We start from the raw sequence: 72,089 nt of genomic DNA, 5'->3' as shown, positions 1-72,089 counted from the left end.
CTTTGAGGCCCATTGCTACCCAACCTATTCGACATTACAGTTGGTTATTGGGTACGAACTTGATGTTTCATACTTACGCATTTGGGTATGTATTCCATATGCCAAGTTTGCCGCTGCAACGTACTAATATGGGTTCTTAAAGAAGGATATGAATCTTTGTCAATCATGATTCTCTTTCATACTAGCTCTCTTACAACCCTTGCATGCAATTTCTTTACCGCTCATTTTGCAGATTGTCACTTCAAGAGACAGTCTTCCCGTTGTTAGGGGGAGATAAGAATGTCAATGTTCCTGTAAAATGGCGCAAATTTGCAAGGACATTGCCCACTATGTCTCATCTCGATCCCCGTATCGCCTTAAAGCATGACAAATCACTCAGTTCATAGGATTCACTTCCCAAGAAAAGGAAGGTCACGACACAACATGAATCCATACTCGATCGTTGTCTCCAAGGTTCTAAAAAATGTTAGGAGCTAGTTAGGCAACGGGCTGGCGATTAGTAGCTAGAAGGGGTCTAGGCAGGCACTTAGGCAGATTTAGGTGAATTTCTTGTATATCTTATAAATAAGTGCATCTTGACAACAACAACAACAAAGCCTTTTCCCACTAAGTGGGGATATAATAAAAGATAATAAAAGAGTGCATCTTGACACGTACAAAAAATTATACTTGTATGAAATCCATGGATAAGATAATAAAAGAATGATAAAATGCAAAAGGAGTATCCAACAAGTCCAAAATTTAAAAACACATTAAGCATATATGCCATATAACCATAATGAGGAGTATTATAGGATGACACATGTACAACAAGTTCACAATTTAAAACCACATAAAATGCAAAATAGGAGGAAATATAGTAATGTAAGATACTTATCTTTAGCATCCATGAATTTAAGTTGATACACACCTATTATATAAAATTAACAAAATTTCAATATATAAACATAGGCGCATGTAGTACCAACTATAAATGAAAATGTCTAGACCTAAGGGTGATAGAGCGGTAAGAGCTTTCAAAGCCTCCTTCCTTGTGTTGTCATCTTTAGCGGCCCCCAACATATTCACGAGCTCTTAAGCTCCACCCATCTCCACAATTTTCATTCTCCTTTCATTTGTAAATCAAGAGAAGACATAAAAATTTACAACCTGATTTCATAGCTGGAGATCAGAGAAATGAAACAAGCACTTGTATGTTACATAGCTCAAACACAAGAATGTTTCTGAAAATGATTCCAACACAAACTGTAAATGGGAATTCATTACCAGGTGTACTTTACAATATCCAAAGTGAATTTCTTTACCAACAAGGCTACCAACACCTTGTTGGAAGTATGCCCACAAAGCCACTCATTTGATGTAATAGCTTTTTGGAATACTTATTGTATTAAACTTTTATATGTTTAATGAAGGGCAAAGCTTATTGTTAATCACTATTTATTGTATTATGTGTTTAAGCAATAAGGGAATCCAAGGAATGTATTTGTTCTAAGAGAGAAGTGATCTAATGAGTTAGATTATCGAGACCTCTCTCTTATGTTCATTCCTAAAACGTTCCTAGCCATAGGATTGCCAGTTGGGCATTGACAATCCGCTAAGGTTAGTATGTGTTATGTTGACTCAAACGAGAGTATGAACTAGTCTCAAGTCATTTGGTGTTGGACACTGAGACAAACACATAGGTGCTCGAAAGAGTAATCGAGTACACTGAACGTCGATCAAAAGAGAGTTCGAACATACATGTCATGCATGAACTCTAAAGTTGCAATATGCAAAGTAGTCCTTTGACCTGAGGCATCATAGATGTCTAATGGTTAGGTCCTTGATCTTTGATCATGTCAATGGCATTCCTTCGGATTGTCCACGGCATTGTTGGGGTCAAGCTATCTAGTCATGTAGGCATATGAATGCACAACAAGGGATCTCTAACCTTCCATGGTGGAAGGAGAATACTCTAAGATATGATTCTAAAGTCTTTGGCCAAAGCATATGAATATGACTTAGGAAGTTTGTTCCAAATCATATTCAAAAGAGTCATATAGGAAAGTATCACATTGGATAGTAGACATGAAACAAACTATCACTTAAACAATGTGATTAAGAGTATTGTATTAGAGAAGGACCGTATTGCATTGTAGTTGTAACTGGATAGGTTCTCCAACCAATTCTACTTAGCTTGGGTAACCATGATATGCTGCTAGGTGTCACTCATGGTTTGTGGAAGCCCTGAAGATTAGCAAACACTAATCTTAAGGGAGAATTGAAATGTGGTTTCAATTCACAATCGATCGTTAAGAGTAACATCGCCCACTGCCTCGCTAATTGGAACCTAATGGATCGCACACCACATAAGGATGTTAGTGAAGAAATTATATGAAATGGATAAGCAATTAAATGGTTTAATTGAAGAATGGTCAAGATTAATTAATTAGTTAATTAATTATACGAAAAGTTCGTATTGGGCTTATAAGTTGGTTTTGGGTTTCGGGGCCCAAAAGTGTTTTGGTCCACAAGGCCCATTATGTTTAAGTTGTATGACAACTAAAACAAAATGGGCAAATTAGCCCAATAACAAGGAGAGGCCGGCCATTAGGGTGAATGGGCAAGCTTGCTTAATTACAAGTTTGCCACTCACCAAAGAAAATGTTATAAAAGGAACTTTATAGCAATTTTCTCATTAGGGTTTTCTAATAGAAATTGGGTGAAATTTTTTCTCTCTTTTTCTACATAGAGGCCGGCCACTTAGAGGATTTTTACTAGCATCTAAAATCTCTCTAAGTCATCCATATCATCTTCACAATATACAACCTTGGTGAAGAGACTTAGAGACATCAAGCTTTTGATGTTTTTGGAGAACAAATCCTTTTTCCTCTAATCATCAAAGGAGCACTAAAGGGAGGAAAACACAAGGAGGATTCAAGGAGCTTGGAGGTGACTTGAAGGCCCTCCACTTGGGTGAATCCCTTGTGTAAACAAGGATGAGCTTCAAGGGTAAAGAATCACTAAATCTTTACTTCTCTTTAATTTTGTTAAAGAGTTTATTTTGGTTCACCATATACTAGGCTTTGAAAGTCATGGGTTTTATGAATTGTTTTTGGATGCATGCCTACTTTAAAGTGTTGATAGCTTGCATGTGTATTCAAATGTTCATACTTGTTCTTAGCTAGGACAAAAATTTTCCTTCAAGTGGTATCAGAGCCTAGGCCTAGTGTATGGTGAATCCTTTTTTGGGTTTTGTGATGTTCATATTTTGTGATTTAAATGTTGTAAATGTTACAAGCTTTGTTCTTGCTTTTGAATATATAAATTTTGCTAGAAAATTTAGCATCTCAAATGTTGTAGATGTATTTCATTTAAGCATGAATATTGGAACTAAAATTTGGTGCCATGAGTTTTGGGAAATTCGGCCAAATCCTTAGGGTGATTTTTTGGGTTCATGTTTGTCTTGTTAAAATGGTTTTAAGGTGACTTTTGGAACCCCTAAGTACCCTAGGATATTTGCCCTCTTTTGAGAGGTGAAAAATTGAGTTTTGGTGAATGAAAACATCCATAGGGCTATTATGAGTTTTCATGGTGTTCTTCAAATGTTCTTGAAGTTCTTGCCAAGAACAAAAAGGTTTGAAGTTTTGATTCAAAAGTTTTATGTTTTTCATAAAATTTTGGTTTAATTTTGATGGGTGATGGATATTGGTGAAGCATTAAAATTGGCTTTAATGTTTGTTTAAACTCATTAATGTTTTTACAAAACATTTTCTTACAAACCATCAATTTCACCTCACCCACCAAAATCCACTTGCATATTGCACATGCATGCACTAAAACCCTTTCACACTTGTTCACACACTCCCTTGGCCGGCCACCCCTCAAGTGGGGTACTTTTGGGGCCTTTTGTGCAATTACATAAAGTTGTGAAAATTTTGTGTTTTTGCATTTTGGCCCAAAAGTTTACATTTTTACGTTAAGGCCCTAAAACGCTAAAGGACAAATTGTTTTGATCCTTTAATGATGTTTTTACATTAATGAAATTTTGGGCTCTAGTTGAAATTACATGAAGTTGTGGACTTTTGTGTTTTTCAAAGTGACCCCAAAAGTTTTTTGTATTTGCATTATGGCCCAATTGTTGTGGTCATAGTTTCCTTTTGGCCCAAATAAAATGAGAACAAAAATTGTTTTGTCTCTTTAATGAGAATTGGATTTTCATTCTATTTAGTTCCATTTAAATCAATTCTATGGATCCAAAAACCAATTGTTTAAAGTTGTTTTCTTAGTTAATGCGGTTGATTAAGAAAAGGGTGATTATGAACCAAAGGCCACGATAATTGAGCTATGTGATTGGCCGATATACATTTTGAATGTTTGGGTTTTTAGTAGTATAGATTTGAATGTAATTTGATTAATTCAATTTGTTGTAAATGGACATAAGTCCATCATTTGATTTGTGTTGTAAAAGGGCATAAGCCCTTATTATTATTTCATGTATTCCTTTTGTTTATATGTATGCAAATGGAATAGTTGGGTCCAACGCCCAATAGGAAATAACGGTTTAATTGGATTAAACGCGTAACTAAAATCAACAACTATCTACCATAAACCCAAGGTCCAACACAAGGCTCGTGTTGGATCAAATCAAACGGTTCATAATCATCCTAAAACCTAATATGACTATATAGTCCATATGAGGATGCAATGCATTCGTTAGTAGTTCCATATAGTCTCGCTTGTTTCAACGAAACAGTGGGAGTATTATATGCTACTAAATCATATTGACTTGGACCAATAGTTGTGATAGGCCCAAGTTCTTTTAATGTGATTAAAATGTTTTGATGTAGCCCAAAACTACTCCCTCAAATCAAATATTAAGTTGATAAGCGAGAGATGTTTTGAACATCTCTTCGTAGGCCTTCCACCGTGGTGGGTTCCAAGCGTTTGTGACTCATGCACCGGCTTCACCCTATCATGGGGAAGTACAAAGCATGTGCTTACATCCAGGAGGAATTCATATACATATGATGAGGTGAATGTAGGCAACGAGGATAGCCGACATCGTATCATCGTGAGGCTATTCTTGAACCCCTATACAAACTAAGCATGGTGGGAATAACTTAACTAAGTGCAATGAAACCGACATCGTATCATCGTGAGCCAACATTCTCTAGAGGCCAAACGGATGGGTAATTACAAAAGTTGTAAATGAATAATGCGTTATTCTCTCATCATTATTTTTGCTAGCCAACATCGTATCATCGTGAGGTGGGCTTGGTAATGGTGAGTCTCCCATAACCCGCTAAGAGTTCAATATAACTCTCAAATTCTATTGAGGGATGTGGAATTTGCCAAAAATAGTGGGTAGTACTATTTGATTCAAAGACCCAATCAAATAGTTTTAAACAAACAATCTAATACGATTTCTGTTATGTTATGTAGTGAACGACATGCCTAAAATTATACCCACCATTATACTTGACAAAAGGGGCCTTAAGGGCCAACGTTTCCTTGCTTGGTATCGCCACATTGAGAATGTCTCAAAGGTGAAAGACATATTGTATGTGCTTAAGCAATCCCCTCCTCATGTACCTCCTACGAAATTAGCTTCAAAGGAGGAGTGTCAAAACTATGTTAGACACTATGAGGATGACTTACAAGCCAAATGCTTAATCCTCACTTCACTTAGTGAGGAGCTTGTGAAGCTACATAAGCACATGGACACTTCTTGTGCCATGGTTGAAAGTTTGCATAAGATGCATGACATTGAGACTAGTAATGTACGATTCTCAAATGTTTGTAGTCTAATGAATGCCAAAATGGTAATGGGGACATCGGTCCATAAACATGGACAAAAGATGGAAAAGATATTTAAAGATCTTAAAAGTTTAGGAACTTCCATCGATGGGAAAATGGCCCAAGATTTTTTCCTTGCATCTCTCTCGGATGATTTCACTAAGTTTATTGTAAACTATAAAGTGAATAGATTCGATCATTCTTTGAAAGAGATGATTGACATGTGCTGTAAATTTGAAAAAGGTTTCAAAATAGACAGTGGGAGTGAGAATGCAAACATAAGGAAAAGGTTGCATAAGAAGAAGGCAAAGAAATCCAAAGGAACATGCTTTCATTGTGGAAAGGATGAACGTTGGAAGAAGAAATACAGGGTGCGCATTGCGAGCCTTATGACACGAACTTTTGAAGAGACTATTTCTGTCATAGAGAGTGCTTTTACAGTGAGCTCCAGTTCCTGGATATTTGATTCAGGCGCTAGTCAACATATCTGTAATACGATGCAGGGACTAGTGGGGAGCAAATCACTGCGCAATAATGAGATGGTTGTGCGAGTTGGGAACGGCACTAAAATCTCTGCAAAAGCAATAGGCACCTACATGCTTAACCTACCCTCTGGGGAAGTCCTGGAACTTAAAAATTGTTTATATTTTCCTTCATGTATAAAGAATTTGATTTCCATCTCTAAGCTTTTACGAGATGGGCACTCAGTATTGTTTGACAAAATGAGTTGCACTTTATACTTGAACGGTCGTATTATCTCTCATGGTAATATGATAGAGGGACTTTTTCACCTAGAGACGAATAGTGGGATGCACTGTATTGCGAGCAGGAATACCTCAAAACCCAAAAGGGCTAGAGAAGAAGTTAACCAAGAAAAGATGTGGCATCTTAAACTTGGACATGTGAACCTTAAAAAGATTCACAAGATGTCGAAAGACGGATACATCCACCCATTAGGTAATGACCGGATGGGTACTTGTGAATGTTGCTTGAAAGGGAAAATGACCAAATCTCCATTTACTGGAAAAGGAGAGCGTGCCACTGAAATTCTAGGGTTAATCCACACTGACGTATGTGGACCTATGTCTACTACGTCGAGAGGAGGCTTCTCCTACTATATCACATTCACCGACGATCACTCTCGGTTTGGCTATGTGTATCTTATGAAGTACAAGTCAGAATCCTTTGAAAGGTTCAAAGAATTCAAGAATGAAGTTGAGAAGCAAACTGGGAAACAGATAAAGATCCTAAGATCGGATCGAGGGGGTGAATATCTGAGTAACGAGTTCCTAGATTACCTCAAAGAGTGTGGAATAATATCACAGTGGACTCCACCGGGAACTCCACAACTCAATGGAGTTTCTGAAAGGAGAAATCGAACCTTGATGAACATGGTTCGTTCTATGATGAGTTCTGCTGATCTACCAGTAACATTCTGGGGATACGCTCTATATACAGCAGCTTACTTGCTTAATAGAGTACCTTCCAAATCAGTTTCACAAACGCCCTATGAGATATGGCATGAAAGAAAGCCAAGTCTTAAACACATTAAGATTTGGGGTTGTGAAGCATATGTCAAGAAGCTTGAAGCTACTAAGCTTGAAGCGAGATCAGTAAGATGCTATTTTGTGGGATATCCTAAAGAAACTATGGGATATGAGTTCTACCATTCTGACGACCAGAAAGTCTTTGTCGCCAGAACTGCTAAGTTTCTAGAGGACGAATTCGTTCTCAAAGGGACTATAAGCAAACAGATGGAAATTAATGAGATTAATAATGAACCACAAACAAGCACTAGACATATTGACAACCCTGTTCCTGAACCCCTAGCTCCACGTAGATCTGAACGGGTTAGTAAGCCACCTAAGAGGTATGGCTTAGACAATGACTTTGATGAATTGTACCTTCTGGGTGACAATGAAACAAAGGAGGACCCTAGAGACTACATTGAAGCAATGTCCGACATTGATTCAAAGAGATGGCAAGAGGCCATGAAATCTGAGATGGATTCCATGTATCAAAATCAGGTCTGGACTCTTGTAGACCCTCCAGAAGGTATTGTACCAGTTGGAAACAAATGGGTCTTCAAGAGGAAGATAAGCGTTGATGGGAACGTGGAGACTTATAAGGCTAGATTGGTAGCCAAGGGTTACAGGCAAAGAGAAGGGATTGACTATGAAGAAACTTTCTCTCCTGTAGCCATGATTAAGTCCATTCGGATTTTGCTTGCTATAGCTGCGTACCATGATTATGAGATCTGGCAAATGGACGTGAAGACGGCCTTTCTGAACGGCCACCTAGAGGAAGAGCTCTATATGACTCAACCCGAAGGTTTCGTGTCCAAGTCTGAAAAGACTAAGGTATGCAAGCTTCAAAGGTCCATTTATGGACTCAAGCAAGCCTCCAGGAGCTGGAACATTCGTTTCGACACTGAAATCAAAACGTTTGGTTTTACTCAAAACGAAGACGACAATTGTGTTTATCAAAAAGTCGTTGGGGATGCAGTTGTATTCCTAGTGTTATATGTAGATGACATATTACTATTCGGGAATGACACTGCAATACTTTCTTCTGTAAAAGTGTGGTTGTCCAAAACCTTCCACATGAAAGATTTAGGAGATGCATCTTATGTACTTGGGATAAAGCTCTATCGTGATAGATCCAGAAAATTAATTGGATTATCCCAATCTATGTACATTGATAAGGTGCTAAGTAGGTTCGAGATGGAACAATGTAAGAAAGACTTTCTTCCTGTGAGACATGGAATTCACCTTTCTAAGTCCATGGAACCTAAGACTCCTGAAGAGATAAGGCATATGAGTAGAATTCCTTATGCTTCAGCCATAGGAAGTCTCATGTATGCCATGATATGCACAAGGCCTGATATCGCATATGCTGTGAGCATTACTAGTCGATATCAATCTAACCCAGGATTAGAACACTGGGCAACTGTCAAGACGGTCCTTAAGTACTTAAGAAGAACTAAGGACATGTTCCTCGTATATGGAGGAGCATCAGAGTTGCGAGTGGAAGGCTATACAGACGCAGATTTCCAATCTGACGTCGATGATAGAAGTTCCAACTCCGGATATGTATTCACTCTGAATGGTGGGGCTGTCAGTTGGAAAAGCAAGAAGCAAAGTGTAATTGCTGATTCCACGACAGAGGCTGAATATGTCGCTACAGCTGAAGCCGGCAAAGAAGCGTTCTGGATGAAGAAGTTCATTACTGAACTTGGAGTGGTTCCAACCATTACATCACCAGTAACTTTGTACTGTGATAATAGTGGGGCGATAGCTCAAGCCAAGGAACCCAGGGCACATCAAAAGAACAAGCATTTTGATAGGCGCTTTAATATCATTAGAAGATATGCTGCTGAGGGGAAAGTCAACATCCTCAAAGTTGCCTCAGCCGATAACGTAGCAGATCCACTGACAAAGCCAATGTCTCAAATCCAGCTTGATCGTCATATGGATAAGATGGGTATTAGATACATGGGAAGATGGCTTTGAGTGCAAGTGGGAGATTGTTGGAAGTATGCCCACAAAGCCACTCATTTGATGTAATAGCTTTTTGGAATACTTATTGTATTAAACTTTTATATGTTTAATGAAGGGCAAAGCTTATTGTTAATCACTATTTATTGTATTATGTGTTTAAGCAATAAGGGAATCCAAGGAATGTATTTGTTCTAAGAGAGAAGTGATCTAATGAGTTAGATTATCGAGACCTCTCTCTTATGTTCATTCCTAAAACGTTCCTAGCCATAGGATTGCCAATTGGGCATTGACAATCCGCTAAGGTTAGTATGTGTTATGTTGACTCAAACGAGAGTATGAACTAGTCTCAAGTCATTTGGTGTTGGACACTGAGACAAACACATAGGTGCTCGAAAGAGTAATCGAGTACACTGAACGTCGATCAAAAGAGAGTTCGAACATACATGTCATGCATGAACTCTAAAGTTGCAATATGCAAAGTAGTCCTTTGACCTGAGGCATCATAGATGTCTAATGGTTAGGTCCTTGATCTTTGATCATGTCAATGGCATTCCTTCGGATTGTCCACGGCATTGTTGGGGTCAAGCTATCTAGTCATGTAGGCATATGAATGCACAACAAGGGATCTCTAACCTTCCATGGTGGAAGGAGAATACTCTAAGATATGATTCTAAAGTCTTTGGCCAAAGCATATGAATATGACTTAGGAAGTTTGTTCCAAATCATATTCAAAGGAGTCATATAGGAAAGTATCACATTGGATAGTAGACATGAAACAAACTATCACTTAAACAATGTGATTAAGAGTATTGTATTAGAGAATGACCGTATTGCATTGTAGTTGTAACTGGATAGGTTCTCCAACCAATTCTACTTAGCTTGGGTAACCATGATATGCTGCTAGGTGTCACTCATGGTTTGTGGAAGCCCTGAAGATTAGCAAACACTAATCTTAAGGGAGAATTGAAATGTGGTTTCAATTCACAATCGATCGTTAAGAGTAACATCGCCCACTGCCTCGCTAATTGGAACCTAATGGATCGCACACCACATAAGGATGTTAGTGAAGAAATTATATGAAATGGATAAGCAATTAAATGGTTTAATTGAAGAATGGTCAAGATTAATTAATTAGTTAATTAATTATACAAAAAGTTCGTATTGGGCTTATAAGTTGGTTTTGGGTTTCGGGGCCCAAAAGTGTTTTGGTCCACAAGGCCCATTATGTTTAAGTTGTATGACAACTAAAACAAAATGGGCAAATTAGCCCAATAACAAGGAGAGGCCGGCCATTAGGGTGAATGGGCAAGCTTGCTTAATTACAAGTTTGCCACTCACCAAAGAAAATGTTATAAAAGGAACTTTATAGCAATTTTCTCATTAGGGTTTTCTAATAGAAATTGGGTGAAATTTTTTCTCTCTTTTTCTACATAGAGGCCGGCCACTTAGAGGATTTTTACTAGCATCTAAAATCTCTCTAAGTCATCCATATCATCTTCACAATATACAACCTTGGTGAAGAGACTTAGAGACATCAAGCTTTTGATGTTTTTGGAGAACAAATCATTTTTCCTCTAATCATCAAAGGAGCACTAAAGGGAGGAAAACACAAGGAGGATTCAAGGAGCTTGGAGGTGACTTGAAGGCCCTCCACTTGGGTGAATCCCTTGTGTAAACAAGGATGAGCTTCAAGGGTAAAGAATCACTAAATCTTTACTTCTCTTTAATTTTGTTAAAGAGTTTATTTTGGTTCACCATATACTAGGCTTTGAAAGTCATGGGTTTTATGAATTGTTTTTGGATGCATGCCTACTTTAAAGTGTTGATAGCTTGCATGTGTATTCAAATGTTCATACTTGTTCTTAGCTAGGACAAAATTTTTCCTTCACACCTATACCCATATGTAAAACAAGTAGAATATATACAAAAGAAATATTTCTTTCAACAAAAGAAGTAATTCATAATCTATAGTATACTTGAGGATAAGGCAGTGCTTGCAAACACCAAAATGTGATTTCCAATCTTATCTAGGTATCCTATATACTTTGTAAATGTTTTAAGTTAAATAATATTTAAGTGCAAGAAAGAAAACGGCAAAGCCCTTGTATGCATGTCAACAAATAACAATCGAAAAGTCTAAGTTCAAGAGTTTACCTTCAGAATGATGCTCAAATCCAGAGTCGACAATAGACCGAAGAAGCTCAGGCTTCAAAAAGAAATCTCTAAACCATGAATTGTGAATTCCAAGTTATCCCCTGCAAAAAAGCAATGACAAACATAACCAAATTAGACCTAAATAATATTCAATTGCAATCATAATACTTCTGCATTACGATAAGATTTTGAATTACAACAATCATATGCAAGCAATAGATAATAAGCAATTAGAATAATGAAAAGGTTGAATTTTTAATTCTGATCCACTAAACAACGAATTGAAAAAAAAATAAGTAAGCAAATCCGTAGAACAAAAACTCACTTTTTGGGGGTTTCACTGTTGACTTTAGCTACAGAGTTAGGGGTCTTCTCCTCATTTTCTTCGTAATCGACGAGCTCCTCGAAGTCACGGCCAAGCTATGGAGAATCGAGATGTGAGAGCAAGTGGAGAGTGGAGATCGTGGAAACTAGAAGAGACGATCGACAACGATGGCCCATAAAACCTCTCGAAGTCGCAGCAGGTGAGTGCACTACAGTGTGAGGAAGAAAAGACAAAGTGGATGACGACAAGACTTGGTTTCTGAAATTAGGGTAGCTGCAGGGCACGGGAACAGAGAAGTTAGAAAAAAAAAAAGAAAAAAAACCACCCAGCTCCGCCTAGGCCGCCTAGAGCCCAGCTGATTTTTCGGTCGATTTGCAAGAAAACGCCTCGGATGGTGACTGCCCAACATTCGCCGTCTCAAATCATTTCCATCTCATGAGATTAATCTGGATTATTCCCAACACTTGAAGTTCTTGGTCCAGTATACTAATTTGGATGAGATAATGGCATTGGAGTGAGATTATCATCGATGATGTTTTCACTTATATGGTAGCTACCGACATAAATGAAAAGTGATGATATTGAACCGTGTTCCATTGATTAGTGACAACGTAGAACTAATTGGACAACCAAAATTACAATCCAGGTTAAGTTACTTACCAAAGTTTTTTTGGACCCGTAGTTCCTACACTGCCCAAGGTAACCCTGCTGTGTTATAACCAAGAAAGGAAGCGTAATGATATGAATGAAATAGTGTGATATGATGCATGCCTTATGGCGCAAGGTTTCTCTCAAGTGTAATATGATTGATTGCAACATTATGAAGTGTGGTTAATATTTCTTTATATGGATATTGATACAGAGATTTACATGTAAGTTTCCGAAGAATTACATGGTCTGGTTCAAATAATCCAAACCATGAAACACTCTCTCAATTTGTTTGCGAAGTTCATTTACGAATTGAAGCAATCTAGCGGATGTGGTATACCCGTCTAAGTGATTATTTGATCAGTTAGGGATATGAATAAATGTCCTTGCGTGTGAAACTATAAAGTCTTATTCCGAATAGCTAGAGTTACAGTTTATGTCGGTGACATAAATCTCACTAAGACTCTAAAAGAGGTTGAGAAAACTGCCTTGCACCTGAAGACAGAATTTGAGATGAAGGATCTTGGAAAAACTCGTTTATGCCTTGACCTCATCGTTACTCTGACGGTACTTTGGTCTACCAGTTGAACTACACCCCGAAGGTGTTATCTTTGAGTATACCTATGATTTTCTATACGTTATATACAAATAAGACCCTTCAAGAGGTTATGAAATTTGAAATTCCATATCTAAGTTCAACTGTGCACTTTGTTGTACTTAGGTCATTGCGTTAGATAGGACATCTCATTCGTTGTTGATCTATTTGTAAAGATGTAGCATCATGCTTACATGCAACCAATGAATTGATATTAAAGACGTTTTTCTGCTACCTTGAATGTACTACAGATTTGGGCCAATCCCAACGCATCCCGAACAGATTTGAACCCCTTGAACCTCATAATGATGTTTGCCTTGTTTGTTATGCTGACACTGGTTACTTATCAAACTCGTACAAGCACATCCTCGAATGGTTATGTCTTTACCATTAGGGATATCGCAATATCTTGGAAGTCCACGATATGACCTTAGTTGCGAAATCTTCGAAATGTTCCAAAATTCATCTCACTTCACTATGCCACATGTGAGACATGGTTGAGAGCTCTTGTTGAGCATATTCGAAGTACTTGATATTTTCATCCATCGTCAAGTCCCAATGATGATCCATGAAGATTATGCCGTATGTATCAACCCGACCAAGACATGATACATCAACGAAGTCAACGCTAAGACCTATTGTGTCTACATCTACATCAGTAAAGCATCAAGAGATTGAAGTTAAGCAAGCCGATCCCGAACAACCTTGTCGACCTCTACACTACGTAATTGCCGAAGTCAACCTTCTAAAAGCTTGTTCGAGGAATTGATATGCCTAACTATTCATATGCAATGCTTGTAGTTCTCATTTAGAAGTTCTGTCAAACTCAGGAGGAGTATCTAGAAGTATACTAACTTGGTCTTAATGCACTATTTCTTCCCTAAGATTAGGAACATTTTTCCCACTGGATTTTGGCTACCTAACTAGGTTTTGACGAGGCACCCATTCTGGGCTGGTCATACCCTTGTGAGCTTTTCTACTTGCGTCTTGAAGACATATAGTTTTGACTTAATGCAACTTTTCATTTTTCTCCTTAGTTTATAGATTTTTCTCCCATCTTGGGTTTTACCATAACGAGGTTTTATGAGTCTTACCTTTTATGCATTCTTTCGTTGATTTGAGACTCCCATTCACTTATTGTGTCAATGACTTCATCAAATGTACTTACTTCATTGTTGAAGACCTGATGCACCATTTAGTTGAGTATTTACACATTCAAGGCGAAGTGTTACGGTCTTCTTAGATAAGGAATATAATCGCGTAAACCTATCATATCTGGGATATCCTTGTGGAATTCTACCATATCTCTTAGATTAGATATTATCTTATTAGAGTTGTAATCCTATTGGGGTAAGGAATTTACCTTTCCTACTACTATAAATAAAGGCGCAATGGAATGAGATAACACACATCTCACAATTACACATCTCTCTTTCTCTCTACTGTTGCAGCACCCCTCTCTCTTTCTTTTATATGATTCAGTAAATTAAGCCTGCAACAATTGCGAATGTCAACTGCCTATTGGAAGGGACATGCACATTTTTTTGTTTGATTACGCACATATATAATCAATAAAATTCATATTTATTTTATTTCATATAAAATATATACGACCACAATTAATTTATGAGGAAATTGGAGGAATGGTCCCTGAACTATGATCGAAATGTAGTTTTGGTCCTTAAACTTAAAATTCATTTGATTTGGTCCTTGAACGTAACAAAATGTAGAGCATTGGTCCCTCTATACTAACACCGTGAGATTTTTCGTTAGTTTGATGACGTGGTCTTTGTGGGCTCCATATTTTTGTTAACTAAATGCCAAGTGGCTTAAAAATTCAAAATAAAAATAAATACAAACATAGAGAAATAAAAAATTAAAAAAAGTAAAAATATAAAAGTTAACTCTCTAGCTCCCGTCTTCCCTTTTGCCTCGACTCCTCCAAACCCCAGCCACAACATTTGTAGCACTCTCCAAACAACCAAAACAAAAGAAAGTTTCTAATCCAAATTTCGAACACGTCTCCCCTTGTAAACAAATTCACAATGACATCCATCCACGCTATCTCAACAAGTAAGATTCAAGAATTTTGTGGGATGTGGGTTCGGGGTTTGGGTGAAGGTTGTGCTCTGTGGGCTACAAGTTGGGGTCGGCTGGGGAGTGGGGATTAACGATTGGGGGTTGGAAGTGGGAGGTTGGTGGGGATTGTATCAAAGATTGAAGTTGAAGGGGTGGCCTATGAGTGTTGGTGGATGAGGTAGGCCTGCAATTTTTGTTGTAATTTTCATCTTTTCTATATATATATATATATAGGTGAAACTAACATGTAAACACTTTTAACTAAAACTTAACGGAATTGGTAATGAAGGACTAACGCTCCACATCTTATCAAGTTCAAGGACCAAATATAATGATTTTTTAATTTAGGGACTAATGCTACAATTCTAAGATAGTTGAAGGGACCATTCCTCCCATTTCCTCTTAATTTATTTCTTAACCCAACTCGGTGACCGGCTTTGTTATTTTATTAATTCCTCTCTCCCATTCCTTAGCCATCAGATATTCAATTTCAGTTGCCGTACACCAATTGCATACTCTTCTGGTCATCCCCGACGAAGAAAAAGTCTATGGAAGACGGAGCTGAAATTTGAATTTAAATATTTTCCTTTTGTTTGGTTCATCAGGGAAGCTGCGAAGTGTTTTATTTTGTTCCCCCCTGAGCCCTGACTGCTACTGCTTCTCTATTTCTTCTTCTTTTTTTCCCCCCTTTTCTAAACCCTAATACGAACGTGCTGATTAGATAGATTAACAAGGATGATACTTGCATCTCTCTTACAAGGGAATGCACATGTCCTTGTTTGCGAATAATGCATCTTGAGCATATAAATTCAATTATCAGAAACGTTCAATTTTCTTAATCATCATTTAAAGATCATTCATACAAAAATTATTCAAATTGAAAAATCGTTTAATTATCCAAACTTAACAAATAAATGAACGGCTCATTATGAATTTATTACTTGGTAACTACACTATTAATTTCTTCTTTACATTTAAATGACTAAATAATTTCCTATTGAAATGATTTTTTGTAGAGATAATATTCAAATAAAAATTAAAAATTAAACAATTTTGATTATGAAATTTGTACATTATTTGCATGAAAAAATGAGTCATTCCTTCAAAATGAGAACACAAGTATTATCCGATTAACAAAAGAATGTGTCACTTCTCTACGTGCGTGCATTTGATTGCTTTTCCGTTCTTTAATAATCGCTACTTGCTTCCCCAAAAAATAAAAAATAAAATAAGCGCTACTTGCTACAAGGCATCGTGCATGAGCATTCGCCTTGCTAATTTGTTCCTTTGAATTTTCCACGCGAAGAAAAGGAAGTTAAAATAATACCCCTACAATTACATGTAGGTTCAATGGACACACTCGCATTTAATGGGGAAGCTAAAAGAGAGAAATTAATAAATGATGTTGAAGTTTCATCAAAATTAATTAGTGATACCTTACGGCAAGTGGCTCTTTACCACGGTAATAGAAAAGTGTTATGTCTTTACATGATTGTTTGGGTTCGAATCCTGTCAGTGATTAATCTAACATTTAACTTACTAACACTATCGTTTCACTAAAACAAAAAAAATTAGTGATAACTTACAAGTCGGGCAGGGTTTAGTAAAATTTTGATGTGACACCATGTTTCATTTATATACTATGTATACAAAATTTTCAAGTGTAATTCGTGGATAACACAAATTGATTGACGTAAAACACGTATGGTCGTTGAGTTTTATACGTAAGACAATATGATTTGACCATAAAAATAAGGTTTCACCATAACACTATTTAGCAATATGAGGAATGACTCAATTTTGTATAAGCAAGTACAAGATTTTGTAAACTTTCAATATGAAACATCTATTTCTTTCACGTCCTCACGAAAATTAGATTTAGAGATATACTAGGAAGGCTAAATTTGTAGGAAAAATTTAAAAACCAAAGAATATGAAAGTTGATGATTAATTTATTACTTAAGCATTGATCAACATTTTCATTCCTATTAATGATGCATTATTTAGTTTGTAAATTTAATCGTCCTAATATTATCCTAATTGTAATAATGTAATGGCTTAGAATGAAGCTTAGGTTTAGATTAAACTGAACTATTAAAGTTGAAAAATTAAATGGGGGAGAGGGTATAATTCTTAAATGTGAACCATGCATATTTATGTTTTCTTCTTGGACATGTTTGATTTTGACAATTGATTGGGGAAAAATAAAAAAAATAAAAAACTAATGAAAATGGTTTGAAAATTTTGAGTTTTAAAAATAAAGGTAAAATAAAAGGTAAAGTCAATAGTACTATGATTGATTTTTTAGTATAAAAATATGATTTTTCGTTAAAATAAATAATATCAGAAGTTTTTCGTTAAAGTTCCAAAAATAAAAAATCAAGTGACATCTTAAAAGTTTTTGAAGTTACTAGGAAAGGGATAATGATCAATCTTCGAATATTCTTTATAGAGATTTTAGGAATCCTAACATCATGATTGTTTATTGTATATTGTGTGATCAGTTTTCGTTATATATTATTTATATTTAATTTTAAATAAATAAATTTAAAATAATTTCTTAACGCTTGACTACAATAAATGATGTGACGATTCTCGGAATTCCAGCAACTTAGATCTGGATGGATCCATCTCCCTAGGAAAGAACCCCACTTTAGATCTTTGCGTACTTTTCGGTTGTCGTCTACAGAAACTGCATCATGGTCATACTATACAACCATTGACCAACAATATGGACCACTGACCAACAATAAAACTGAGTCAAAATGGATAAATGAAGCCCTATCGTACGTATGTGCAGCTTCCAAACTGTCGATTCATGTTTTCTTTAAAAAAAAAAAAAAAAAACTGTCGATTCATTTTTCATTTAAAATAAACTTTTTTCTTTAAATAATAATGTGATTATTTGTGTTTTTTCAGGCTGTGGTTATGTTGTTCTACATTAGAGAGTGAAATTAAGTTTGAGAGCTTGAGAAACATGATTTTTTGGGTGCAAGGTTATCTCATGTTGGACATGAGAAGTGTATTTAGAAATCAAAATCATTTAGAAAAAAAACTTTTTAAGGCCAAAATATACCATTTATACTAAGAGAAAATAAGTCATTTAGTTAAAAAAATGTACTTGTTGAACAAATTATAAGAATATCTCTAAAAGATACGTCAAATTCAAAACATTAAATTCAATTTGATGGTTGACATGACAATTTTAGATATTATCAATATTTTCTTTCCACTTAATATGCCAAAATTTATTGTCTCATTTCTGTTTTTTTAAACAAAAATAATAAAATTGGATTGTTGTTTGTTTAAAAATAATAAAATAATACTTAATATGCTAGCATTTAAAGGTAAGGCAAGTGAAATGTCTTTGAAAATAACAAAAATCATATATTAAGGCAGGTTCAAATTTAACATTTCTTTGTCCATGTCAGCTTAGCATTATTTTCTATATCAACTTTAACATTTCGATTAGAATAAATGATACGTTATTTGTGACTATTATATGTCTATGGCACCAATTTTGACTCACGCTACAATACAAACCGAATATAAAGAAATGATGGTAAGAGTATTTGCTTGTCATCACTATTTTCTACTGCTTGCAAACATCCTAGATATGAACCTGCGAGGAGCCTTCTCAAAGCCGACTAACTTTACGTACAAAAACCCATAATTGACGATTGAAGAGATATTTTGAGTACTCTGAAATATTGAGTATTATGATTGTTTTAACTGTTAAATTTTTATTTACTATTTAAACATTTATAGCACCCCGAAATTTTTAGACTATTGAAACATATGGTTTGATTTGAAGTCACATCAATCATTTGAAAGACTTACATAGACTAATCCGGAAAGAGCATATTTTCCTTTTTCCTAACATTGTATAAGTTCAGATGGTATTGAATCAGTCTTCAATTAACCGATGACAGACCCAGATTTTCTCGTTTATAACGTAAAACACCAAAACTTCTTCTTACCTTCCAAAACTGCAAACACATAAGTATTAAAAAGAAAAAACAAAAGAAAAAAAAGAACGTTTTGAATTTTTGCACATTCTTTGGTTATACAAGTCTCATCGTGACTTTGTAGATAGCTTCTTTGTTACCTTCCAAAACTGCAAATACATAAGAGATGACAAAATGCTGCCATCACCTTTGTCGAACATTCCTACAGATGATCTCAAAGTCACCATGATTTTTTTGTAAATGAACAATGTTATGCATATGCTACGTTAGTAGTACGAATAAACTAGTATTTGAACTAGGTTCAATACTTGAATTGTCTCACCATATCAATAATGCTTTTATCTGTTTTAAAAGATGAACTTGAGGTGCCATTCACCATTAATTTGTTCTGCACTCAATTTACGTGGTATTTTATTTTAACTATTTATTTATTTAAATTACAAGAAATATTTTATACTAATTTACACTTATTGTGCACAAATGATTACTATTTTCAGAGCCTAATAACACCACTTATAATATTTTTTAAGGAATTATATAATAATTTACAGTTAAAAATGACCATTTTATAGTGTTAATAACAATAGAAATAATACTCTTAAAAAAAACAATAGAAATAATATTGCGTCATTTTAATTTTTGTTTTTATTTTCTCAGGCATATAACGTTGGTTGTAGGGTGTCATAAAATAACCAAACCTCATTTGACTAGAGTTTGGATGAAGAGCATAGTGGAGCCCACATAATTCCTCAAGATAAATTGGAGAAAGTGGGTATGGCCGACGGCAATCACATTTGAATACTATTCAACGCAATCTATTATATCAATAGACATATAATATTCTGACTTTGGCATCTAAAAATATATTATTCTGACTTTAATGGTTGTTTGAAAAATTGAGAATTTTCTTCCCTTTGTGCACATATAAATACCCTCGAAACTTCTCAAGGAAATGAACCTCTCAGTTTTTACAAAGGTTAAGGATAGAGAGAGAGAGAGAGAGAGAGAGAGAGAGAGAGAGAGAGAGAGAGAGAGAGAGAGAGAAGATAGATGAGATTTTGATTTGGAGCGGGAACTTTGGAAATTTAGAGAAAAGCGATCATAAATTTCTCCACCCAACATATTTCCTCTATATTTCCACAAAGTATAGATTTTTGTTTTAAAAGAAAAGGATATAGATTTAACATCCATTACCCTTGTCATTCAACAAACTCAACAAATAAGTAAGTCCTTTTAGTTCTCCATACCTCGTTTGGCTGCCAAGAAAATTTCACAAAACATCGAAGCGTTGATACAATATTCTAAATTCAGTTTATTTTCAGGAGGTAAACCGAAATGGAGGGAACAGAGAAACCGAAAGGTTCAGAGCCACATCATCAAAAGCGCCATAGCCGCAGCGGAAGCATAAGCAGGAGCCTGAGCAGGGCAAGTTGGCGCATGGAAGAAGTATTTGCGACTGCCACGCACTCGAGAAGAAGCAGCCAAGCGGACGAAGACGAAGAAGCTCTGACATGGGCTGCCATTGAGAAACTGCCCACGTATGATCGGCTAAGAACAAGCATCATCAAGTCCCTTGGGGAAACTGAGCATCAAGGAGTACATAAGCAAGTAGACGTTCTACAGCTCGACATGGACGACCGTCAGAATTTCATTCAAAGGGTTTTCAAGGTTGCAGAGGAAGATAATGAGACGTTCCTGAAAAAGTTCAGAAGTAGACTTGATAAGTAAGTCCTTTGTTTTTTATCTTTCATGGTTTGGTTAAATTTCTTTTAAATAAGGAAAACAATATTCACAACCTCTATATTTCTTACGTTTATTTCTTACATTTAGATTGAATAAATCAAAGAACATTTACATAAATAAATTATTTTAGAAAATTAGAAGTATGAGTAAGGTGAAAAAGTATGTGAATTTTTATTTTTATTATTTATTTTTTTTGCAATAATCAAGAATAGAACGTGACTCTGACATTAGTAGATGTGGGTACTAATAATGTTTTAGATTCATTCATTGATTTCCTCCAATAGAATTAAGTTAAAAATGCAATAAATAATGCAAAGAGTAAATTTAGCACATATAACATTATTAATGCTAGAAATTTTTAAAGTAAATTTTTTAGATCTATGATGTAGTTGTTAATAATTAAATTATTATTTAACTATTGATTAATGTGCTTATTTTTTTTATGACACATTATTTAATTTGAAAATATGATCTACCTAGAATTTACTCTTACTTCAATCAAACTTGTTTTAATTAGTTACAAGGTTGCTTTCATACATAATTTATCATTTCTTTCATCCTGGCTAGTGGACAAATGAAACGTTAAGATGTAAAAGACGAAAATAAGCTTGAGTCGCTTTCTTGGTTAGCATAGTAGCAGGCCTGTGATGCAAGCAGGGTACTGGTTAATTATGTTGTGAGGTCTATATCCCAATAGTGTATGGTTTGGTAACTTTATTATTTGCTTTTTATTCGGTGATATATATTCCATCATGCACATCCGAAGAACCTTGTGGTTTGGTCTTTATTTTCGATGCGATTTATAAAATATGGTTTTTCTAACATACCCTTTGTTGAATCATTTTACCGTACTTTCTTTTAATATGGTATTGAAATGTCATTTAAGATTGTGTATCTTTCCTTAATTTCTTAAGTGACAAACGAATTAGGTCAATAGAACAACTTCCCGGCAGCTCATTTATTGTTAAGGGAATCTAATTGGTGAACATGGTAAAACATTGCATGAAAAGGAACATGTTAATTAATTAATCTAATTAAGCTCTAATTAATTAATTAAAATTTTCATGTGTTGTCATTGATTGCAGGGTTGGGATCAAACTTCCCACAGTGGAAGTAAGGTACGAGCATTTGACAATTGAAGCTGATTGCCATGTTGGAACAAGAGCTCTTCCCACCCTCCCAAATGTTGCTCGGAACATCGCAGAATCAGCTCTTGGCTTAATTGGGATTAAGTTGACTAAGCAAACAAAACTAACAATTCTCAAAGATGTCTCTGGCATTATTAAACCTTCAAGGTTACTAAGCATTAGATTTATGATTTATTTATGTTACCATTCTATGTGATCTGATAAGTTAATAGATATTTTTATTCGATAGATTAAAAAATATTTTTTCTGTTGATTAGTTCTAAGTTTTTTATGTAACCTTTTTGTTGTTTTTATGTAGGATGGCCCTTTTATTAGGTCCTCCATCCTCTGGGAAGACTTCCCTTTTACTGGCTTTAGCTGGGAAGTTGGATTCAAGCTTGAAGGTCAGTGACGTGTGGCTTTGACTTGATCAACAATTACTTGACCTAAGGGGTTTTAATTCCTATAAGAATGGGATGTCATAGATTACTTCTAGAAAAACTAGAAAAATAAAAAAATAAAATAACTTCAGCCTCCTTTTTTTGACAAAGCAGTAATTTACTTAGGTAGCCATTTACCTTGTCGTCCAAATATTTTGTTTGTAAAACTTATTTTGACTTTTCAACTAGAATAAAATCTTCCAAAAATATAAAGAATAAATTATATCGAATTCATCATTTACGAGATTTAAATTAAAATTTTTAACTTACAAACGAAGAGCAATAACATTGAAAATTTAAATATTTAAATGAAGAAAATGTTGCTTGTAGTATTTTAATCTTGATTTTCTTTTATAATTATAATTATTACTATAATACTTTTCTGGTTAAATTATGTGGAACAGGTTAAGGGAGAAATAACTTACAATGGTCACCGGCTGAATGAGTTTGTGCCACGGAAGACATCTGCATATATTAGCCAAAATGATCTTCATGTTGGAAATATGACGGTCAAAGAAACACTAGATTTTTCAGCAAGGTGCCAAGGGGTTGGGACACGATATGGTATTTTATTAATCCATCTCATCAAAATTGAGACCCTCCTATTCATATTCAATCCCCATTTTAATTATTCAATGGTTTCTATGTAGAACTTCTTACTGAGCTTGCTAGAAGAGAAAAGGCCGCTGGAATATATCCAGAGCCCGAAGTAGACCTTTTCATGAAGGTAATATTTTACATTTACGTATGTAATATATATATATATCACACACAAACCCCTCGTATATATTTAATTATATCTAAATTTCTGGGCTTTTTTCTTTTTCTTTTTCTTTTCAGGCTACTGCAATGGGAGGACTTGAGAGCAGTCTCATTACTGATTATACTCTCAAAGTAAGTAAATTTTGTTTAAAAAAAAGCTTTACCCTAAACTAAAATGGTCCATCTTATCTTAATCTGCAAATTAAGTATTAATCAGTTATGGTTCATGTAGTTGCGTACATATAAACTACTTATTAATAAAATTCTCTTTGTCAATTAAAAGAAGATGAAAAGACAATTTAGCCTTCATCTATATATCATCACAACACATCTCTCATTTTAAATTTTAAAATATAGAAATTTAAACTTCTCTCCAACTTCTCTTTCACATATTTTCCTAAAAACAATGAATATACATATAAGAGCTCGATCGAGAAGAAGGCAGACATTTATCTGTCAGTCAGTCCCATAAACAAGCATGTTTTAGTATTCTTATTTAGAAATGGTCTTATGGGGATTTTACCATAAGCCAGATCATAAAAAAGTAGACGTTACTTAACGTTACTTAATAGTCAAATTGATTTTTGTTCTTTTGTCAAATTATTCTTCCCAATCTACTTCGATGACTGCTGTTGTCTAAACACATTGCTGGATAGGGAATTAGGGAGGCCCATGCTTACACTTTGGTTGTTGACCAAGCATGCTTTTGGAAGCAATTTACTAAAACACCATTTAGAATTAATGTTTTTTATATTCTAAATTTTTTTAATGAAATAATGATGAAGTATGATTTTTTATTGAATGGTACAGATTTTGGGGCTTGATATATGTAAGGACACAATTGTTGGAGATGAGATGCAGAGAGGGATATCTGGTGGCCAGAAAAAACGAGTAACCACAGGTCAATTCCCACCTTTTTTTGTCTTTCTGATTTTGTTTAGAATTTGGAGCACATTTTGTTCACCACTCTCAAGTTGTGGTATTACTCATCACCTTATTTATTACCATTTGATGAGTTTAAACTTTGAGATTTGTCCACTACACATATCTCGAGATTTAAACTCATCTAAAGATGATAAATAAAACAAAGTATCATCACCACGTGAAGGTGGTGAGCAAATGTATTCTCAATAGGGTCGTGATCATATGGTCTCATGTTGTACACCAAAGATACTTGTGGGTGGTGTGACACTTTGAATTTTCTCTGCAAAGTGATCAATACCGTAAGAACTGGAATTTTAATGCACTTTGAAATGAAATGTCTTTACAGTTTCAACAGGATTTTTCAATACTGTTTGATAAGCAGTAACTAAATTTAGATGAATAATAGTATAACAAATACCTTTTAAATAATTTTATACGAGTCATTCTAAATCGTCAGCTAGTTGCTATATTCTTGTATTTTTTTCTTATAAAAAAAAAAAGCAAAAAATGCTGTACTCTATATAAGCGTCAAATGTGTAAATGTGAAATTGTATACATTGCCTTGTACATGTATAATGTGTTGAGAAAGTAAATTATTACTGTCAATTACAGGTGAGATGATTGTTGGACCTACTAAAACATTGTTCATGGATGAGATCTCAACGGGTCTTGATAGCTCCACGACGTTCCAAATCGTGAAGTGCCTACAACAAATTGTACACATCACTGAGGCTACGATCTTGATGTCTTTACTCCAACCTGCTCCCGAGACATTTGATCTTTTTGATGATATCATCCTTTTATCAGAAGGCCAGATCGTCTACCAGGGACCACGTGAGCACATATTAGAGTTCTTTGAGACATTTGGATTTCGATGCCCTGAGAGAAAGGGAACTGCCGATTTCTTGCAAGAGGTAAAATCACGATAAAGTCTCACATTAATTTAATAGGTGGTGACACATCTTATTAAAAATTACGAGCAAGTGACATATTGCTTAAGACTCTCTTCTGAGAAAATCTTCCCTACCACCAATTGCACACATTTACCTGTGTGTCTCTATTTATCTCTTATCAAGTGACTAGTCATGATATATAATTGTATATAACTAGTTTGACTGTACCTTAGGTTTTCTCCCAACTTCCAGCCATGAAGTTCTGAGGGCTTGTAGCGTTTAAGAGCATTTGTCACAGCACCTGAAGTTCTGAGTTCGACTTCCAGCCATGCCCTAGTATTGCTTATATAACAACTTATAGTCCAAGAAATTTTAATAAGCCCCCTTTTTTTGTGAACAATTGTAATAAGCCTTTGCTAATCCAATTGCATATTGTTATAAGCCTTTACATCCCATAACTCTTATCCAACCTTTTCAGGTTACCTCAAGAAAAGACCAGGAGCAGTATTGGGCAGACAGAAGGACTCCATACAGATATGTATCGGTCACAGAATTTGCAAACCGCTTCAAGCGTTTCCATGTGGGCACGAAGATAGCGGATGAGCTCTCAATCCCATTCGACAAGGCTCAAAGCCACAAAGCAGCTCTTGTATTCAAAACATATTCAATGCCCAAAATGCAGCTTCTCAAAGCATGTTTTGACAAAGAATGGCTGCTCATGCAGAGGAACTCATTTATTTACATTTTCAAGACTGTCCAAATTATAATAGGGGCAATCATAGCGGGGACAGTGTTTTTGAGGACCGAAATGGACACAAGAAATGAAAATGATGGATCACTCTATGTTGGTGCGCTTATATATTCCCTAATCATTAATATGTTTAATGGGTTTGCTGAGCTCTCATTGACCATTGCAAGACTTCCTGTGTTTTACAAGCATAGAGACCTTCTTTTCCACCCTGCTTGGACTTTCACTCTCCCATCTGTCCTGCTTGGGATTCCTATATCCATCATAGAATCCACTGTTTTTATAGGCATTACATACTACACCATTGGATTTGCACCTGAAGCTAGCAGGTACTACATTTGTCTCTGCTTAATTTCATTTCTATATATTTTGTTCGTAAATTAGTTTTCCATCATTGAATAACATAGTTTTTTAATCAACCAAATGATTTATTGAATTTTTATGTTGGTATTTTCTTCGTTAGGTAAACTATTTAATGTAGTTTTGAATAGATACGTAGGCACAAAATCTTATTACTTTGATTAGGTACAATATTATAAACACACGTGTAGGTAAGTTAATAAAATTGCAAATTACTCTTTGATTTGGTACAAAATCTTATTACTTTGAAAAGTTTCTTGTCCTTGAGATACTAAGCAACTGTCAAAATATTTGCAGGTTTTTCAAGCAACTATTGTTGATATTTCTGACGCAACAAATGGCATCTGGGCTATTTAGGCTTATTGCTGGAGTTAGCAGGACCATGATCATATCCAACACTGGCGGGACTCTTACTCTTCTAATTCTTTTCTTGCTTGGAGGTTTCATAATTCCAAGAGGTTAGTTTGAGTTGCAAATTTAGCTTTAAAAAAATAGTCAAAAACTAACAAAAAGGGACCAAATTAGTATTTCACTGAATATTCAACGAGTTGCTTCATTTGTGACAGGTCAAATTCCAAACTGGTGGACGTGGGCATACTGGGTTTCACCTTTGACATATGGCTTCAATGCTATCTCTGTAAATGAAATGTATGCTCCGAGGTGGATGAACAAACTGGTATGATAAACTTAAGCTCTTCCTTGCACATGTCATTCATGCGCTACATTTGTTTAACTTAACGAAAAGGCTAAGCTTCTGCATCGAACTTCCTTGTGCTGCAGGCTTTAGATAATGTTACCAGGGTGGGTGAGGCAGTGCTTAATAACTTTGATGTTTACCACAACAAAAACTGGTTTTGGATTGGTTCTGGCGCTCTTCTGGGGTTTATTGTTCTCTTCAACTCCCTTTATACGGTCTCCCTTATGTACCTAAGTGGTAAGAGTCAATATTCCTTTTTATGTCTACATGGAGCTTCTTTCGTTTGTACTTTCAAAGTTACAGTTTTTCATGGTTTTGTTTTATTAAATTAGCTCCTGGAAAGCCACAAGCCATCATATCTGAAGAGGCGGCAAATGAAATGGAGCTAGACCAAGAAGAATCAAAGGAAGAGCCAAGACTGAGAAGACCCCCATCCAAGAATGTTTCTTTGCCTCGATCATTATCTTCTACTGATGGAAACAATACAAGTAAGAAACAGAAAAATATCGTCAAGTGTAATGTGAGCATATGTTATCCGAGTTTCTTATTGGATTAAACTTTTCTGTAGGAGAAATGGAAGTCCGACGAATGAGCAGTCGATCCAGCTCTAGTGGACTAGATAGAAATGCTGATTCGTCTCTCGAAGTCTCTGGTGGCGTTGCCCCCAAGAGAGGAATGGTTTTACCTTTCACACCTCTTGCAATGTCCTTCGACAGTGTTAATTATTTCGTGGACATGCCCGCTGTAATATTTCTTTTTCTGTATTTCACTCCTTGTTTATCTGAAACATTATCTTGTAGTCCAACTTCACTACGTAATTAGCTAACTTAGTTCACTATAACAGGAAATGAAGGAAGAAGGAGTAGCAGAGGACAGGCTGCAACTACTTCGTGAAGTAACTGGTGCATTTAGGCCTGGGGTCTTGACTGCCCTAATGGGGGTAAGTGGAGCTGGGAAGACAACTTTGATGGATGTCTTAGCAGGAAGAAAGACCGGAGGTTACATTGAAGGTGACATTAGAATTTCTGGGTACCCTAAGAAGCAAGAAACCTTTGCAAGAATTTCTGGTTACTGTGAACAAACTGATATCCACTCACCCCAAGTCACTATCAAAGAATCGTTGGTTTACTCAGCTTTCCTTAGACTCCCTAAAGAAGTCAGCAACGAGGAAAAGATGGTAAAACCATGACTTGCACTGCTTCTCTGAACAAAGCATAGTGCAATTATTTAAATGCTGAACTGTATATACTATATATGTTTGCAGATTTTTGTAGATCAAGTGATGGAACTGGTTGAGCTGGACAATCTTAAAGATGCTTTAGTAGGGCTTCCCGGAGTTTCAGGGCTGTCAACAGAACAAAGAAAGAGGTTAACGATTGCAGTTGAGCTTGTTGCCAATCCCTCAATCATTTTCATGGATGAACCAACATCAGGTCTTGATGCAAGGGCAGCTGCCATCGTTATGAGGACTGTTAGAAATACGGTGGACACTGGGAGAACAGTTGTTTGCACAATTCATCAGCCTAGCATAGATATCTTTGAGGCATTCGATGAGCTACTACTGATGAAGAGAGGAGGACAAGTTATCTACTTAGGACCACTGGGCCGCAATTCTCACAAGATTGTTGAATATTTTGAGGTATTTTATCTGCGTGCAACTTTTTTCGTATCTTAATTTTGCACAGAGAAATAATCAAAGGCATTGTCATCCAAGTGTAAACTTACCAACTTAATTCCAGGCGGTTCCTGGCGTGCCAAAAATCAAGGAGAAGTACAATCCAGCTACATGGATGCTTGAGGCGAGCTCAACATCAATTGAGGTCCGGCTTGGAATGGACTTTGCTCAATTCTACAAATCATCTGCCTTGCATCAGTAAGTAGAAAAAAAATTGAAAATAATACTATTTAGGTTTGGAATTGGCAGGTTTTTGGAAAATATAAAACTTATATTCCAATATTTATGACCAGGAGAAACAAAGCTTTAGTAAATGAGTTGAGCACACCACCAGCAGGAGCAAACGACCTCTATTTTCCCACTCAGTTTTCTCAGCCGTCATGGAAGCAATTCCAGTCTTGCCTCTGGAAGCAGTGGTGGACTTATTGGAGAAGTCCTGATTATAACCTTGTCAGATTCTTTTTTACCTTGGCAGCAGCCCTTCTCGTTGGATCTATTTTCTGGGATATTGGCTCAAAAATGTGTGTGCTTATCTCAAAGCTTAACTATTTCAAACTTCAACTAGTACTCATTATTTTGACAATAAAAGTTTTCGTTCAGGAGTTTCCATACACCAATTTCTTGCTAATTATATATTTCTCCTTATGCAGCGAAAGCAGTTCTGATATGAACATGGTTATCGGGGCTATGTACGCTGCTGTCTTTTTCGTCGGATTTGATAACTGCACAACGGTGCAACCCATTGTCGCCATTGAAAGAACAGTTTTCTATCGAGAAAGAGCTGCTGGGATGTACTCTGCATTACCTTATGCACTGGCACAGGTGAAGGGAGAATAAATACTTACGTTAACTCATATTTTACACATATATAGTATTGATCCTAGTTTCATATATAACACTATTATAAATCGATATTTGTTGCTATAGAAATAATTGTCATCTGACTGACTCAAATAAACCATTTGTATGACATGCAGGTCATTATTGAAATACCATATGTGTTTATCCAGACCACGTATTATACACTGATAGTGTATGCTATGGTGAGCTTCCAATGGGAAGCAGGAAAATTCTTCTGGTTCTTCTTTATCAACTTCTTCTCCTTCCTTTACTTCACATACTACGGCATGATGACCGTTTCCATCACACCGAACCACCAAGTAGCAGCCATATTCGCCGCAGCTTTCTATTCAGTCTTCAATCTCTTCTCCGGTTTCTTCATTCCAAGACCAGTAAGTACTAGTATTCTTCTTCCCACAAGCATATACTTCAATTTAAATTGGATTATAATGATACTGTGATTTATTGGTCTAAATTGATCAACAAAATCACAGCAATCATTTTCCAACTGATTAAAATCCAATGGTTAAGTGTTCTGAATCGAGTTTGCATCTCAACTATCGGATTTTGATTTAACAGTTGGTGATTCGATTTTTGTCCCCAGCGGTGATGAAGTGACTAAAACTCGTTATAAAAGTATGTTAACACGAATTCTTTATCTTTTGAATTTTCAGAAAATACCCGGTTGGTGGATTTGGTACTACTGGATATGTCCCGTGGCATGGACGGTGTATGGATTGATTGTAACACAGTATGGTGACATTGAGGAGACCATTAAAGCACCTGGGTATACACCTGACCCAACTGTGAAATGGTACCTAAAAGACCGTTACGGATTTGAATCAGATTTCAAGGGACCAGTGGCTGGAGTTCTAGTTGGATTCGGAGTCTTCTTCGCCTTCATGTTTGCCTTTTGCATTAGGAAACTCAACTTCCAAGTTAGATAGAGGAATTCTTTGTATACCTTATATTTGTTATTATATGTATGTGTGCGTGTGTGTGCTATAGAAAGTGAGATACGTAAATATATGTAATAATGTAACAAGAAGAATAAAGGAGGCCTTTCCTTAAACATGAATTGCTCCCTTGAGAAAGTAATTGTGATCGCTAGGGTTATTTTTGTTGCAGATGATGAGTTTAGTTGACGTCTCTTACAGATTGTATCTGAAAGGAAAATCATGCATATTTCCATGAAAGGTGAGTTAGTTAACATGGAAAAAGCTATTACAAGGACAAAACTAATAAAGAGGAAAGATCAATTGCACACAAGTGACATTGGAATCGAATTACGCTGCTAGAATATATGTTTATACTGGTAACTTGGTAAGTCAGAATTGGGAATTAACCCTGGATTTTCATGTTCTCGCTCTCTCACAGAGTAGCTTTCATGTTCTTCTTACTCTGTGGCTTGTTATGACAAAATCTAACCCTTACTCAACCTGCAAGTATCACAGTAACAATGGAGGAAGAGGAAGGAAGGAGAGAAGAAAGAGCTGAGCTCCACTTGTTTTTGTAATAATATATATAATTCAAAATGACCATTGGCCAAAATCACACCCAAAGTGTGCATATACAGCCTATACATCACTTGCCAGTTGGAAGCCAAAACCACTTAACTAATTACCCCCCAATTAACTAATTAGTCACTGATTGTGATTGAGCTAATCACAGATCATAACATTACCCCTCCCTCAAGCAAAACCTTGTTCACTAGGTTTTAGAATGTGATATCAGGAAATGGAGAAACAAAAACATCATAATGTTCCCAGGTTGCTCCTTCTTTAGTATGGCCTACCCACTGTAGTAGCACTTGGACCCCTGTAGTATTCCCTCTCTCGTACATTCTTCTACTCAACACTGCAAAGGGGGCTTCCATCACCATGCCATCATCACTTACTTCTGGAAGAGTTGTTGCAGTAGTCACTTGTGTTCCCAAATGCTTTTTAAACAGCTCACATGGAAGACATGATGTATTTTTGTATTAGTTGGCAACTTGAGTTTGTAGGCTACCTCACTAATCCTTTGTTTTTTACTTTGGAGTTATTGGCGATAATAATTCAATTTATGCATATGGGTGTGTGAAAAATCATGGAATGTAAACCTTTTGTTTATGCATATTGATGAATGGTGATACTAACTCAATTGATTTGGTACACTGCTTTTGTTTGCTTTTTGTTTTATTTAATTTTGTTTTGTTTTTTTTTTGTCTGATAACTAAGTGTACAATGTAAACCTTATGCGATCACTTACCTTTGTTGGATTCATGCTAATTGGTGTAGGTGTTCCTAAATGGGATACTATTGAATTTATACATTTCCTTTGTAGACCTCTTTCGGTGACAACGAGTTGATGAGATTTTGTGATTGATCGTGCTAAAGCATTAGTGTTCGAAAGTATTTAGTTTTGGAATATTTTGGAGCTTTGAATCATCTAGTATTCAAGATAATGAGTACTTTTTGTTTTAGAAGCTTTACTTTCTAATCATATGGATTATAATTAAAGACTTGCTTGGGTGTAGCAGAAAAATATCATTCGTAAACTATTATTTCAATTATTGGAATTGTATGAGGACTTAAATGATTTAAATAGGGAAATACATGCTAAAATGTACCTTTAACAGTGTTTAATTGTCAGAAAACAAAAAAAAATTCTTTTGTAATTTTCAAGTTGTTAAAAAAAAACATGTAAACGGATGAAAAATGGGTAAATGGGTAAAAAAATGATAAACAGATTCAAAAACGGGTAGATGGTTATGGTTAAATGGGTAAATGGTTATGGTTAAATAGGTACTCGGTTATGGGTATTGTTAACCATTTATAAACGATTATGGGTATGAGTATAACCATTTATGCAATTACCTAACGGTAAACGGTTATGTGGGTTTGAACATAAATGATTATGCGTAAATAACCGCGGTTACTAGCTTGCTATAACTGTTGCCTATCCCTACATGGAAGACATGATTTTTGTATTGGCTGGCAACTTGAGTTTGTAGGCTACCTCACCAATCCTCTGTAAAACCTCATGGCCCACAAAATCTTGGATGTAACTTGTGATGGGAATGTGAGTTTAGTGATTGTAGCTAGTAAGGTACCAACTTCAAATACACCAAATCCCTCATAGCAAACTCCCTTCCAATTTTGTGCTTGTCTTCCTGAACCTTCATTCTGTTTTGTGCCAAAACCAAGTTGGATTTAATAATGGACAACATTTTATCCCTATCCAGCAAGCTTTGCTCAACCACATCCATTTTAGTTGATCTCTATTTATAAGAAGCATTATAGGAAGGTGAGTAATTATAAACTAGTTCAAAGGGAGTGGACTTAGTTATGGGGTGTTTTAGTTCCCTTAACCCAGGCTAACCATTGGGCCCATATTTGAGGTTGTGCTCCAACAAAACATCTAAGATAAGTCTTTAGATTCCTACTCATCACCTCAGTTTCGCCATCAGATTAAGGCTGATACCCATAAAAGTAAAACCTTGTAACTTGGGAAAATTCTCTCCAACAGTTGTTGAGGGAAATGGGGTCCCTGTCATTCACCACACACCCTTCCCGACATAACCTTTTATGAGCGCATTGAACTGTTAGCGCTCAATAGGGCAATCGTTGGGTTTTGTAAAAATCTTTTAGAGAGGGTGGAGGAGGTGGCGCACTATAGTCCGGGAAACCACGTTTTCTTTAAGTTTGATACGAAAGGACAGAAGGAAATATGGTACTCTGTTGTGTGGGACAACGAGACTTAATTTAGTCATCTACTTCCACAATGCCAAGCCCCTTATCTCTACTCAAGTTGTAATTAGTCCAAGGAATGCCCAAAGACTCCTATGCCTATCTTGGTTGCACCATATTTCCAACAAGTCTTTTTGTTATAGTAAGAAGCGGTACTAAAAGTGAATATCCCATGTAATTTGAACACATGCCCCAGAAAAAGCTAAGCTATAATGCAGCCGTGCATGGATAAGACAATGCAATGAAGTATGCATACTTTGTTAACCTGTCCACCACTACTAAAATCACAGACTTCCCTTTGTAGCTTGACAAGCCAAGAATAAAATCCATACTAACTTCTGTTTGCATTCAGGGGAATGGAAAGAGGTTGCAGCAAGCCTACGGTGCTATGGTTTCATGTTTATGTAATTGGTAAACTTGACAGTCAACCACAAATTGCTTGACTTTTGTATTCATCCCAGGCCAATAAAAACACTTTTGATTCTTTAGTATGCCTTCAAAATTCCTTGATGACCAATTGTGCAAGTTGAGTGGTGCTTTTCCATGATTTTTGCTCATGAATGGGATGTAGGGCTTATCATAATCCTAGCTTTATCCTTGAGAAATCCATTGTCGACTTGAAACTTGGATAAACTGGAGCTAAGCATTGCTATATTAGAAAAGGCTGCCCTTTGTACTTCCTTATTCTTTTGAATAATCCACTCATCTTAATCCACTTCCCTTCTTAATTCATGTAGGCCACCTAAAGTATGGATAAGTGACTACCATACACTTAGTCATCCCACTGGTACTTTTCCTCCCTTCATGAAGGATATGAAAACCATACTCCCATGAAAGGGCATCAATAACTATGTTATCTTTCCCATGCTTATATTGTATTTCATAATTGTTAGAACCAAATTTGCGCGCCTTTGTGATATGTGGTTGAGCACAAATCCAAGTAAAACTGAGCAACCTACAAAATAGTAAAACAACTGTAAACAAACCTTATGCCGGGATGAGGGAGGGTGTGTCAGCCAAAGACTCTTTGACAGTCAAGCGAATGATTTGAGACTCAAGCAGTGAGCAAGAGAATTCAAGTGTATAGATTGCACGACCATAGATGAACCCTAGATGGGTGTATTTACACTTGGGAGAGAGACCATTTTAGGATAAAATCCTCATTCTAGCTAGTAGAATCCTAGAGGATATCTAGTAAGTAAATATTGTATCCTCTTAGGAATTGTGATTATTTGCGGCGCATGCCTATCCCTAGATTGTAGGGACTCCAAGATTTATAGGATTTGATTGTGTCCATATCTAGATCAGATCGCCTGTCTTGCAGAGCAAGCATAGTCATCCAGTGGAGTCGCTAGGACTCTGTTTAATGCCCCAAAGTAGAATGATAGTGGCACCCTACTCTATCTGATATAGCTCGACCCGGAACTGGTGAGCCCATGACTGGACTTCTTAAGTAATTGTATTCGGATCAGCCTTACTCCGGCCATGAAAATCATGGTTTCGCAATTGCCTTTAACTATAATTCTGGGAGGCAACTTGTTCCCCTTGAGAAAGGATTGTTACCAAAGACCATGTCTTTCGGAGTAAGCTGGAATACATATCATTTAGTCTTCAAATTCTTTGCACATAGGTCCGGCTCGTCATTAAAGTGGGGTAGTCGAGTCATTTTGATTTTCATCGCATAAATCTTAGAATCACGAAAAAAGATCAATTGACATGATGATGAATGCATCTACTTTACGCGGTCGCTTTTCCATGCATTTTATTAATTAACTTCAATCATCGTATGGATTGATCTTGAGATGCGGTACTCTTCACTTTCAACAGTGGGATCTTCTGGTGACCTGCCTCTAAATAGTTTTACCAAATCGCAGTTTTCCTTCAACCCTTCCTCATAATCTGCCATAACGCATGTGCTTTTCTTGGTTAACTTTAGTTCTTTTATGAGCCTCTCGCTGAGAAAAAATTTAATCCCAGAAAATTGTACTGCCTGCCGAAAATCCTTAAATATCTCTAAAAATATCTCATTTCTTCGTGCAACTCGCTCTATATCCCTTTGTAAGACTTCCATATGGGCCTTATGGAAGAGTTGGATATGCATGGAGCATGGAGACCCACTAAAAGGCCTTTCCATCTCCATTTTCTTCCTCATCTGATGCTTGTTGACGGTGATGGCGATGGCCCTTCATTTAAACATTCGCCCCGTGTGGCACTTATGTGGCTTGAGTGTCTAGAATTGCATTGGAATGCCCCATCATCCATTCTCTTCTCACCTGGCACCTTGTGCAGAACATGTACTAGTGCCGGCTCCTTTAAGATGATCGGGTGCTCTTGTGAATTATTCGCCTCCAGGTTTCTCCATTTCCTCCACGTACGGATGATGACAATGGCGAATCTTCCACAAGATACTCATCTTCAATGTAGTATCATGTGCGGTATGCAGCAAGGTAGGCATAGCAGATCGCTGATCCGGCGACTGAACCTGATGATGTTAATTAAGAATCTCATGTAGTCATTTTCAAATATTTCATCGCTAGGGGCTTGCCTTTCCTAAACTATTGTACTAAATTGATCTCCTTTGAGACTTTAATGATATATATGTTCTTGTGTAAAGATTTTCCCATCTTGTACATCTTTTTCACGTGAAATTCCCAATTTGATAAATGTTTCTAAAGTGTACAAACTTTAAAGAATATAATAAACAATGGAGTAGAATACGAGTATGTTTTTGGGCCCAGGACAAAGTTTTTAGTGAAAAACCCCCTCAGTAATATTGATATGGAGAAACATTACCTCCCAAACATAGCATCCATAAAGGATTCTCATCGTGATACCTAGAGTACCACTTTACTCTGGTACTAAGAGTGCAAGCATTTACAGCCATATGGAATCCTTCGTTTTGAGCTCATTTGTGCAATTATCTGACTTGAAATTGCTGCATTGTTCTCGAAGTATCTTGCAGGGAATAAGTTAGCAAAAATGCTTAATATTTTGTCCCGTTTCTGAATTAACATCCTCAATATTTGCAATGTAGTCTAGGAGTAATTTTCCCAGACTGGATTGCATGTCTGTTCCCACTGAATCTTAAACGAAAGTCTTTGGGAGCATGATCATCAGCATGGGGATCGGAAATACTTTTTGAATCCTTTTGTTGGACCTTAGGCGATAGACCTGAGCGTTTCCGATAGGATTACCTTGGTTGGTTGGGCCAAATCATTTCCACATATCGGAGCTCCATTGGAATAAAGTCCTCTCAGGGAATGCCTTGTCTGGATGCCCCCTTCAAACCTACTAACACTTTTTGTTGCAGAGATTACTTGACTTATTAAGTTTATTCGGGATAAAAGTAGTTATACTTGGGGTCAGATTTTAGAGCCACCCTCGAATGAGTTCCAGATTTCCCTGTCGATTTCCTCGAATGGCATAGAGCTCAGCTTTGAATTTTATAACCTATAACCTTGCTGGTTGCAAAAACTTTTCGGAGACCAGATGGTGCATCTTCCAAATTGCTAACCATTCCAGATGGATTGGGTTGAACGAGGCTCCACTGATAGTATAACGTTGAATGTTTTTAGACTTGCATTGCTGTGAAATTTTCAAAGTTTAAGCCCTATTTTGAACGAGTAGGGTACTTCCTGCATCATCCAAAAATAAAGAAAGAACATATATTTAAGACGAATAGATGCTCTTTATTCATGATCCACGTAGAGTTGATTGACAAGAGGATGTGATTGAATCTGAGAAGGATTGCCTACATATCTCCGGGATGGAGAATCAAATCACTTATGTAGTTCTAAGGAAAAAAAATGATGAGATGTAAAAAATTACATCAAGGGTCACTTTTGACGATAAGCCTATGGTGGGGCGTTTGGAGATGAGTTCTCCATGGACTTGTCTTTGCGCAGTTGGCGGTGTTGCGATTGGGTCCAGAGAGGACTGCCTACATATCCCAGGAAGGACCAAATTGCCTGTAGTTCATGTGAGATTCACTTTGTTTTAGGTCACCTGAAGCGGTATGCAAGGGTTTCGATTTTCTTCAACAAAAGCTCCATTCTGGCACAAGTCCTCCATTTTCTGAATTCTTCACTGCTCGGTGTCATTATGGGGTAACGAGGCGATATTCCATCTTTAAAAGGGACATTTTCCATGACGTGTAACCACTCCCGGCCAAGGATAGCGTTGTATGGGAATGGGCTATGCGATGTAAATTTAAACTAACCTAAAGGATATATTAATTTAAACCGAATTAAACTCGCAAGAACACGAATCAATTGTATAATATATGCAACTACGAGGTCAATCCCATAGGGATTGCTTTAACACCAATTTAATTGATTAATCACACTAGACTTTATTAAACAAACAAATGATAGATTGAATTGAATAATTGAGTAATTGATTAATTGATTAATACCAAAATTGACCAGTAAAAGAAAAGACAATTAATTAAAATAAACACATGACAGAAGAAGAAATTGAAAAACAATGGAAGTCTAAGGTTATGAATCCACCAACAACAATCCTATTTATCTTTCTTAGAGCCAACTGCTATCCAATTACTATGCCAATGTTAAAGATTGTTCTTTCTAAGGTATGAATTAATCCATGGTCAAGTGTCAACTCTTGTATCTCTACATGATAATTATATCTTATTGGTTAGGCATACAATTAAACACATAAAAGCCCATTAAGCATAGAAGAATCATGTCAACCAAGTAGGACTAGCTTGATATTGGTCATCCTCACTAGTTTGTCTACTCTTCTTAATCTTAGTTCCAATAAACCTAATTGATTGGTCATCCTCATAGATTTATCTAACTATCTAGATGCAAAATTCCTAAGGGTGATTAGTCATTAGAAATCAGAACCTAGAATGAAATACCCACAAATATTAAGAATATAACACGGCATATAATTGGATAATAATTAACAAAGTACTTTGCAAATATTCATGTCATGGCTTCATTGTAAACCTTAGAAATAACTTAGTTACACATAGAAATTAAAAATAAAAGAAAGATAGAACCCGGAGTCCATGGCAAAACACGTCCCTAAGCTCTTCTTCACAAATTGCGGAGATGGTGAATGGTAGTATGGTGTGGGGTAATGTCGGGATTGCGGGGGTATGTAGGGATAGCTTGAGACACCTTATTTATACTAGAACAACCCTAAAAGGTCTGGGAGAAACTCTCCTAAATAAAACAAACTCCTAAACAATTAATGACACAAACTAGGAAAGAATCCTTCTTAGCTTGGGAAACACGTCATCTGTCTTGCACACCAAATTTGGGGTCAATTTATCTTCTAGAAAATTCTGTACAAATATGGGAAACGTAGCTTTATCTCTTATCTTTCCAAGCATATATCGTAGGCCACTAGGAAAAATCAACGAAGCCTTCAAATCTTCATTCTCCCACAGCTACGCAATTCTAACAGGAAAACAACTTTTGTGGGATTCATTTGTAAAACTCGAATGAATGGCTTCATGGAAAATTATGAAATTCAGAACAAGCTTCCGCCTCTTAGCTTCCTTCTCCAATTTGCCTTGCATAAAAACTTCTCCGGAAAGTCGAATTATCACAAAAAAAAGTTTTAAGTGTGCAAATTGGCTGAAATTCAGAAAAGGAAAGTAATAAGGTTCTTTTATAATCAATTCCTTAACAAAACTTAGGGATAATTAACATGAAAATATGATAAATAATGTTGCTAGTACTATCCATACATGGAAAGTCATCATATGTTCAGATGGTTTTGCTCGAACCATTAGATGTATTGTCCCACGGTGTTGAGCGGAGTCCCTTTAAGAGTTTAGGCAGTGAGCCTCATTTAGTTAACTTCGTCCAAGATTCCCATCTTTATAGATGCCCATTTAAATAAGATGTTGACTTATGACACATTATCGATTAAAACTCTGCCGACCATGGCGTCTTTGATTTGTAGCCTGATGAAGAGGATGTCGTTGGAAGATGGGTAAACAGGCCTAATTAAGGGATCTTTCATCTAAGGTTTTCCCCGAGTCATCTTCCTTCTCTTTTGAGCTTTCTTGGAATATTCTTGCTTTATTTTTATGCAATTAATGCTTGGGAATGACTTCTTACCTCGGTGTTAGGGAGGTAACCAGGAAAGACCCCTGGATCAATATTTCTGCACGTGGAGCAAAACTTTCAAATCGGGAAACGACATCCTTTACAGTCTTCATTCTCTTGTTCAGCCAAGTGAGTTTCATCATTTCTCTGACTTGTATGATCCGCTTGAGGTATTTCACAGACATGTGTATCTTTAGGACATCGTCCCATGAGTAAAAAATGCTTCTTCTTTATTCGGGGTTGTGATTCATCCAAACAACGATTTTCTAACGTGAGCTCTATAGAGCAGAGTGGTCTGGTTGAGAAGAATATATGACCCCTCTCAATGAAAGCACCAATTGTTGGAACCAAATTCAAGTAAACCTAAGCAACCTGCAAAACAGTAAAACAACTGTAAGCAAACCTTAGGCCGCATGGGGGAGGGAGGGGGTAGGTGTGCTGGCCGAAGGTTCTTCGACCATCAAGTTAGCGAATGATTTGAGACTCAAGTAGTAGGCAAGAAAATTCAAGTGTATAAATTGTGTTGCTATATTTTAACCCTAAATGAGTGTATTTATACCATGGGAAAGAGATCTTTTTTTGGATAAAATCCTCGTTCTAAGCCAGAAAAAATCCTAGAGAATATCTAGTAAGTAGATATTGCATCCTCTTGGGAGTTGTGATTACTTGTGGCGCAAGCCTATCCCTCGATTGGAAGGACTCCAAAACTTATAGATATGAAGGTGTCCATATCCAGATTTGATCGCATGTCTTGCGGAATAAGCATGGTCATCCAGCATAGTCACTAAGACTCTGCCTAATGCCCCAGAGTAGAGTGATTGTGGCATCCTGCTCCGTTTGATACATAATGCTCATAATTTCCCTCTAGACCTAGCTGATGTTGAAGTCTTAGTCTTTTCTTGAAGTATTAGTCCAAAAAGCTTATCCAACAAGCCTCTAATTTCTCAGATTGCATATAATACAAAAGCATGCCTAAATTAGAGTTGTAAAACTCTTTATCAAGCTGTTGGAACCAATAAAGTGTTTCATTCTCTAGGTAAAATGAGGCAATGACAACCTTCTAGTGCTCAGGGATAGTGTAATAGGATAAATATTGCTCTGCTTTATAGATTCATGCTACTAGGTCACCCTTCTCATAAAATCTTTGAAAATTCAATCGATATTGCTATTAAGATGAGGTGTAAAGCCACCGCCATCTGAATTATCACAACGATGATGTCTGAGAGTGTCCAAGCTACGTAAGTCAGGTTCCTCAGCAATAATCGATGGAGGAACCACCTGATCTGGGCCCTCACTACAAAAAATATGGACATTGCACACAATAAATTATCTGTGCCCTTTGAGGCCAAAGAGCACCATCAATTGTGCCTATAGACCAATGGCAACAGTGCAGCAACTAAGTTTCTATATGTGCCCTCTATGGGCATCACCTTTGATTAAAGAGCACAATAAGGTATGCTGTGCTGAAAAGTGTAAGCATAAATAAAGGTCCTTTTGTGCCCAGTTTTGAAAAAGTTGTCAGATAACTGCTGCCACCCATGTTAGCACATTTATTGTTATTGTGCCCAATATGTCAACTATTTAAAAAAATAAAAATAATAAAAAACCGAAATCACCTACAAATCTTTAGGCTAAGCAAAAAATTATTTTTCCATATTTTGATTGTTGAGAAAAAAAAATGTAAGTGATAATTCAAAGGAAAAACACATACACATACATATAAAAGGAAACACCAAAAACAAACGGTGAATCTCCGGTGGGAGTTCAAAATGTGCAAGTTGATAGGCAGCTTGAGCACCAGGTATATCCCCACTCTGCTCTTTGAACTGAGTAGCAAAAAGGTGAATCACCAGTTGTCTCTTTAATTTCAAGACAAACAGGTCAAACATGCAACGTTACCAGAAAAAAGAAACGTTACTCAACATAATGATAACATAAAGAAGGCATGTTCCCAAAATTTTGTTTAGTTATGAGCAATAGCTCTAGTTCAACACATAACTAAACTAAATTAGCATATGATAATATACCACTAACTTCAATATAAGGAACACGAGTGCATCCTGTGTGAAAGGCTGGTAGTAATGTCGCATAAAGCTATGTATCTAGTGTAGGGTAAAAAAAGAAATAGAAATTTCCTATTGTTCAACTGGAAGAGGCAAGGTTTACAAACATAACACAGGGGAAAGATAAAGAGAAGAAAATTCCATGGATGATTATTTGATCATATTATGTATCTGCCCAGCTCACTTTGAGGGTTCAATGGTCAATAATCTACAATAGTTTCAATACTTTAAAATCTAAGTTCATAATCATGTTTGTGACTATTGTGTTGTGACTGTTAATATATGCAGCATTCTAGACCAATCTTGATAAATGCATGCACAACATTGGACTTCAATTCTCCACACAAACTAACTCATTAACTGATTCATTTTCAGTCCACAAACTACAATTTACAAGGATACAAGATTAGTTAGAAAAAAGGAAGACATGGTTTTTATCATCATTATCTCTTCCAAAATAAAGAATCATTGAAGTTCATTCACCACAAAATCATGTCTAAGTTGATAGCATACAAGTAAATAAATTACAAGGAAATACCTTCACAAAAACTTGGGTTGCACGTGCAAGAGCTTTATTGGCAATATCCATACTTCGATTGGCCTCCATGCATAGAACATATCGAATCCAGTATTCAGGATAATTAGCACAAGCAATTAGGCACCTTTCATATAGCTTGACAACCTTCAAAAAAATAAAATAAAAAAGATGCATTCATTAACCATAAAGAACGAATGGATAAACAAAACACAAACGAGATATGCCCAAGAAATACTCCATTAATAGAACAGAAAGGCCCCTCAAATAGGAAAGGAGGGACCTTTCTTGCCTGGACGAAGATAAGAAGATACTTGCATGCATAACATTGGAACTTTAAAAACAATAAAATTTATTAACATATCATGAACCTAAAACGTGCACTGACAAATGAGAGTTTGAAATACTTATCCTTTAAGAAACCAAATCGAAGGCCCATGCTTTAGTCTCAGTTCAAATTCCCTTTATCAAAGTTGCTTCATCCAACAATTTAGCCAATAAAGCATAGTGCAACAAATATTACTCGGCTGTGAGTTAATGCATAACAAGCAAGGCAACTAAAAACTTCAAGCCATAAATAAAAAAATGAAATCAAATTCACTGAAAATACCTTGCTCAAGTCGCCTTCCTCTTCTATAAAGTCTAGGTAACTGGTCCAATTTTCAAGCTCTGCAGAATTGAGAGGCTGCACGTGAAAGTAGGGCCTCCTAATAGCTGTTTCAAAACTAATGATCTTAGAATCGAACTCTTTAGCTTTCTTATACACCTCTTCTCTAATGGTGATATACTTCTCCAACTCCTCTGCTTCTGTTAAGCCAGCACTTACAAGTTTAAGAGATTGTTCTGCACCATCAGCTTTAGTATGACCAATGAATTATATGGTACACGGTTAAAACTGTAGTCATAGGAAAGTAGGGGAATTATATGAAAATGATTACAAGAAAATGGAATGCTATGGATAGAAAACTCTTAGCATACAGAATAGTGAATTCTTGACACCATTGTAGTTAATTTCTTCACATGATTTAATTTCATACCACATCAAAGCTTGAATTCCAACTGAATTGTACAGAGGAGTACTAGTCGGGGGTAGATAAGAAACAATGATGAAATGCTGGTGACAATATGTGGCTTTTATTCTCGCTAATGAGCATCTGGTATCATAAGCAGCAAAAGAAAAAGTATAAGAGACTTGCAAAATGTAAGGAAGACTTACGTATACTTCAACAAGGCACTTAGTGAATTATGACAACTATCAAGGCATTTTATCGCATCCCAAACTAATTGAATTATAACTAAATTTGGGTTAACTATAAGACAAGTGCCATTTTCTCTTTGGTTGATAATACACCACATGGGACAAATCCTCAAGAATTGTACCATATGGTTTCACAAAGGGATTTTGGACAAACAGAAGAATAACTACCTAATTTCCAATTAGACTGTCCTTCAAACTGATTCGCAAGCAGCATCAATTTGAAATTCACATAATTTCTCTCTTTTTCTTTTGTCAAGAAATTGGCATAAAGTATTGAATTATTACTTCCACTTAAATTAGTTATGTGGATAAACTAGTTATCATGTACATACATTTGGTCCTCTCATTTCATAGTTAGTCTGGATAGTGTCAAAATGTGTGAGTCACACAAGGGTCCTAAACCGGCCTTTTACAGTTTCCAAGCCAGCTAATCTGCCTAATCTTGTCCTAGGCTTTATACCATAACTTAAGTTTCTTCGGACTGCTGCTCGATCCCAAGCAAACTTATATGAAACCTATTTAATCATATCTGTCGTTTTGGTTTGATTTGTCCATTCTAACTGTTAACTACAATTTATACGAAACCTATTTAATCAAGTCTATGTAAGACTTGATTTATCCAACCTAAACCTATGAACTGTTAACCACCCACCCTCCCAATGACCTGCAGGTCCTGCACCCACCCTAAACCGGGGCACACCCAACTTGAAACCCTTCCAATCCTAAAGACTTGCACCCATCCTAGATTCCTAATCCCAAACCCACTGTCCTTTGAAACCCACTGTCCTCAAACCATAAACCATATTCAACAAAATAAACATCTAATTTGACCCTAAACCCTAAAGAACAAACACCCATTGAAAATTTGAAATTCAGAAACCTTACCTGTATTTTGGGCCTCTTATGTCTCTATGTGTGTCACTAGAGGAGTGCCTTTGAATTGGACAGAGGAGCGGCGTTGAAGTAAACGATGAAAGAGCAGGTTCGAACTGGACGAAGGAGTGGGGAGGAGTGCCATTCGATTTTTTTGAGACTAAGGGTGAGAGACGGATTGAGAGATGAGGGCTTTTATAAAAAGTGGGTATTAGAAAAAGCTGAGCTCAAAAATGTGTTTGGTAAATACTTAAAAATAGCTTATTTTCACAGTTTTGGGTGAAAAAAGCAGCAAAAATGAGCTCATTCTCACAGCACAGCAGAAGTAGTTTTTTTTTCAAAACACAGCAATACCAAACCAGCCTTTTGTCTGATGAAAGTGGGAGAAAGGGTAGAATGAAAGCTTCCCAGCTTCTCACCCTTTATTGTAGTTTTAATTATTATTATTATAATAGTTGGTGGGCAGAAAACCTATTTTTTAATTTTATTATAACAGTTAGTGGGCACAATTTTGTAATATTGTGCGTTTAAAATAAAAAATTGATGGTAGGAAACCCAAGTTTTTGAATTTGGTGGTGGGAAACCCAAACATGCACCATAAAATAGAGGGAGGGAGAAGTCCAATTTGGAGGAGTCCAATTTTTTAAGTCATTATTAGTTATAGTCCAATTTCATTTTAATTTTTGGGTGAAGTCCAGTGATTCATTATCCACATAAGCTTATTTGTATTCTCTTGCCAAATTTACCCTTAAATTGACTTAAGTCCAAGGAGAAGAAAAAAATAAAAAACCGTTTAAACCCCTTTTTCCTTAATGTAATAGCTTACATAACAAAATACATGACCAAGCTACATAGTAGATATAAGTTCATGATCATTACAAGTATTATAATCATTTCGCAATAACAATTTATGCAACATTTGGCCTTGTTTGAACTATATCATCATCCCCTAACATGTAAGTGAGAGATCTGAGGTTCGGTTCTTGCCAAAAATAAATTTAAACAACATTATTGTTAACTTATTTTGAGGCTAAAACATTGCACAGTAATAAATAGCTCCATACCATTATTTACCACAATTTTATAAATTTACTTTTTTGGTGTGGTAGAGGTAAAGACAAACGAAAAAACACATAAAGTGTTGCTAACAAACAATTTTTATAGACACAAAATGTTTTTTGTGCCCATCTTCAGTCAAAAAGTTGTCATCTGATCCCACTTGGCACGGGTTTTGTGCCCATTATTGTTTTGTGTCTTTTCTTTTTTACATTGGGCACCATAGATGCCTCTATGGAATGGGAACTATTTCAGCCTTTTGGTGGTCAAACAGATACAAAATTCCCAATTGTGCCCTTTATTTTGTACCCAAAGCTCATTTTTCTTGTAGTGCCTAAGCATTTGGATCGAAGGAAGAGCCCCCTACTGCCATAAGAAAGTTCCTGGAAAAATTGCTAAAATTTGACTAGCAACTTAGTATCCATGGCCATAGAGTGCCCGAATAAAGCGACGGCAATCGTTGATCCGAAAGTAGGAAAACGAGCATCCATGGAAGATTCCAAGGTAGCTAGAAGCTCATTCATGGTAGCGGTTTGAGAGTTGTTCGGGGAGCGTGGTATACAAAAGGGAGACCAGAATTGAGCTCCACTTGTTTTTGTAATATTTTATTTTATTTAAAATGACCGATGGCCAAAATCACACCCAAAGTGTGGACATATACAGCCCATACATCATTTGCTAATTGGCAACCAAAAAAACTTAACTAATTACTTCACTTAACAAAACCCCCAATTAACTAATTAGTCCTTCATTATGATTAAGCTAATCACAGATCATAACATGGCTGAGTTTTGGTTTGAATGGAATGATCAGCTATGCTAGCACTTGTGATAACACCGTCGCAGGTTTAACACAATTAAACCCTAAACGGAATCCTATTACCGGTGAGTTTACAGCTTCCTAGAGAGAAAGTTTATCCTTCTCTCTAAAAAAACTCCCAATTTGTTACCCCCTTAGTCGTTTCCTCCGGTTGTCAATTTGAGATTTTTTATGTTTTAATTCATTATTTTTCACGCTTTTTTTTCCACCTTTTTCAAACCCAAACTTCCATCGTCCCTTATCTCTTCCCTTTACCTCCCATCCTCATAATTCATCTCCACCCTAACCTTTAATCAGATATACGATTGACGAACCAAAGATGGATGTCAAATTCATTTCTTTCTTTCAATGCCCTTCCCTTGACCGAAATGCCAAATTTTCCTTGGGGCCAAATGTTCTAAGGCTTTTACCTAAGGGTTTTCACATACCCCTTAGCCTCACCCCTTTTCATCTATTATTGTGTTTGTATATCCTTTCAGGGGTTAGTGAAAGTGATTTGGATCCAATGACTATATCTTGGTGCAGTGTTTCTGGTGACATAATCTGGTTGTGTTGTACTTTTGGTTATGCATTTTTAAATTTTATGTTGCAAAGTCTTAGTCTCTATTTGACCACTCGATCATTTTCTTCAGTGTGGCTACCTTGGTGGTTGCTGCTAAGTCGTTCATCCCTGGTAGCAGCAGTTGTTTACTGCGCTATGATAAAGATTAGGGTTTTCTTAGTGTTTTGTCTTTTTTCTTATTAGATTGTGCTTTATGTGTATTGGGATTTCCCCAATTTGTTTTGGGTTGTTTTACCTTCCTTTGTGTTTGCCTTGCATAATCTTTCTTTTTCCCTTAATGAATGTTACTTTTCAAAAAATAAAAAAAATAAAAAAATAATCTGAGTATATATAGAAATTGTTTGAAGTAAATTGTACAAAGTTTTTATGTATGCATGAAACCTTTTATATAAAATAAATTTGTTCTGGTTATAAGTTTTGATCTTTAGTGGTGTCAGGACTGTATTTTAACTTTCTCAATATTAAACCTGGTAATTGTGTCATATTTGTCGTGTTCGTGTCATTTTATGATATACTCGATATCTTAACGGATAGTGTCATGTCAAACTCGTTAAAATGAATGGGTAATATGACCTGACTCGAACTCGACCCGTTAAAATTAATGGGTGATATGACCTGATCCATTAAAGAAAATATATATTACTTCAATAAATAATCAAATGAAAATCGTCATAATAAATTAGCATCTATATACTACGTTGTCACTAAATTAGTGTCTACATATCCTAAACCCTAAAAATTCAAACGGTGATGTAACCATCATCAAAGCTTGAAGGATGCGATTATGAATTATCATCATTCTCAACTTCATCTAAAAACAATGTTCACAAGGGTTTGGAGGGTTTTAAAAATCCAACCGATGATGTACTCTTCATCAAAGCGTAGAGTATGCGATCACAAGTGTTTACATATTTGTTTCCCATTTTTCACATTTTTAAAATAATTATTATGATTTTTTTAAAGGTAATTTAGCCAAAGGTCAATAAAAACTTTACTATTAAGCCATATATCAATGACATATTTTTATTTTGGACTTAATCAATGATATATTTTTATTAACTTGGCTTAGATCAATGATGAATGCCACAGAAACTTTAAGTCATTATAAAATCCATGGAAACACCAAAATACCCTCCAAAGAAAAAGAAAGGAAGTGTCTGATCGCACTCTGGAGAGAGAGGGAACCCAAAGTTCACAATTAAAGCTCGCAGACTCTCCCTTCTGAACTCTGATCGTACTCCACCGTCGCATCACCGTAGTTCAACTTCCAGAGCTTAGGATTCAAACTTTTTAGGGTTGAGAAACACCGAAATCGAACAATTAGGGCTTTCAGCTTCGAAACTTTTTGGGATTGCGATCACTGCCAAGGTTCGACAGAGGACTCGATCTCAAGTCAGTAGATTTGGTTATGAAGAACAGCCAAGTTCCAAGTTGAAAACATTTTAAAAAGATTTACAAACATGAAATTACAAGTTAAAGAGAAAGAAATGGTAGGGATAAATAGGAGGAGCGTGCGTACAGATGAGAGTGGAGAAGGAGTGGAGGGAATCGAGGAATTAAAAGAATTGGCGGCGGCCATTTGGGATTGGGACCATATTAGATGAAGATTTTTTATTTTCTGAGGTTTGTTTGAATTTTAGGAATTTCAGTTCAGTTGGAGGAACAAGAGGAGAGGAAGTTCAAATTTTGAATTTTGAGTGTCGGTTGGGTCGGTAGGCAGACACTTAGCTTCGTATGGGGTTGTGAGGATTTTGTATCAGGATGTTTCGTTGTCAGACCCTCTCTGTCTCTCTCTCTTTCTCTCTCTCTTAAGTTTTTTTTTCAAATTTCAAATTTCTTAGATGGAATTGTCGAAGAAGGACTCGATTTTGGGCACAGGAAATAGACACTGCAGCGAAGTGTCTGAATTCACAGAATAAGAAACAGACACTATGTTGTAGTGTTTGAATCCTCAAATCTATTTGAATCTCAATACACAATCATAGAACAAGAAACAGACACTGCAACAAAGTGTCTGAATCCACAGAACCGGAAACAGACACTGTGTTGCAATGTTTGAAGCGATAAACCTATTTGAATCCAAATGCACAATCGCAGAACAGGAAACAGACACTGCAACAGAGTGTCTGAATCCACAGAACCGGAAACATGAATCCATAAACTTATTTGAATCCAAATGCACAATCACAAAACAGGAAACAAACACTGATGTGCAGTGTCTAAAAAATGGAGATTGAGGGTGGTAGAAGGTGGGGGAGGTTGAAGTAATGGAGGTAGATGGTGGTGGGAGGCGGGGGAGGTTGAAGTCTGAAGGTGGGGGGAGGCGCGATTTACAATGAAGGAGATGGAAAGGTTTGGTGTTTTAAATGGTAATGGCATCATTTGTAATTTTAATATGATTGATGTGTTTTAATGTATCTTAAAGTCTCATTGACCTATTTATAATTCCAAAAAATTGATTGACTTATTGTTAATATCATAACTTTTAATTGATTTTATACAAAATCACCATTTTTTAATTTATTTTTATTTTTCTTACAAAATACCAAAGCACATTAAAAAATTTGTAATAATTAATAGAACTGGGAAAAATTTGAAAAAATATGCAAACACTCGTGATCACATCCTTTATGCTTTGATGATGGTAATTGTCGTTTGCATTTTTAAAATCTCCAGACCCTCGTGAGCAATATTTTTAGAGTGAGTTCAAAATAAATAAAAATTCATAATAACTAATGTACACATGTGAAAAATTTGAAAAAAAAAAAAACACGTACATGCTATAACCCATACCTTAAAATAATGTATCTTATGAGTTATGCCTACGAAGTGTGAAATGACCAAAATATTCTTATTGTGGGTGTCTTGAATAATTATGGACCTTTGAGTTTAATTCTAATTTCACAGGTTTTCTAATTTTATTAGATTGGTTTTCGTACTCACAAGCGAGTGGGTGAAAGTAGAATCAAATTTGGAGTTACGGAGATTGAGTTATAATTTTTTAATCAAGAATGGCAATTTGGTAATTTTCATTTGGAAAAATTTAAGGGATCATAACTAGGGTTGGAAAAAATTCCCAAAAATCCCAAACCAAACCGAAAAAATCCCAAACCCAAACCGAAAAATCTCAAACCTAAATTATCCCGAACTTTGGTAATCCTGTACCGAAAAATATCGAAATATTCGGTATGGGATTGGTTTTTCAGATTTTATTTTTCGGTAATCCTGAAATCTTCTTTTCCTTTTGCTTTTGGTTCGTACTTCCCACGCTACCAAAGAACAAAGTGTGCAGAAAAGCAAACTGGAATATCAATTATATATTACTAAAATAATCAAAGTGTGCAGAAAAGCACATGATTGTTGTGTGTTGTCCAAATTACAATCAAGCAAACTGCAAACATAGCCTATTATATAATATTAAAATAAAGAAAGTTTTGCAGAAAGATGTCTAAAGACTCAGACTCTTTAGACAAAGTGTCTCTCCCATCACTACCTTCGCCAAAATCTCAGACTCTTTCTATCTCTCCTCTCGAATTCGAAGACCCACCCATCCTCTCACAATCAGACTTCGTCCAACTTTCTGCACTCCGGCCACCACCACTCCTCACTGCTTCATCCCCACCTCTGATTCTTTCAAGCGATTCTCTATATGTATGGGGTTTCAAATCAAGGTTAGAGTTTCAAATTGGGGCTTAGAGTCAAGGTTAGAGTTTCAAATTGGGGCTTAGAGTTTCGAATTGGGGGAGAAAGATGAAGGTTTGACTATCTCTGCATTCTATCTTTTTCTCTCTCTCTCTCTCTCTCTCTCTCTCTCTCTCTCTCGACCTTCAATTTTCATTGATTCATCAGTGTCTCTGATTTTAAATTGGAGTTTTAAATTTTAAATTTTTAATGCATGTTCGGTTTCGGGAAATCCTGAAATACAGAAAATATTTCGGGAATACCGAAATTTTGGTTTGGGATTGGTCCTCAGATTTCTATCCCGAAAATAGTCGGTTTGGGACTTGATATGCCGTTTTCAGTTCGGTATCCCATACCGAACCAGCCCTAATCATAACCCCACTCTCGGTCAGTTTTCTTTCCTCTTTGTCATCTTTGTAACTCTCTCTCTCTCTCTCTCTCTCTCTCTCTCTCTCTCTCTCTCTCTCTCTCTCTCTCTCTCTCTCTCTCTCTCTCTCTCTCTCTCTCTCTCTCTCTCTCTCTCTCTCTCTCTCTCTCTCTCTCTCTCAACCATCGTGAACAACCACCCAATCCACCACTAATCCTGACCAAACTTTGTTGGAAAATTTAATAATAATATTTTTATATTAAATTTATTAATTGAAAGGAAATTAGAAGTGGAGCTTTTTGGTAGAAAGATATGTCTATTTAAATAAAGTGTTGCAAATTCTGACTCTTCATGAATAGTCACATGTTTTCCAAAAAGGTATCTCACACTCTATAAATAGGGAAGCCCCCTATAATCATTTAAAAACTTTCCATTTGTTTACATAATCATACATAGAGTGCTCTAAATATTAGAGAGTCTCATTGAGTCCATATGAGAGGATTTTCAACACAATCGTGGTTTATGGAGCCTTTATGATTAGGAGTGCTACTATTACAAGGACATGGTCGTTGTATCTTGGGAGACATGCGCCGATCAACAATGAGCACCGTAGTGGGGCGTAAACTTGTCTTAAGGACAAAGTGTCTAACACTTACCTCGACCGTATTTTCAGGTTTTTCTAATCTATTATGTCATGTTCATTTAACATTGGCTGATCATGTCTATGCATTACTTTGATATATAAGTTCATGAATTATTTCTTGATTTTTCATGTGATTTAATATAGCAATTAGCCCCCAATTTTTTCAACAAACTCCACCTCAAAACCACCATATTTTCTCTAGGTGACCTAAGGATCACGAGAATGGTCTTGAATGTGAGAATCAGAATTGGGGAAGGGAGCAACTCATTCACCAAGGCCCTATGACAAGCTCGAGTTTGAACCCGACAAATTCGAGGTCAAAAGAGCTTGAATTTGATTCTAATTAATGTCAGGTATCCTTTCCTTGCTCTTCATGTCAAATTTGAGCTTAAATATGAGGTTTTGACCTCTGTGTTGTTCTGTGCATCCACCGGCGAGTGACGGTGCGAGGTCACTGAGGCAATGCGTGGCAACATGTGATAGTACGTGTAGCAGGGTGTGGCAACACATGGGGACCCGAGACCCAACCAAAGGTTATTCGAAGTTCCGAATCACGTGGTGGACTCTGTTTTTGCTAAATTGGAGTTGTTTACCACATTTGAATTAGAGATCTTTAGAATTTACTTAGCTTTAGAATTTACTTAGTTAAGTGCTAACACAATGCTTTTTAGGTGCAAGCTTGAGTAACCTAGACAAAAGCATGACACCTTTTGAAGAGACAAACTCAGAATTTCTTTGAGTGGAAGATACTAATATTGAAATGACTAGATGATCATATGATTGACTTGTTTATATTTATGATTTATTTTCACCACATGGTCTCTTACAGATCGAGTATAGCTATCTGTGGCCATAGGATACTTGCATGTATTATTTATCTAGTTGAGGCTAGATCTACTGTAGATGCTAGTAGATTTTTTTTTGCTAGTGGATGCTAGCAATAAACAGGTAGATGCCCGTGTACACATGCATGCTTGTACTCGCACTAGTAGACGTTAGTATATATTCCAATCCCATAGGTACCTCGCGAGAACAAGGCGATGTTTGGGGACTAGTGGCCTTGGCAATAGTGTAGTCATCCTACAAAGTAGGGTGATTTCTCTGTCTTCTATGTTCTTATCTAGTTGTAATAATGCATAGTGATACTTTCGATTATGCCCAGAGCACAACGCATACTTTTGTGATAACTAATGTATGCACTATTGTTATGCTTTGAACTGATGTGGTAATAATAGGGTTGAACCCTAATGTGTCACCAAGAGGTGAGGGTGTTGTAGTGACTTGTAGGATAATTTTAGTAGTTAATAATAATGAGTTGTTTAGTTCAAATTTATTCACAGCATTACTTCCTTACCTATGGCTCCGCCATCATATTGGTGATGTTTTGTTATCATTTTAAAGATGTTATGTTATTAATTTGGTGATAGCTTAACACATCACCACCCATGGTTTGATGGCTATTTGGGTAGGGATGTCAATACAAATGTTTGTGATTGTATCCTCTACACTTGAATGATGGTTACATAGTCATTTGGATTTTATATCCCTCCCTCATGAATAGTATTTTTGTTTGAGTGAAAGTTAATAAAAATTTCATCATAATCAATTTACAACTGTGAAAATATAAAATAAAGAAAAATATACAAACACTTGTAATGACAAGCTCTACAACTTTCGTGAAATGTGTCAACTCTGAAATTTGACACAATAATCCATAAACTCTAGATTTATATTTAACTGTGTGTTGTGATTTATGTTTATGCTCCATTCTTCTTACCAAAATTTTTTTTTTCATATTTTCTTTTTTGAAAACATGATATGCGGATGCAAAAAGGTGAAGGGTTTGGATCGTTGATATCACGTTCACATTTTACGGTTAGTGAAAATATTGCTCGGAGTTTATAAAGTCTCTAGAAACTATATAACATCAACTCATGCTTGAGTTAATCGTAAATATCAAAACATGATATCAACGATCCGAACCATTTATCTTTCTGCCTCCGCCAAAAGTATTGTTCGCAAGGGTTTAGAGGTTTTAAAAATTCAAACGACGATGTACTCATCGTCAAAGTGTAGATGATGCGGTCACGAATGTTTGCATATTTTTTTTTTCTCACAGTTTCACGCTTTTATATTTATTATGATTTTTTTTAATCTGCTTTGATATTTTGTAGGAAATCAAATTATATTAAAATTTTCATAATGAGGGGTCAAAGTTGAGTACCCATGACCGTTGACCGTTGCAGACTGGCTTTGACCATTGTAGTAAGGTTTTTTTTTAGCATAGCTTAAAATGACTTGTTATATTAACACCCCACATATTGTTGAATATACCCCACATTCTTAACACACCCCACATATGTTTTTTCAATTAAAATTTATCTTATTGCACCCTATGTACTTTCCCATAATACCCTCAGACCCCCACACTCCCAACATACACCTTACATCTTCTACATACACTCCACGTTTTTTACATACACCCCACATTTTCTACATACACTCCACTCTCTTCATAATGGTTTCTTTCTTATTATGCTATTTGATACAAAATCATTCATGTCATGAAGGATTTGCTTAACTTTTTTCCCCTAAATTATTTTTTGGCAACAAGGATTTGCCCAACTTTTTTCTAACCAGTGAACATTGATCAGTGAAGGTGTGTGTCCAAAAAAATGAGAATACATTTTAACCTTCATCCACCTGTGACGGTACATTTTGAACACGGTTTGAGCCATAAGTTCAGGCAGCCTCCTGGTGAATCCCAGAAATGACAATACATTTCAACCTTCATCCACCTGTGACTATACATTTTGAACACGGTCTAGGCCAGAAGTTCAGGGAGGCCCTCGGAATTGGGATTAACTTCTCAATGTTTGAGGATACAGAGTTACTGAAAGTAGCTGACTTGGATATCTGTCTTATAGTTGTTAAGGCCGAGGCATCCCATCCCGCCCATGACTTGGATATCTATCCTATATTCGCAAAACTAATCTACTTGAATCAACTTGAGTGTAATTTATGGTGGATTTTCGCTTGACTAATTTTTAGTTGGACTTCTTTTCTTGCGACAATGCATGTGTGTGACAAGCTCTAGAGATTACAAACAAACCACTGCCCTATTTGTCGACAACCAGTTGAGAGACGTTTGACGATTAAGGTCAACATTGGCCCTGATGAATCAGTAATCAGTGGATGTGCTCTACAAAGGAAGGTGAAAGTGCTTTTGAGAAAAAGAGTTGAAGTCTTGAAGAGGATAAATAATTTTGAGGTATACACATTAAAACTTATTTGAGGTATATTTAGATTTTTTTTTTATTTTTCTAAACCCTATAAGGTCGAACTTGTCATTACATATTAGATATATAAGTCATTTAATATTACATTTTTAATGTGGGGTGTATTCAATACTATGTGGGGTGCTAATAAAAAAAGCCTTTAAAATTACCAAACTACTCTTTTTTCTTAACAGACCACCTTTTGTAGATAAACTTATTAAGAACTCGTTATTAACGGGTCCTTAACGTGTGATCCGATAATGACACACACTTTGGTTATACAAGTCTCATTGTGATTTTGTAGATAGCTTCTTTGTTACCTTCCAAAACTGCAAATACATAAGAGATGACAAAATGCTGCCATCACCTTTGTCGAACATCCTACAGATGATCTCAAAGCCACCAAGATTTTTTGTAAATGAACAATGTTATGCATATGCTACGTTAGTAGTACGAATAAACTAGTATTCGAACTAGGTTCAATACTTGAATTGTCTCACCATATCAATAATGCTTTTATCTGTTTTAAAAGGTGAACTTGAGGTGTCATTCACCATTAATTTATTTTGTTAATTTGCTCGCACTTTAGAAAAATTATTGTGCCCTCAATTTAAATGGTATTTTACTTTAATTAATTATTTATTTCAATTACAAGAAATATTTTACACTAATTTACACTTATTGTGCATAATGATTACCATTTTCAGATCCTAATAACACCACTCATAATATATTTTTAAGGAATTATATAATAATTTACAGTTGAAAATGACCATTTTACAGTGGTAATAACAATAGAAATAATATTGCGTCATTTTAATTTTTGTTTTTATTTTCACAGGCATATAACGTTGGTGGCAGGGTGTCATAAATTACCAAACCTCATTTGACTATAGTTTGGATGAAGAGCACAGTGGAGCCCACATAATTCTTCAAAGGGAACTTTAACGAAAAGCACCCGGTACTGTTCATTTTAACGAAAAACCACATTTTTACACTAAAAAGTCAATCATGGTACTATTCACTTTACCCTTTATTTTGTCCTTATCATTAAAACTCAAAGTTTTCAAGCCCTTTTCATTAGTTTTTCTTTCTTCAAAAGATCTTGGAGAAAGTTGGTATGGCCGCCGCCAATCACATTTGAATACTGTTCAATGCAATCTATTATATCAATACACATGTAATATTCTGACTTTGGCATCTAAAAATATAGTATTCTGACTTTAATAGTTGTTTGAAAATTTGAGAATTTTCTTCCCTTTGTACACGTATAAATACCCTCGAAAATTCTCAAGGAAATGAATCTCTCAGTTTTTGCAAAGGTTAGAGAGAGAGAGAGAGAGAGAGAGAGAGAGAGAAGATAGAGGAGATTTTGATTTGGAGTGGGAACTTCGGAAATTTAGAGAAAAGCAATCATAAATTTCTCCACCCAACACATTTCCATATTTCCACAAAGTATAGATTTTTGTTTTGAAGGAAAAGGATATAGATTTAACATCCATTACGCTTGTCATTCAGCAAACTCAGCAAATAAGTAAGTCCTTTTAGTTCTCCATACCTCGTTTGGCTGCCAAGAAAATTTCACAAAACATCGAAGCGTTGATACAATATTCTAAATTCAGTTTATTTTCAGGAGGTAAACCGAAATGGAGGGAACAGAGAAACCGAAAGGTTCAGAGCCACATCATCAAAAGCGCCATAGCCGCAGCAGAAGCATAAGCAGGAGCCTGAGCAGGGCAAGTTGGCGCATGGAAGAAGTATTTGCGACTGCCACGCACTCGAGAAGAAGCAGCCAAGCGGACGAAGACGAAGAAGCTCTGACATGGGCTGCCATTGAGAAACTGCCCACGTATGATCGGCTAAGAACAAGCATCATCAAGTCCCTTGGGGAAACTGAGCATCAAGGAGTACATAAGCAAGTAGACGTTCTACAGCTCGACATGGACGACCGTCAGAATTTCATTCAAAGGGTTTTCAAGGTTGCAGAGGAAGATAACGAGACGTTCCTGAAAAAGTTCAGAAGTAGACTTGATAAGTAAGTCCTTTGTTTTTTATCTTTCATGGTTTGGTTAAATTTCTTTTAAATAAGGAAAACAATATTCACACCCTCTATATTTCTTACATTTAGATTGAATAAATCAAAGAACATTCACACACACACACATATATATATATTATTTTAGAAAATTAGAAGTCTGTGTAAGGTGAAAAAGTATGTGATTTTTTATTTTTTTATTTTTAACTTTTTGCAATAATAAAAAATAGTAGATGTGGGTGCTAATAATGTTTTGGAGTCATTCATTGATTTCCTCCAATAGAATTAAGTTAACAATACAATAAATAATGCAAAGAGTAAATTTAGCACATATAACATTATGAATGCTAGAGAAAATTTTTAAACTAAAATTTTGTATATTGATAATTGAATTATTATTTAAATATTAATTAACTTACTTATTTCTTTTTTATGACACATTATTTAATTTAAAAATATGGCCTACCTAGAATTTACTCTTACTTGATCAAACCTGTTTTAATTAGTTACAAGGTTGCTTTCATGCATAATTTACCATTGATCGCTGTCGTATCATTTCTTTCATCCTGGTGGACAAATGAAACGTTAAGATGTAAAAGACGAAAATAAGCTAGAGTCGCTTTCTTGGTTAGCATAGTAGCAGGCCTGTGATGCAAGCAGGGTACTAGTTAATTGTGTTGTGAGGTCTATATCCCAATAGTATATGGTTTGGTAACTTTATTATTTGTTTTTTATTCGGTGATATATATTCCATCATGCACATGCGAAGAACCTTGTGGTTTGGTCTTTATTTTCGATGCGATTTATAAAGTATGGTCTTTCTAATACACCCTTTGTTAAATTATTTTACCGTACTTTTTTTTAATATGGTATTGAAATGGCATTTCAGATTGTGTACCTTTCCTTAATTTCTTAAGTGACAAACGAATTAGGTCAATAAAACAACTTCCCGGCAGCTCCTTTATTGTTAAGGGAATCTAATTGGTGAACATAGTAAAACATTGCATGAAAAGGAACATGTTAATTAATTAATCTAATTAAGCTCTAACTAATTAATTAAAATTTTCATGTGTTGTCATTTATTGCAGGGTTGGGATCAAACTTCCCACAGTGGAAGTAAGGTACGAGCATTTGACAATTGAAGCTGATTGCCATGTTGGAACAAGAGCTCTTCCCACCCTCCCAAATGTTGCTCGGAACATCGCAGAATCAGCTCTTGGCTTAATTGGGATTAAGTTGACTAAGCAAACAAAACTAACAATTCTCAAAGATGTCTCTGGCATTATTAAACCTTCAAGGTAACTAAGCATTAGATTTATGATTTATTTAAGTTACCATTCTATGTGATCTGATAAGTTAACTGATATTTTTATTCGATAGATTAAAAAATATTTTTGCTGTTGATTAATTCTAAGTTTTTGATGTAACCTTTTTGTTGTTTTTCTGTAGGATGGCCCTTTTATTAGGTCCTCCATCCTCGGGGAAGACTTCCATTTTGCTGGCTTTAGCTGGGAAGTTGGATTCAAGCTTGAAGGTCAGTGACATGTGGCTTTGACTTGATCAACAATTACTTGACCTAAGGGGCTTTAATTCCTATAAGAAACGGGATGAAATAGATTACTTCTACAAAAATTAGAAAAAAAATAAAAAAACTAACATCAGCCTCCTTTTTTGACAAAGCAGTAATATACATTGAAAGTCTAAATATTTAAATGAAGGAAATGTTGCTTGTAGTATTTTAATCCCAATTTTCTTTTATAATTATAATTATTACTATAATACTTTTCTGGTTAAATTATGTGGAACAGGTTAAAGGAGAGATAACTTACAATGGTCACCGGCTGAATGAGTTTGTGCCACGGAAGACATCGGCATATATTAGCCAAAATGATCTTCACGTTGGAAATATGACGGTCAAAGAAACACTAGATTTTTCAGCAAGGTGCCAAGGGGTTGGGACCCGATATGGTATTTTATTAATCCATCTCATCAAAATTGAGACTCTCATATTCATATTCAATCCCCATTTTAATTATTCAATGGTTCATATGTAGAACTTCTTACTGAGCTTGCTAGAAGAGAAAAAGCCGCTGGAATATATCCAGAGCCCGAAGTAGACCTTTTCATGAAGGTAATATTATATATATATATATATATATATATATATATATATATATATATATATCACACACAAACCCCTCGTATATATTTAATTATATCTAAATTTCTGGGTTTTTCTTCCTTTTCAGGCTACTGCAATGGGAGGACTTGAGAGCAGTCTCATTACTGATTATACTCTCAAAGTAAGTAAATTTTGTTTTAAGGAAAAACTAGGCCCTAAACTAAAATTGTCCATCTTATCTTAATCTGCAAATTTAAGTATTAATGAGTAATGTTTCAAGTAGTTGCGTACATCTAAACTACTTATTAATAAAATTCTCTTTGTCAATTAGAAGAAGGTGGAAAGACAATTTAGTCTTCATCTATATATCATCACAGCATATCTCTCATTTTAAATTAAAAATATAGAAATTTATACTTCTCTTTCACATATTTTCCTAAAAACAATGAGTATACATATAAGAGCTCGATCAAGAAGAAGGCAGGCATTCATCGGTTAGTCAGTCCCATAAACATGCATGTTTTAGTATTCTTATTTAGAAATGGTCCTTATGGGGATTTGACCATAAGCCAGATCATGAAAATGTAGACGTTGCTTAACGTTACTTAATAGTCAAATTGTTTTTTGTTCTTTTGTCAAATTATTCTTCCCAATCTACTTTGATGACTGCTGTTGTCTAAACACATTGCTGGACAGGGAATTAGGGAGGCCCATGCTTACACTTTGGTTGTTGACCAAGCATACTTTTGGAAGCAATTTACTAAAACACCATTTAGAATTAATGTTTTTTATATTCTAAAATTTTTCAATGAAATAATGATGAAGCATGATTTTTTATTGAATGGTACAGATTTTGGGGCTTGATATATGTAAGGATACAATTGTTGGAGATGAGATGCAGAGAGGGATATCTGGCGGCCAGAAAAAACGAGTAACCACAGGTCAATTCCCACCTTTTTTGTCCTTCTGATTTTGTTTAGAATTTGCAGCACATTTTGTTCATCACTCTCAAGTTGTGGTATTGCTCATCACCTTATTTATTACCATTTGATGAGTTTAAACTTTGAGATTTGTCCACTACATATATCTTGAGATTTAAACTCATCTAATGGTGATAAATAAAGTGGAGCATCATCACCACATGAAGGTGGTGAGCAAATGTATTCTCAATAGGGTCGCGATCATATGGTCTCATGTTGTAGACCAAAGATACTTGTGGGTGGTGTCACACTTTGAAATTTCTTTGCAAAGTCATCAATACCGTAAGAACTGGAATTTAAATGCACTTTGAAAAGAAATGTCTTTAGAATATCGAGCAGGATTTTTCAATACTGTTTGATAAGCAATAACTAAATTTAGATGAATACTAGTATAACAAATACCTTTTAAATAAATTTTATACGATTCATTCTAAATCGTAAGCTAATTACTATATTCTTGTATTTTTTTTATAAAAAAAAAAAAGCAAAAAAATGCTATACGACGTCTTAAATTGTATACGTTGTCTTGTACATGTATAATGTGTTGAGAAAGTAAATTATTATGGTTAATTACAGGTGAGATGATTGTTGGACCTACTAAAACATTATTCATGGATGAGATCTCAACGGGTCTCGATAGCTCCACGACGTTCCAAATCGTGAAGTGCCTACAACAAATTGTACACATCACTGAGGCTACGATCTTGATGTCTTTACTCCAACCTGCTCCTGAGACATTTGATCTTTTTGATGATATCATCCTTTTATCAGAAGGTCAGATCGTCTACCAGGGACCACGTGAGCAGATATTAGAGTTTTTTGAGACATGTGGATTTCGATGCCCTGAGAGAAAGGGAACTGCTGATTTCTTGCAAGAGGTGAAATCATGATAAAGTCTCACATTAATTTAATAGGTGGTGACACATCTAATTAAAAATTAGGAGCAAGTGACATATTGCTTAAGACTCTCTTCCGAAAAAATCTTCCCTACCACCAGTTGCACACATTTACCTGTATGTCTCTATTTATCACTTATCACGTGATTAGTCATGATATATAATTGTATATAACTAGTTTGACTGTACCTTAGGTTTTCTCCCAACTTCTAGCCCAAACCAAGGGTTTGTAGCGTTTAAAAGCATTTGTCACTGCACCTGAAGTCCTGAGTTCGACTTCCAGCCATGCCCTAGTATTGCTTATATAAAAACTTAAGTCCAAGAAATTGTAATAAGCCCCTTTTGTTTTTTTTGTGAACAATTGTAATAAGCCTTTGCTAATCCAATTTGATATTGTTATAAGCCTTTACATCCCATAACTCTTGTCCAACCTTTTCAGGTTACCTCAAGAAAAGACCAGGAGCAGTATTGGGCAGACAGAAGGACTCCATACAGATATGTATCGGTCACAGAATTTGCAAACCGGTTCAAGCGTTTCCATGTGGGCATGAGGATAGCGGATGAGCTCTCAATCCCATTCGACAAGGCTCAAAGCCACAAAGCAGCTCTTGTATTCAAAACATATTCAATGCCTAAAATGCAGCTTCTCAAAGCATGTTTTGACAAAGAATGGCTGCTCATGCAGAGGAATTCATTTATTTACATTTTCAAGACTGTCCAAATTATAATAGGGGCAATCATAACGGCGACAGTGTTTTTGAGGACCGAAATGGACGCTAGAAATGAAAATGATGGAGCACTCTATGTTGGTGCACTTATATATTGCCTAATCATTAACATGTTTAATGGGTTTGCTGAGCTCTCATTGACCATTGCAAGACTTCCTGTGTTTTACAAGCATAGAGACCTTCTTTTCCACCCTGCTTGGACTTTCACTGTCCCATCTGTTCTGCTTGGGATTCCTATATCCATCATAGAATCTACCGTTTTTATAGGCATTACATACTACACCATTGGATTTGCACCTGAAGCTAGCAGGTACCACATTTATCTCTGCTTAATTTCATTTCTATATATTTTGTTCGTAAATTAGTTCTCCATCATTGACTAACATAGTTTTTTCATCAACCAAATGTTTTATTGAATTTTTATGTTGGTCCTTTCGTCGTTAGGTAAACTATTTAATGTAGTTTTGAATAGATACGTAGGCACAAAATCTTATTATTTTGATTAGTTATAATATTATAAACACACGTGTGGGTAAGTTGATAAAACTGCAAATTACTATTTGATTAGGTACAAAATCTTATTACTTTGAAAAGTTTCTTGTCCTTGAGATACTAAGCAACTGTCAAAATATTTGCAGGTTTTTCAAGCAACTATTGTTGATATTTCTGATGCAACAAATGGCATCTGCGCTATTTAGGCTTATTGCTGGAGTTAGCAGGACCATGATCATATCCAACACTGGCGGGACTCTCTCTCTTCTAATTCTTTTCTTGCTTGGAGGTTTCATAATTCCAAGAGGTTAGTTTGAGTTGCAAATTTATTTTTTAAAAAATAGTCAAAAACTAGCAAGAAGGGACCAAATTAGTATTTCACTGAATATTCAACGAGTTGCTTCATTTGTGACAGGTGAAATTCCGAACTGGTGGACGTGGGCATACTGGATTTCACCTTTGACATATGGCTTCAATGCTATCTCCGTAAATGAAATGTATGCTCCGAGGTGGATGAACAAACTGGTATGATAAACTTAAGCTCTTCCTTGCACCTGTCATTCATGAGCTACATTTGTTTAACTTAACAAAAAGGCTAAGCTTCTGCATCGAACTTCCTTGTGCTGCAGGCTTTAGATAATGTTACCAGCGTGGGTGAGGCAGTGCTTAATAACTTTGATGTTTACCACAACAAAAACTGGTTTTGGATTGGTTCTGGCGCTCTTCTGGGGTTTATTGTTCTCTTCAACTCCCTTTATACGGTCTCCCTTATGTACCTAAGTCGTAAGAGTCAATGTTCCTTTTTATGTCTACACGGAACTTCTTTCATTTGTACTTTTAAAGTTGCAGTTTTTCATGGTTTTGTTTTAATAAATTAGCTCCTGGAAAGCCACAAGCCATCATATCTGAAGACGCAGCAAACGAAATGGAGCTAGACCAAGAAGAATCAAAGGAAGAGCCAAGACTGAGAAGACCCCCATCTAAGAATGTTTCATTGCCTCGATCATTATCTTCTACTGATGGAAACAATACAAGTAAGAAACAGAAAAATATCGTCAAGTGTAATGTGAGCATATTGTTATCCGAGTTTCTTATTGGATTAAATTTTCTGTAGGAGAAATGGAAGTCCGACGAATGAGCAGTCGATCCAGCTCTAGTGGACTAGATAGAAATGCTGATTCGTCTCTCGAAGTCTCCGGTGGCGTTGCCCCCAAGAGAGGAATGGTTCTACCTTTCACTCCTCTTGCAATGTCCTTCGACAGTGTTAATTATTTCGTGGACATGCCCGCTGTAATATTTCTTTTTCTGTATTTCACTCTTTGTTTATCTGAAAAATTATCTTGTAGTCCAACTTCACTACTTAATTAGCTAACTTAGTTCACTATAACAGGAAATGAAGGAGGAAGGAGTAGCAGAGGACAGGCTGCAACTACTTCGTGAAGTAACTGGTGCATTTAGGCCTGGGGTCTTGACTGCCCTAATGGGGGTAAGTGGGGCTGGGAAGACAACTTTGATGGATGTCTTAGCAGGAAGAAAGACCGGAGGTTACATTGAAGGTGACATTAGAATTTCTGGGTACCCTAAGAAGCAAGAAACCTTTGCAAGAATTTCTGGTTACTGTGAACAAACTGATATCCACTCACCCCAAGTCACTATCAAAGAATCGTTGGTTTACTCAGCTTTCCTTAGACTCCCTAAAGAAGTCAGCAACGAGGAAAAGATGGTAAAACCATGACTTGCACTGCTTCTCTTAACAAAGCATAGTGCAATTATTTAAATGCTGAACTGCATATACTATATATGTTTGCAGATTTTTGTAGATCAAGTGATGGAACTGGTTGAGCTGGACAATCTTAAAGATGCTTTGGTAGGGCTTCCCGGAGTTTCAGGGCTGTCAACAGAACAAAGAAAGAGGTTAACGATTGCAGTTGAGCTTGTTGCCAATCCCTCAATTATTTTCATGGATGAACCAACATCAGGTCTTGATGCAAGGGCAGCTGCCATCGTTATGAGGACTGTTAGAAATACGGTGGACACTGGGAGAACAGTTGTTTGCACAATTCATCAGCCTAGCATAGATATCTTTGAGGCATTCGATGAGCTGCTACTGATGAAGAGAGGAGGACAAGTTGTCTACTTAGGACCACTGGGCCGCAATTCTCACAAGATTGTTGAATATTTTGAGGTATTTTATCTGCGTGCAACTTTTTTCGTATCTTAATTTTGTACAGAGAAATAATCAAAGGCATTGTCATCCAAGTGTAAACTTACCAACTTAATTCCAGGCGGTTCCTGGCGTGCCAAAAATCAAAGAGAAGTACAATCCAGCTACATGGATGCTTGAGGCGAGCTCAACGTCAATTGAGGTCCGGCTTGGAATGGACTTTGCTCAATACTACAAATCATCTGCCTTGTATCAGTAAGTAGAAAAAAAATGTAAATAATACTATTTAGTTGCAGGGTTCGAAATTGGCTGGTTTTTGGAAGATATAAAACTTATATTCCAATATTTATGACCAGGAGAAACAAAGCTTTAGTAAATGAGTTGAGCACACCACCAGCAGGAGCAAACGACCTCTACTTTCCCACTCAGTTTTCTCAGCCGTCATGGAAGCAATTCCAGTCTTGCCTCTGGAAGCAGTGGTGGACGTATTGGAGAAGTCCTGATTATAACCTTGTCAGATTCTTTTTTACCTTGGCAGCAGCCCTTCTCGTTGGATCTATTTTCTGGGATGTTGGCTCAAAAATGTGTGTGCTTATCTCAAAGCTTCACTATTTCAAACTTCAACTAGTACTCATTCTTTTGACTATAAAAGTTTTCGTTCAAGAGTTTCCATACACCAATTTCTTGCTAATTATATATTTCTCCTTATCCAGGGAAAGCAGTTCTGATTTGACCATGGTTATCGGGGCTATGTACGCTGCTGTCTTTTTCGTCGGATTTGATAACTGCACAACGGTGCAACCCGTGGTCGCCATTGAAAGAACAGTTTTCTATCGAGAAAGAGCTGCTGGGATGTACTCTGCATTACCTTATGCACTGGCACAGGTGAAAGGAGAATAAATACTTACGTTAACTCACATTGTGCACATATATAGTATTGATCCTAGTTTCATATATAACACTATTATAAATCGATATTTGTTGCTATAGAAAAAATTGTCATCTGACTGACTAAAACCATTTGTATGACATGCAGGTCATTATTGAAATACCATATGTGTTTATTCAGACCACGTATTATACACTGATAGTGTATGCTATGGTGAGCTTCCAATGGGAAGCAGGAAAATTCTTCTGGTTCTTCTTTATCAACTTCTTCTCCTTCCTTTACTTCACATACTACGGCATGATGACCGTTTCCATCACACCGAACCACCAAGTAGCAGCCATATTCGCCGCAGCTTTCTATTCAGTCTTCAATCTCTTCTCCGGTTTCTTCATTCCAAGACCAGTAAGTACTAGTATTCTTCTTCCCACAAGCATATACTTCAATTTAAATTGGATTATAATAATACTGTGATTTATTGGTCTAAATTGATCAACAAAATCACAGCAATCATTTTCCAACTGATTAAAATCCAATGGTTAAGTGTTCTGAATCGAGTTTGCATCTCAACTATTGGATTTTGATTTAACAGTTGGTGATTCGATTTTCGTCCCCAGCGGTGATGAAGTGACTAAAACTCGTTATAAAAGTATGTTAACACGAATTCTTTATCTTTTGAATTTTCAGAAAATACCCGGTTGGTGGATTTGGTACTACTGGATATGTCCCGTGGCATGGACGGTGTATGGATTGATTGTAACACAGTATGGTGACATTGAGGAGACCATTAAAGCACCTGGGTATACACCTGACCCAACTGTGAAATGGTACCTAAAAGACCGTTACGGATTTGAATCAGATTTCAAGGGACCAGTGGCTGGAGTTCTAGTTGGATTCGGAGTCTTCTTCGCCTTCATGTTTGCCTTCTGCATTAGGAAACTCAACTTCCAAGTTAGATAGAGGAATTCTTTGTATACCTTATATCTGTTATTATATGTGTGTGTGTGTGTTATAGAAAGCGAGATACGTAAATATATGTAAATGGTTATGGTTAAATGGGTAAACGGTTATGGTTAAATGGGTAAATGGTTATGGTTAAATGGGTACTCGGTTATGGGTATTGTTAACCGTTTATAAACTGTTATGGGTATAGGTATAACCATTTATGCAATTACCGTACGGTAAACGGTTATACCGGTCTAAACATAAATGATTATGCGTATATAACTGCGGTTACCCGCCTGCTATAACCGTTGCCCATCCCTACATGGAAGACATGATGTATTTTTGTATTGGCTGGCAACTTGAGTTTGTAGGCTACCTCACTAATCCTTTGTAAAACCTCACGGCCCACAAAATCTTAGATGTAACTTGTGATGGGAATGTGAGTTTAGTGATTGTAGCTAGTAAGGTACCAACTTCAAATACACCAAATCCCTCATAGCAAATTCCCTTCCAATTCTGTGCTTGTCTACCTAAACCTTCATTCCATTTTGTGCCAGAACCAAGTTGGATTTAAGAATGGACGACATTTTATCCTTATCCTGCAAGCTTTGCTCAACCACATCCATTTTAGTTGATCTCGATTCATAAGTAGCAATGTGGGGAGGTGGGTAACTATAAACTAGTTCAAAGGGAATGAACTTAGTTGTGGGGTGTTGTAGTTCCACTCAGCCCAGGGTAACCATTGGACCCATATTTTAGGTTGTGCTCCAACAAAACATCTAAGATAAGTCTTTAGACTCCTGTTCATCACCTTAGTTTCGCCATCACATTAAGGGTGATACCCATAAAAGTAGAACCTTGTAACTTGGAAAAATTCTCTCCAAAAGTTGTTAAGGAAAATGGGGTCCCTGTCACTCACCGCACACCTTTCCCAACATAACCTTTTACGAGCACATCGAATTATTAGCGCTCGATAAGGTAACCGTTGGGTTTTGTAAAAATCTTCTAGGGAGGGTGGAGGAGGTGGCGCACTACAATCGGGGAAACCACATTTTCTTTAAGTTCGATACGAAAGAACAAAAGGAAAGATTGTACTCCGTTATGTGGGACAACGAGACTTAGTTTAGTCATCTGCTTCCACACTGCCGAGCCCCTTACCTCGACTCAAGCTGTACTTAGTCCAAGCAATGCCCAAAGACTCCCGTGCCTTTCTTGGTTGCACCATATTTCCAACAAGTGTTTTTGTTACAATAAGAAGTGGTACTAAAAGTGAAGTATGCATACTTTGTTAACCAGTCCACCACTATTAAAATCACAGACTTCCCTTTGTAGCTTGACAAGCCATCAATAAAATCCACACTAACTTCTGTCCACATTCAATGGGAAGAGGTTGCAGTAAGCCTGAGGTGCTATGGTTTCTTGTTTATGTAATTGGTAAACTTGACAATCAGCCACAAATTGCTTGACTTCTGTTTTCATCCCAGGCCAATAAAAACACTTTTGATTCTTTGGTATGCCTTCAAGATTCGTTGATGACCAATTGAGGGAGTTGAAGTGGTGCTCTTCCATGTTTTTTGCTCATGAATGGGATGTAGGGCTTATCACAATCCTAGCTTTATACTTGAGAAATCCATTGTCAACTTGAAACTTGGATAAACTGGAGATATGCATTGGTATATTATAAAAGGCTGCCCTTTGTACTTCGTTATTCTTCTAAATAATCCACTCATCTTAATCCACTTCCTTTCTCAATTCATCTAGCCCACCCAAAGTATGGATAAGGGACTGCTATACACTTAGTCATCCCGCTGGTACTTTTGCCCCCTTCATGAAGGTTATGAAAACCATACCCCCTTGAAAAGGCATCAACAACTATGCTATCTTTCCCATGCTTATATTGTATTTCATAATTATCGGAACCAAATTTGTGCACCTCTGTGATCGATGGTTGAGCACAAATCTAAGTAAAATCGAGCAACCTGCAAAACAGTAAAACAACTGTTAGCAAACCTTAGGCCGGGAGAGGGGAGGATGTGTCAGCCAAAGACTCTTCGACGGTCAAGCGAATGATTTGAGACTTAAGCAGTGAGTAAGAGTATTCAAGTGTATAGATTGCACTACCATAGATGAACCCTAGATGGGTGTATTTACACTTGGGAGATAGACCATTTTAGGAGAAAATCCTCATTTTAGCCCGAAGTATCCTAGAGGATATCTAGTAAGTAGATCCTCTTAGGAATTGTGACTACTTGCGGTGCATACCTATTCCTAGATTGTAGGGACTCCAAGACTTATAGGATTTGATTGTGTCCATATCTAGATCAAATCGCATGTCTTGCAGAGCAAGCATGGCCATCTAGTGGAGTTGCTAGGACTCTGCCTAATGCCCCAGAGTAGAATGATGGTGGCACCTTACTTTGTATGATAGAGCTCTGCGCAGAACTGGTGAGTCCATGACCAGACTTCTTAAGTAATAGTAATCAGATCAGCCTTACTCCAGCCATGAAACATCATGGTCCCGTAATTTCCCCTAACTATCCGTTTGAGAGGCAACTTGTTCCCTTTGAAAATGGATTGTTACCAAAGACCATGCCTTTTGGAGTAAGCTATAATACATATTGTTTAGTCTTCAAATTCTTTGCACATAGGTCCGGATCATCATTAAAGCGAGGTAGTCGAGTTGCTTTGATTTTTATCGCATAAATCTTAAAATCACGAAAAAAGATCAACTGCCATGATGATGAATGCCTCTGCTTTACGCGGTTGCTTTTCCAAGCATTTTATTAATTAACTCCAATCGTCGTATGCATTGATCCTGAGATGCGCGACTCTTCACTTTCAACGGTGGGATCTTCTGGTGACCTGCCTTTAAATAGCTTTACCAAATCACAGTTTTTCTTCAACACTTCCTCATATTCTGTCATGATGCCTGTGCTTTTCTTGCTTAACTCTAGTTTTTTTTCTGAGCTTCTCATTGAGAAAAAAAAAAATTAATCCTAGAAAATCGTACTGCCTATTGAAAATCCCTAAATATCTCTGAATATCTCCATTCTTCGTGCAACTCGCTCTATAATTTTCATCCCTGAAAGGCCTTTCCATCTCCGCTTTCTTCCTCATCTAATGCTTGTTGAATATGACGGCAGTGGTCCATTCTCTTCTTGCCGGACACCTTGTGCAGAACATGTACTAGTGCCCACTCCTTTAAGATGATGGGGTGCTCTTATGAATTATTAGTCTCCAAGTTTCTCCATGTCCTCCTCGTATGGATGATGATGGTGGCAAATCTTCCACAAGATACTCGCCTTCAATGTAGTATCATGTGCAGTATGCAGCAAGGTAGGCATATCAGATCACTGATCCGACAACAGAACCTGATGAAGTTAATTACGAATCTCATGTAGTCATTTTCAAATATTTCATCGCTAGGTGGCTTGTGTAAAGATTTTCCCATCTCGTACATCTTCTTCAGGTGAAATTCCCAATTTGATAAATGTTTCTAATGTATACAAACTTTAAAGAATATAATAAACAATGGAATAGAATGAAAGTAAGTTTTTGGGCTTGGGACAAAGTTTTTAGTGAAAAAACCCCTTAGTAATATTGATTTGGAGAAACATTACCTTCCAAACTTAGCATCCTTAAAGGATTCTCATCATGATAGCCAGAGAATCACTTTACTCTGGTGCTAAGAATACAACCATTTAAACCCATGAGGAATCCTCCGTTCTGAGCTCATTTGTGCATTTATCAGACCTGAGACTGCTGCATTGTTCTCGAAGTATCTTGCAGGGAGTAAGTTAGCGAAAATGCTTAAAATTTTGTCCCATTTTTGAATTAAGATCCTCAATATTTGCAATGTAGTTTGGGAGTAATTTTCCTAAACTAGATTGCATGTCCGTTCCCAGTGAATTTTAAATGAAAGTCTTTGGGAGCATGATCGTCAACATGGGAGTCGGAAACACTTTTTGAATCCTTTTGTTGTACCATAGGCTCCAGACCTGAGCATTTCCGATAGGATTACCTTGGTTGGCTGGGCCAAATCATTTCCACATATCGAAGCTCCGTTAGTATAAAGTCCTTTTGGGGAATGCCTTGTTTGGATGCTCACTTCAAACCTACTAACACTTGGTGCTGCAGAGCTTAGTTGACTCAGTAAGTTTGTCTAGGATAGAAGCAGTTGTACTTGGGGTCAAATTTCAGAGCCACCCTCGAATGAGTTATGGATCGCCCTGTCTATTTCCTAGATTAGCATAGAGCTCGGCTTTGAATGTTATAACCCATAACCTTGCTAGTTGCAAAAACTTTCTGAGACCAGATTGTGCATCTTCTGGGTCAAGACGCTATGTGCTCGTGCCCGTAGCCCATGAACCATTACCATGCTTATAATGATTCAAGACTTCTAAGTTATTAACCGTTCCAGATGGATTAGGCTAAACGAGGCTCTACTGACAGTATAATGTTGAACATTTTTAGACTTGCATTGCTGTGAAGTTTTCAAAGGTTAGGCCATGTTTTGAACGAGTAGGTTACTCCCAGCATCATCAAAAAATAAAGAAAGAACATATATTTAAGACGAATAAATGCTCTTTATTCATGATCCACGTAAAGTTGATTGATACAAGGGGGTGATTGAATCTGAGAATGATTGCCTACATATCTCTGGGACGGATAATCAAACCACTTATGTAGTTCTAAGGAAAAAAAAATGACGTGATGTAAAAAATTACATCAAGGGTCACTTTTGATGATAAACCTATGGTGGGGCGTTAGGAGATGAGTTCTCCATGGACTTGTCTTCTTGCAGTTGGTGGTATTGGAATTGGGTCAAGAAAGGACTACCTACATATTCTAGGAAGGAAATCAAATTGCGTGTAGTTCGTGTGAGATTCACCTTGTGTTAGGTCACCTGAAGCAGTCTGCAAGGCTTTCAATTTTGTTTAACAAAAGCTCTATTCTGGCACAAGTCCTCCATTTTCTCTATTATTGAATCCTTCGCTGCTTGGCGTCATTCTGGGGTAACGAGGCGATATTCCATCTTTCAAAGGGACCTTTTCCATGATGTATAACCACTCTCGACCAAGGATAACGTTGTATGGAGATGAGCTATCTGATGTAAATTTAAACTAACCTAAATGATAGATTAATTTAAACCAAATTAAACTCGCAAGCGCATGAATCAATTGTAGTAATATATGCAAATACAAGGTCGATCCCACAGGGATTGCTTTAACACCAATTTAATTGATTAATCACGCTAGACTTTATTAAACAAACAAAGGATAGATTGAATTGAATAATTGAGTAATTGATTAAGGCTAAAATTAACAAGAAAAAGAAAAGATAATTAATTAAAATAAACACATGACAGAAGAAGAAATTGAGAAACAATGGAAGTATAAGGTTATGAATCCACCAACAACAATCCTATTTACTTTTTCTACAGCCAACTACTATCCAATTACTATGCCAATGTTAAAGATTGTTCTTTATAAGGTATGAATTAATCCATGGCCAGACATCAACTCTTGTATCTTTACATGATAATTATATCTTATCGGTTAGGCATACAATTAAACACATAAAAGCCCATTACGCATAGAAGAATCATGTCAACCAAGTAGGACTAGCTTGATATTGGTCATCCTCACTAGTTTGTCTACTCTGCTTAATCTTAGTTTCAATAAACCTAATTGATTGACCATCCTCATAGATTTATCTAACTATCTAGATGCAAAATTAAAAATAAAAGGAAGTTAGAACCCGAAGTCCATGGCAAAGCACGTCCCTAAACTCTTCTCCACAAATTGCGGAGATGGTGAATAGTAGTATGGTGTGGGGTAATGTCGTGATTGTGGGGGTATGTAGGGATAGCTTGAGACGCCTTATTTATACTAGAAAAACCCTAAAAGGTCTGGGAGAAACTCTACTAAATAAAACAAACTCCTGAACAATTAATGACACAAACTAGGAAATATCCTTCTTGGCTTGGGAAACACGTCATCTGTCTTGCATGCTAGATTTAGGGTCGATTTATCTTCTGGAAAATTCTGTAAAAATATGAAAAACGTAGATATATCTCTAATCTTTCCTAGAATATATTGCATGCCACTAGGAAAAATCGAGAAAGCCTTCAATATTCATTCTCCCATAGTTACGCAATTCTGACGGGAAAACAACTTTTGTGGGATTAATTTGTAAAATTGGAATGAATGGTTTCATGGAAAATTATGAAATTTGGATAAAATGATCTTCAGCCTCTTAAGTTCCTTCTCTAATTGGCCTTGCATCAAAACTCCTCCGGAAAGTCGAATTATCACAAAAACCATTCTAAGTGTGCAGATTGGCTGAAATTGAAAAAAAGAAAAATAATAAGGTTCTTTTATAATCAATTCCTTAACAAAACTTAGGGATAATTAACATGAAAATATGATAAATAATGCTCCTATCACTATCCATCACATGGAAAGTCATCATATGTCCAGATGGTTTTGCTCGAACCATGAGACTTATTGTCTCATGGTGTTGAGCGGAATCCTTTTAAGAGTTTGGGCAGTGAACCTCTTTTACTTAACTTCGTCAAGGATGCCTATCCTTATAGCTACCCTTTTGAAGAAGATGTTGACTTATGACTTG

The 72,089-nt window shown here is 36.3% G+C and overlaps 2 protein-coding genes and 1 long non-coding RNA gene across 3 annotated transcripts; 2 read left to right on the top strand and 1 right to left on the bottom strand.

The window, feature by feature from the left end:
• The first annotated feature begins 20,045 nt into the window (after nucleotides 1-20,045).
• Nucleotides 20,046-30,383, top strand: LOC126581963 (ABC transporter G family member 35-like). The gene is made up of 22 exons (XM_050245908.1): nucleotides 20,046-20,270; nucleotides 20,370-20,771; nucleotides 21,876-22,085; nucleotides 22,237-22,321; nucleotides 22,762-22,921; nucleotides 23,008-23,084; nucleotides 23,198-23,251; nucleotides 23,930-24,020; nucleotides 24,656-24,957; nucleotides 25,415-26,013; nucleotides 26,342-26,502; nucleotides 26,611-26,720; nucleotides 26,825-26,978; nucleotides 27,074-27,229; nucleotides 27,310-27,485; nucleotides 27,586-27,918; nucleotides 28,006-28,380; nucleotides 28,481-28,614; nucleotides 28,710-28,937; nucleotides 29,067-29,238; nucleotides 29,394-29,648; nucleotides 29,931-30,383. Exons 2-22 carry the CDS (start codon nucleotides 20,383-20,385, stop codon nucleotides 30,201-30,203), a joined length of 4,494 nt encoding a protein of 1,497 aa, XP_050101865.1. The 5' UTR covers nucleotides 20,046-20,270; nucleotides 20,370-20,382; the 3' UTR covers nucleotides 30,204-30,383.
• A 10,464-nt stretch (nucleotides 30,384-40,847) lies between these two features.
• On the bottom strand, nucleotides 40,848-42,296 carry LOC126581967 (uncharacterized). The gene is made up of 3 exons (XR_007609224.1): nucleotides 42,282-42,296; nucleotides 41,675-41,818; nucleotides 40,848-40,932 (listed from the first exon to the last, which is right to left on the bottom strand). It is a non-coding gene; the product is annotated as an uncharacterized LOC126581967 (long non-coding RNA).
• Nucleotides 42,297-55,514: 13,218 nt separating this feature from the next.
• LOC126581964 (ABC transporter G family member 35-like) lies at nucleotides 55,515-65,597 on the top strand. The gene is made up of 22 exons (XM_050245909.1): nucleotides 55,515-55,742; nucleotides 55,842-56,243; nucleotides 57,332-57,541; nucleotides 57,693-57,777; nucleotides 58,052-58,211; nucleotides 58,298-58,374; nucleotides 58,493-58,546; nucleotides 59,216-59,306; nucleotides 59,922-60,223; nucleotides 60,681-61,279; nucleotides 61,608-61,768; nucleotides 61,877-61,986; nucleotides 62,091-62,244; nucleotides 62,340-62,495; nucleotides 62,576-62,751; nucleotides 62,852-63,184; nucleotides 63,272-63,646; nucleotides 63,747-63,880; nucleotides 63,982-64,209; nucleotides 64,339-64,510; nucleotides 64,662-64,916; nucleotides 65,199-65,597. Exons 2-22 carry the CDS (start codon nucleotides 55,855-55,857, stop codon nucleotides 65,469-65,471), a joined length of 4,494 nt encoding a protein of 1,497 aa, XP_050101866.1. The 5' UTR covers nucleotides 55,515-55,742; nucleotides 55,842-55,854; the 3' UTR covers nucleotides 65,472-65,597.
• Nucleotides 65,598-72,089: the final 6,492 nt, after the last annotated feature.

The sequence above is a fragment of the Malus sylvestris genome, chromosome 9 (assembly GCF_916048215.2).
Source record: "Malus sylvestris chromosome 9, drMalSylv7.2, whole genome shotgun sequence".
Taxonomy (NCBI): domain Eukaryota; kingdom Viridiplantae; phylum Streptophyta; class Magnoliopsida; order Rosales; family Rosaceae; genus Malus; species Malus sylvestris.
The sequence above is the reverse complement of the archived record's forward strand: the minus strand, read 5'-3'. Positions and strand labels throughout refer to the sequence as shown.

Excerpts from the sequence above, each read along its gene's own strand:
- LOC126581963 (XM_050245908.1), top strand. The coding sequence starts at position 20,383 with ATGGAGGGAACAGAGAAACCGAAAGGTTCAGAGCCACATCATCAAAAG. Across the intron at positions 26,979-27,073 it reads CTCCCTTATGTACCTAAGTG|CTCCTGGAAAGCCACAAGCC; the intron begins GTAAGAGTCAAT and ends TTATTAAATTAG. Across the intron at positions 27,486-27,585 it reads ATTTCGTGGACATGCCCGCT|GAAATGAAGGAAGAAGGAGT; the intron begins GTAATATTTCTT and ends TCACTATAACAG.
- LOC126581964 (XM_050245909.1), top strand. The coding sequence starts at position 55,855 with ATGGAGGGAACAGAGAAACCGAAAGGTTCAGAGCCACATCATCAAAAG. Across the intron at positions 58,547-59,215 it reads TTACTGATTATACTCTCAAA|ATTTTGGGGCTTGATATATG; the intron begins GTAAGTAAATTT and ends TGAATGGTACAG. Across the intron at positions 61,987-62,090 it reads CGAGGTGGATGAACAAACTG|GCTTTAGATAATGTTACCAG; the intron begins GTATGATAAACT and ends CTTGTGCTGCAG.